The sequence below is a fragment of the Pan paniscus genome, chromosome 1, assembly GCF_029289425.2.
Source record: "Pan paniscus chromosome 1, NHGRI_mPanPan1-v2.0_pri, whole genome shotgun sequence".
NCBI classification, from domain to species: domain Eukaryota; kingdom Metazoa; phylum Chordata; class Mammalia; order Primates; family Hominidae; genus Pan; species Pan paniscus.
This window is the reverse complement of record NC_073249.2, coordinates 91,361,494-91,433,582: the sequence shown is the minus strand read 5'-3', so window position 1 is coordinate 91,433,582 and position 72,089 is coordinate 91,361,494. Positions and strand designations below refer to the sequence as shown.

General features: G+C 36.0%; 4 protein-coding genes and 1 pseudogene across 4 annotated transcripts; 3 read left to right on the top strand and 2 right to left on the bottom strand.

Moving 5' to 3' along the window:
- Positions 1-3,574: 3,574 nt before the first annotated feature.
- LOC100984808 (olfactory receptor 10K2) lies at positions 3,575-11,630 on the bottom strand. Its single transcript, XM_003821001.5, has 2 exons — positions 11,326-11,630; positions 3,575-6,288 (listed from the first exon to the last, which is right to left on the bottom strand). Exon 2 carries the CDS (start codon positions 6,225-6,227, stop codon positions 5,289-5,291), a length of 939 nt encoding a protein of 312 aa, XP_003821049.3. The 5' UTR covers positions 6,228-6,288; positions 11,326-11,630; the 3' UTR covers positions 3,575-5,288.
- An 18,500-nt stretch (positions 11,631-30,130) lies between these two features.
- LOC100983791 (olfactory receptor 10T2-like) lies at positions 30,131-31,412 on the bottom strand. The gene has a single exon (XM_008974471.4). It carries the CDS (start codon positions 31,410-31,412, stop codon positions 30,468-30,470), a length of 945 nt encoding a protein of 314 aa, XP_008972719.1. The 3' UTR covers positions 30,131-30,467.
- A 7,105-nt stretch (positions 31,413-38,517) lies between these two features.
- Positions 38,518-40,670, top strand: LOC103786528 (etoposide-induced protein 2.4 homolog; annotated as a pseudogene).
- Positions 40,671-47,244: 6,574 nt separating this feature from the next.
- On the top strand, positions 47,245-52,880 carry LOC100983218 (olfactory receptor 10K1). Its single transcript, XM_003820996.6, has 2 exons — positions 47,245-47,315; positions 50,830-52,880. The coding sequence occupies exon 2, from the start codon at positions 50,986-50,988 to the stop codon at positions 51,925-51,927; it is 942 nt and encodes a 313-aa protein (XP_003821044.1). The 5' UTR covers positions 47,245-47,315; positions 50,830-50,985; the 3' UTR covers positions 51,928-52,880.
- Positions 52,881-58,437: 5,557 nt separating this feature from the next.
- Positions 58,438-67,176, top strand: LOC100984126 (olfactory receptor 10R2). The gene is made up of 2 exons (XM_003820999.5): positions 58,438-58,570; positions 66,180-67,176. Exons 1-2 carry the CDS (start codon positions 58,544-58,546, stop codon positions 67,125-67,127), a joined length of 975 nt encoding a protein of 324 aa, XP_003821047.5. The 5' UTR covers positions 58,438-58,543; the 3' UTR covers positions 67,128-67,176.
- Positions 67,177-72,089: the final 4,913 nt, after the last annotated feature.

Here is a 72,089-nt window from a genome sequence, read left to right as displayed (position 1 = left end):
TAAAGGATCTCATATATCTCACACCTTACACTGTCCTCTTGCTTTCCTCATTTGTAGGCTGTTCAGGGATTTACTCTTAAACTATCAGAGTTCTGTGGTCTCTAGCACACCCCCCTACTTTGTTGAATCACTGCTCTTGGAGTTTGTCTCTTCTACAGGGTCCTTCTGATCTGTTTCCCCACTGATGACCAGTGATGTCCCCTTTTGTCTCTTGCCAACCACAGATACAACATCTGCTTTGTAGCGGTGCTATCATATCCTTTGGGAATGATCACTGCATTATGTTTTAACACCAGTTCTTTCGACCTTGCTAATAAAGACTAATCAAGGGAAATGAACAACTTTCCTAAGATATGAAAGTGAAGAAGCAAAAAAAGTGGAATCAAATTCCAAAAGATTTTCATGATGGAAAGTTAAAAGTAGAGTGGAATGGTTGGGAAAATCATCTCAGGAATCACAGAAGTTTTGGCGGAAGGACATAGGAAGTCACCTCAGTGAGCATTGAGAGAGGATGAAATCAATGCACGGAAGTTGAGTCAGTTAGTGTCAGATAATTTGCTAGAGAATGACTGTTTCTAAAATCTTATTTTGCCATGATTTAATTACTCTCTTCCGATTACATGTAGTCATACTATATTTTCTGGTTGTTAGACTCAACATCCTATTAAAAACAGGTACACTTGTGCTACAGACACATTTTATTTTATTTTTATTTTTTCGGGCTGGAGTGCAGTGAGACAATCATAGCTCACTGCAGCCTCAAACTCCTGAACTCAAGCAATTCTCCTACCTCAGCCTCCCGAGGAGCTGGGACTACAGATGTGCCACCATGCCGAGCTAATTTATGTATTTATTTACTTTAGAGATGAGTGGGGAGTCATTTTGTTGTCCAGGCTGGTCTTAAACTCCTGGCCTCAAGTTATCCTCCTGCCTCAGCTTCTCCAGTAGCTGGGATTACAGGTGTGAGCCACCATGCCCAGCCACAGACACAATTTAATCATGAAGGATTATAAGAAGAGGATAGCTCTACACATTTTTAAATGTGCATGGGCACTTTTGTGAGGAATTGCCTTTTCAAATGAAAGACCCCTACTGTCCTAGAAAAGTGTCCAGGACTCAGCTAGCCTATGTAAAACAAAATGTTTTATTTTACAATGGCTGACTTTCTAAAAATGTGTGAAACTATTAATATCTCACTAAAATCAGCAGGAAATAAACTGATTTAGAATAATTATGGGTTGGATTTTTTTCTTTGAGTATTACTACCCAATCAACCTAATTAACTCTTGATCTTTGTAACCGTTAAGACTGTTATATATTAATGCATAGGAAAACAAACTGTATTTTTAAATAACCTCTCACTAACTTGTGTGGAAGATATAGCCTTGATGTGGAAGACTCTTTATTGCTAAACACAAACCTACTCATCTTCCTCGGTATAAATGCCTCTATGACAGTTATTTACCTGTTGCCCCTCAGCAATACCCCATTCTTCTATATTTTGCAAATTGCCTTTTCTTTAACTCTCTTGCCTTCTGGCTTTTGATACTTGTTAAGCACTGAAGAAAAGGATGTAAGAGAAGGTGCTTCCCTTCTGCTTCCAGCTCCTGTTGGCATTTCCTAGTAGCAGTAGATAGCTGTGGATCCAGCCTCCAGTTTCCTTTAACACTCTTAGTGCCAAACTTGCTGTGTTCCCTCAGAGGTACCAGCCACACCCATGCCAATCCTCTGGGTAATCATGATACTACTGCATGCTCCCACACCCACTGGGTATACCCAATAGATCACTTAATCAACAGTCAGGCCACTCCCACTCCTGGAAGGTTCTAGCATTGGACCTCCAAGGTTTCTTCTCTGAACTCCTGGTTTCTATTAACACCACATTTTCTCCATCCATTGCAAGTCTAAGCAGAGTAGCCATTTTCCTTAATTATACAAATGTGTTGCCCTAGCATCCCTTTTTGCTTTTACAAATTTTCACATTCGTGTAAGCAATTCCCTATATTAAACCAGTTCTGTTTGAAATAATTGCCATTACTTTTGTTTTATTGGCTTACCCTTGAGAGTTAGAGCCTCGGATATACCAGAATATAACATTGAATATTGAGTGTGGGTAAGCACTTTAGACTTCCATGATATGTGGGAGAAACGGAATGCTCAGCATAAGATGGAGTGAGTAACGGAAGTGGTACTCTGGTAGAGATTCAGGATTGGCACATGTTCTCACAAGTGGGAGCTAAACAGTGGGTACGCATGGACATAAAGATGGAAATGGCAGACACTGAGGACCCCAAATGAGGGAGGGTGAGAGGGAGGTTAGTGCTGAAAAATTATCTATTGGGTACAATGTTCACTGTTTGGGTGATGAGTACACTAGAAGCCCAAACCTCAGCATCACACAATATATCTATATAACAAACCTGCACATGTGCCTGTTGAATCTATTTTAAAAAAAGCTTTTGGTTTGAGGAAGAGAAAGTAGGATCAATTGAAGGAGTAGGAGGCTGGCAATCTAGGGGAGAGATTTGGGAAGAGATATCTAAAGGTGATAGTTGGAGTGGAATGTGATTCTTCGCTAAATGTTTTTTTGAAAATAAAAATTTACCTGAGGGGTTGGATATTGGTTTATATGGGGCACTGAAAACAGCTATTATGTGGGTTGCCTTCTGTTAGTGTAAATGTGTACTTGTCCTGGCACTTGGTGAGAGCTGTCTTATGACTTCAATTGTCATCGATCTGTTCAATGTTAAAGGATGTCTTAGAAAATCAGTCCAAAGCCAGCCTCATAGGCTACAAATCTAGTTTTAGTGCTATTATAATTTTTTGTGGCCAAGGTAACAGAAATTCCATAATCCTAACTTGGTATAACCTTTTCTTTTCCCTATAATGTATTCAAAAACATATATACGTAATAGACTATGATGAATGGGAATTCAAAACATCAATTTATTATTATTGGTTGAGTTTATGCTTAAAATTCAAGTGCAGATTTCTCTGTAAGCTAAACAGGCATATGTGGCCTAGTTAGAAGACCTAAGGGACTTTACTCTCTTGCTAAAGCCAACTACAAATCTAAAAATCTTACCCCTCTCCTGCAAATTACATATGACTGGACAATAGAGATATGTGTGTATGCACATGTGTGAAAAGAGGAACAGAGAGAGCAAGATGTTCAGTTTTAACACATGGGAGTGCAGGCCCAATGTCAACTTAATTTTTCATTCACATGGAAAAAATAAGAGGAAGGATAAAATGCCAGGAGAGTCATTTTTTATATTCATGACCTTTTAACACAAAGTGGTCCTGCCCACTTGTCAGTGTTGTGGTGTCAGACCCCAAAATAATAGTATCCACAGCTCTTGGAAAGAAACAAGGTTTAAAAGACTATTTAACATCAAGAGTATATCTTCCCACAGATGACCCATGGCTTAATCTTCTATTGTTAAAGGTGAATACTTACACATTCTACTCCATTAATTAAAAAAATCACAGTCTTTTCAAGAGGTCATGTGAGAGCATTATAAAAGCATTAATAAAGAAAGTAGATCATGTGGACTCAGTATTAATTCTTTTACTCATTAGTAGGCAAGTCATTTTATTTGTCTGAGTGTCATTTTTCTCATCTACAAAATGTCGATTATAATATATACTTCCCAGGGTGCTCTAAAGTTTAGATGAAGTAACATTGTTAAACTGTAGCACACAATGCAGCTATAAATAATTAACACATTAAACTTAGCTCATTTACTTTTCATGAATCAATTTGATATGCTAGAGGCCTGGGGTGGGCAATATGGCCAAGGAAAAGACAACTTGGGGGCCACTGAAATTAATTTTGCATCAATCTCTGATTTTCAACACCCATCAGCAGCAAGTTTCAAGCTTCAAAGAAATGGAAGAAATGCAATTGACTTACATTCCTGGCAGATGTCCTACAATAAGCAGGGCCTGTGAACAAAACATTCCACTTCCTTCCCTCCCGCTTCAACCCCTAAAAGGTATATGTCATTGATGAACAGACTGGTGGAAGAAAAGGAAAAAACTTAGAAACAAAATAAATCAATCAGGAGACTTTTATTGACAGGTGGATCTTGAAAAGAGTTATAATGTGAGAAATCATCACTATTGTGAAACTTCCTTTTTGCTATCACTCCTGCAGAAAGGACAGAGAATGAAAACATCAAATTCAAGTTCTGGTCTCAAATGCACATGCAAACTCTTGAGTTGCATGGAGAACAGATTGATTGTTCCATATGCAAAGCTTTCCACTTGGTAAATATTTAGTGAAATTGACTTACTCTTTAGCTTGCCTTGCCTGGTCATTTAGGATGATTTTAGGTCTTGTCATTAATCCATTCCCCTGTGAATATCTTCAGGGTATGCTGACCAAATTTAGATGTATGCCTCTGCATACAAAATTAGAAATGATCGTATTTCATTAATACACTAGAAGCATGGAAATGGATAACTTTTCATAATTTTCTAACTTGAACATTATTTGGATATATCTTATGCATCAAACATTGTAATGACGCTTAACAAGTATCTCATTTAACAATTGTGATCTGATGATTTTGGAAGACTGAGGTCCAGAAAACATCTAGAAAAATCCTAGAGATAGAAGCTTCCTGAGTCCCTAGAACAGAGAGTTAGGGTTGTGCCACATTTTGCAGGGTTAGTTTTCAGCCTGGCTGAGATTGGGTGACAGTATTTACTACAGCCTAAAATTCTGAACATACATATGCTTTCCCATAATAGCCATCTGTTATTTTTTAATCAATTGAAAAAAAAAACCTTCAATAGGCAATAATTCATGTGAGTGTGGCAAGCAGTTGTGTTTTTCTAAATTTTATATTTGGAGATGACGGGAAATGATCTCTGTTCCTGAACATAATTCTCAATTGCTTGATCATTTGTGTTCTGGGAATTTTTTCCTGTATAACTTGTGGTTTACGGTTTGGAAAGAGCAGAACCAAGATTTTTTTTTTTTTTTGAGACAGAGTCTTACTCTGTCGCCCAGGCTGGAGTGCAGTGACACAATCTCACTGCAACCTTCTGCCTCCTGGGTTCAAGTGATTCTCCTGTCTCAGGCTCCTGAGTAGCTGAGATTACAGGAGCCCACCACGGCATCCGGTTAATTTGTGTATTTTTTGGTAGAGACAGGATTTCACTATGTGGGCCAGGCTGGTCTTGAAGTCCTGACCTCAGGTGATCCACCTGTCTCAGCCTTCCAAAATGCTGGGATTACAGTCGTGAGAAACTGCACCTGGCCAGAATCAAGATTAATTTTACGACAGGGAAATTGTTCTTCTCACAATTTTACAAAGAGCTGATTTGAACTCTTTATTTCTCAAGCTATAAATCATTGGGTTGAACAATGGAGTTATAATAGTGTAGGATACTGATATTAGAGCATCCTGGCTTGAGGAGTAGTTGGACTGAGGCCTTAAGTAGATAAAGGAGGCACAGCTATAGTGGACAGTGACAATAATGAGGTGAGATACACAGGTAGAAAAAGCTTTGCACCTACCCAGTGTGGAAGGAAACTGAAGTATGGCAGAGAGGATGTGAACATAGGACACCAAGATCAACAATAAGGGGATAGCCAGGACCAATGTACAGAGCATGAAGATGACAATCTGACTAAAGTGGTTATGGTGAGATGCCAGCTTGAGGACAGGAGCAATGTCACAGAAGAAGTGATGTAGTTGATTGGAGGAATAAAAAGGCAGGTGAAATACCAAGGATGTGATGATCTGTGCAACAGTGAAGCCACAGGCACAGGCAGCAGCCACTAGTCCCATACACACCCCATGTCCCATGAGCACTGAGTAGCGCAGTGGGTTACAGATGGCTATGTAACGATCATAACCCATGACTGCCAGCAGGAAGGAGTGAGAGCAGCCAAGGAAGAGGAAGGAAAACATTTGGATGGCACAGCCCAGGAAAGAAATGGTCTTCTTCTGGGACAGCAGGTCAACCAGCATCTTGGGTACAATGACGAAGGTGTAGCAAATCTCAGAGCAGGAGAGGATGGCAAGGAAGAAGTACATGGGGATATGAAGGGCCCTGTCCAGGACAATAGTGGAAATGATGATTGCATTGGTGCCCAGAGTGAACAGGTAGAGGAGCAGGAAGATAACAAAGAGCAGTTGCTGCAGCCTGGCCAGGGATGAGAAGCCAAGGAAGATGAACTCTCTCACCACAGTCTCATTGACCCGCTCCATGGAGCATACATCATCAGGAGACAATTAGGGAGAGAAGAGGAGTCAGCACCAAAAGAAATCCCTGAAAATAAGTAGATTCACAGAAAATTGATCATCAGCATGCGTTCTCAGATTTTGAGTTCTGAACTCATCTTTTCTCCTCCCTCTTGTTTTTCCAAGACATGATGTTGCTAAAATCGGGCAAGCGTTCATCAAACTTTGAGTCTCCATAGTAGTTCTAACACCATAGCCAAAAAGTTCTTGATATTCTTCAGATTCAAACAACCCTTCACCTCCATTCCCATGGTGCGGCTGTTACTCAGATTCTTAGCCTTTCACTCTTAGATTATCTTGCAAAGCTTGTCTTTTTGGCTTTCTTGTATCCGTATTCTCTCAAAAAAAAAAAATCTTTCCTACAGTTGCAAAGTAAACCATCTGAATATACCATAGTTGTCTATAACTCAATGGTTCTTAATTGTCATTCTCGTTACACCTAAACCCCCACTCTTAGTTTTAATCTCTCCATAACTTAGATGCAAATTCTCTTCAACACTGTTTTCCTTACCTCCTGGCAGGAATTGTCAGTTATACTTTTATTATGCTGGCTCTTGTTTCTGTAGCTTTATCCTGGTCCCAAAGTGGAAAAAAATTATCTTCTTCTTTCTATTCATTAACTTCAAGGTGGAATATGTCTACACTTTCTCTAATACCTATATCAGAGTCTTTCCTCTGGCAGGGAGGACCACAGTCTTTCTTCAGGATTCTGTCCATTTTCATCACTTCCCTTAACTCCTTCTGAAGTCACATTATGGCTCCTTTCCCATGGCCACTCTTACATCTCTGCAACCCATCTTTCCCCTGATGACAGCCTAATCTTTTAAAATATAAATTGTATTATATTGCTTCACTCTTCAAAAATTTTACTTATGGCTATAGTATAGAGTTCAAACTCTTCATTGTTTCCAAAAGTCTTTCCTTTGGGGAAGTAAACTATCTTTCTATGCTCATTTTCAGATCTTTATGGGATATATCACTATTTCCCAAATATGTTCTGGACTTCCTTGCCTCTATTCCTTGCTCATATTAGTTTGTTATTCACTTTTATTTACAGATATTTTATGGTTCTTCTGAAGCATCCATTAAAATCTACCTTTTTGAAAGCTTTCTTGCTACCTCCTGGTGAAAGGAGTTATTTCTTCCTCAGAACTCACATAAGACATTGATTGCCAAAATTATGTGATATTTACTTAATTTTGAAATATTCTAATGAATTGTTCTTATATCTATTTTCTCTACCAGATTTTGTACCTTTGAGGAAAAGATGTGAATTGTATGTATCTTTGCCTGAGTTCTCCTCGGCATCCAGAACCATATTAAGTACATAACACCTTCTCAATAAATAATTGTTATATAAATAAGAGAGTTAACTTGCCACATTATCTGTTTTGTTCATGGGCAGCACAGACTTCTTAGAACTCACAGAGTAAGAGAATTCTCAGTGTTATTTCTTTCTAGGCACAAGAATTTCTCAGTGTCAAGAATGCTAAGAATGTCTGCACCACATAAAACTAAGTCCGGCCCATTTAAATCTGAAAGAGAAATCTCTGTTTACAATAGAAAACTGGCACTGAAGAGAGCATCTGGTCATCAGAATTCTGTGTACCTAAGGTGATTCCCAATTCCTAGTACATTTGCTGCTCTTTAGAGCATGTTAGAATTCAAATAAGTGAGAGAAAAATCATAAAGTTAACCTTACAATTATCCCATTAAAAAGTATATTATTAAAATCACCTTAACTAATATTAATAACAAAATTAATGACAATGCATTTTTATGTTACCTAAGAACTGCCGAATCAAGAATATCAGATAGTACACATGTATTAAGCAGTGTGATTATAACAATGTGTCAGCTACTAGGTCTGCAATGAAGATACACATTTAAATAAGACCCAGTCCCGAGCCTCTAGTTCATGTTTCAAGGGTGAGACACATTCAGAAGAAGATATTATTAAAAATGTGGTGATTGAGATGATGGATATGCATTTGAAATTATAGGAGCACTCAGGAGACAAATCTTGTATATATCCTTAAAAAATGATATGTATTTTTTATTTATTTCTAAGTTTCTTTATATATGTTATGAAAAGGCTAAACTAAGTGTACTTGGAGAAATATCATAACACAGGCACTATTTAGTTTCTGAAACTTTTAATCTAAATATATAAATAGGGCAAGTAAGTACATTTGCTTCTCCTTGCTCCTGGAAGAGTGCAAGGATGTTTTCTGCTTGCATGTTCTACTTTATATCACTCCCTTTCTCAACCCCATGAAAGGGGCAAACACCCTCTTCCTCCTCTATCTTATTCCTCTGGTTCTTCGCCCAATATCTAGCACAAGGTTTTTTTTTTTATTGCCTAGGTTATTGGCATATTTATTACTAACATACTATTAACTTTCAAATTCTATATTCTCTAGTTTTTAGTGCTACTAATAAATTTCTACATGTAGAATCTGAAATTTTACTCTCACAAGCACGTGTAAAGTTGAGTAATGTAGGAATAAAATAGGCTTTACATTTTGACAGATATAGGCTTTAATCCTGACTCTGGCAAGTTCTAGTGGTAAAACCTTAATAAATTCTCTAAGGCCTATTTTCTCATTTGTATGATAAGAATAATTCCTGCCTCCTGGGCTATCATGAGAAATAATTCAGGCAATATATATGAAAGAGATTTGTCCCATAAATAAGGAGTGCTTAGTAAGTACTTCTGTTTTATTACTTTATTGTTGTTCTATAGGTATTGGTATCAGAAATATTTTAATCAGTGAGGCAATAAGCATTTAACTCATGGGAAGTTATTGAAACTGATTTTTCTGTATTTTCTCAGGAAGAGAAAATTTAAGAGAAATTATTCTTCCCTTGAGGCTCTCCAAACCTGACTGAAAGTAACTTGGTTTTCCACAGAGTTCTGTTTTGCTCTTGAAGGGAGGCCATACATATTTAGGCATCAATCTCAACAATTTATTGAGTTCCTAAAGACTGGAGCAGATTGTCTAACAATTCTCATGTTTTACGATTTCATGATTTCTGTTACTATCTAAGCACTATAGATATAATTATGAATAAAATCATTGCCCTTTTCTCAGAGAAGAAAGAATCAAACACCTATTCATATTATAAAATAGCCTATAAACATTATAAAATAAGTATAAACAAAATGTCCTGAAAATCTGGAGGAAAAACCCAATAATTTTAGAGAAGGCTTTGAAGAACAAGTAGTATTTGAATTTCACCTGTAAGAATTTTAATAAAAGTACTGGCTGAGTCTAAATGCCATTACTTATCTAGATATTTTGATTGAACTAACTAATCTTTTCTTTAATGTTGACTGGCCTTTCAGAATTAAAATGTAAGTTTACAAAGGCCCATGAAACAAGACACACTAATTATTCTCCCTTTTCTCTTCTTCTGTTTCCTTACAATAAACTTCATGTTTCATGTTGAGGTCACACACTCAAAAAACTAGCAAACAAGTAGACAAAAACAAAGAAAAAATAAACTCAGTTATGTTTTTTGGGAGCATTATTCCATTGTATCAGTCTATCAATATTGCTTTTGATGTTTCCAGGAAGAAAAAATAGAACACAATTTTGGTATCAGTTTATTAATCAAAATTTAGAGTTATCTTGTAATAATGTAAGGCAAGTTGACATTTATCACATGCTCTGTTTGTTCTAGATTTGGTGAAAATACTGTTACATATATTCTCTCATTTGGTCCTCACAGCAACCTTATGAAGTATTTATTACTTTTAATATCTTTATTATAAAGATAAGAAATTTGAGAATCAGAGTTTGGGGACTCCTCTTAAGTTCACACAGCTGGTGGAACCAACACTAGACTATAGTACAATCTGTGTGTGTGTGTGTGTGTGTGTGTGGTGAGAAAGGGAAAGCAGTATTCAACACTCTCCTTCCAGATAAAGCTATTTCAAGGAAAAGACTTCTGCTACAATTTTGTTATGGCCTCAGTTTTCAACTTTGCTATGTATTAGCTACAGGACTTTGATGAGTCTGAATCAATTTTCTCATCTTTGTAATGCGGTTCATTCATTCTGATGTCAGCTAACATAACTTTTAAGATTTCTTTAAAATGGATGAGACAATGCTTTTGTAACAGTTGAGTGGTTTCACAGACATTATTTATGTAAGTATAACTTGGAATTGAAAAGGGGCAGAGAGCGCTGCTAGTTTTGAGAAGAACATACCTTTCACATTGCTTCCTGTACCTTTGTTGGTTTTGGGAGCGATTTAATAAAATAAAGATCATTTCATTTTTCAGGACTGGGAAAGGTATGTTGCAGTAGTTCTTGTCTCTTACTCAAGAGGTCTCCAGAAAGCCAGAGTCACAGTTACAGCTGTATATGATCTTAAAGATCTAGCTTAGTAGTTTCATCAGACAGATGAAGAAATTGAGCTTCAGAGAGTGCTATGAAGTTTCTAAGACTAGAAAGCAACTGAGTGGATGTGTTAGCAATGGAACACAGGTCTTTTCTCTTTCAGAAGAATGTGATTTCCACAGTATTATCCTGCCTTCTGAAGATATTTGTTTCATCCATAATTACTTTCTCTTTTTTGGCAGCAGTTACTTACGGTGTTCTTTTCCTAAGTCTATGTCCTTGTGCTAGTGTTTTTGCCTGTTTCTGTTTTTGGGTTCCCAGAGGGCAGGGTTTCTTAGTCTTTATATCTGTCAATTATAACTATTTTCATAGCACTTATTAAGTTCTCAGCCACATATTAGGTATTATATCTTTGTGTAGATCCTATCTGATACAGTCCTTTCTACAAAAACGTCATTATTTAAAAATTTTAATTAAAATATTGTTGAGTGCCCTGTCAAATTAAATCAGAACCAACAGAGTGCATATAAAAATTTAGAAAGAAAAATGAATAAGTTAATTTAAAAATATATAAAATTTATATGCACAATTTTGCAGAAAAGCACTTTAAAACTTAAATAATCCTGATTAACATTATTTGATGTACTTTTAATTGTGAGTCTCTCTTTCTGTTATTGGTAGTACACTTGCATGGGCTCATCACCCTTCTTCTCTTACCTGAAATGTGAAAACATAAGTCCTGCCAGAGGATAGATGTTTATTTTCATTTCCTGTCCATTGCCCAGTTTCTCAAGGTTGTAGATGCTTAGTCCAAGCAAGATGGATGTCTGTTATTCATGGAGTGCTTCCATTTTCCTCTGCCTTTCCCTAAGAGAAGCCAGGGACATAGAGGCTACAAGAGACAGAATTCAAGTTGACGTGTAGAATGGAAAAAAGTCAAAATGGGTCACAGGCTACTGATATTTACTCAGAGGTAGAGATGTGATGATGGTCTATGGTCTTAGACCCAGACCAAAGTCAAATGTAACCAGTCTCCTGCCATTTTATGTCAATTGACTAAAGATCACAAGCCACAGCTCACAGTGACCATAAAGCAGTAGGAATTTTCATTATGTTTGTTGGCAGCAGGTGGTTCTTCTGCGGGTCTCCTGATGCCAAAGCCATTGCCATGGAGACATTGCACTGGGTTTAATTAACTACTGAGTTGATTGTGGAAAATAGAGGCAAGTCACTAAATGCCCAATTGCTCAAAACGGGGCCCAGACATTAGGGCTTAGGGAGCAGAAGGCTCTAGCCATCCTCAGATGCAGCAATTTTAGAAAATGTGACTAATTTTAAGCTTATTTCTCATTTTGTTATGTTATTGAAGAGACAAAAGAGAATTTTTATGCAGACATTTTATAATAGATGCGTTGTAAAACATGTTGGTTTAACTGAAAATCTGATTTTGTACTCATAATTGAAAGATAGTTCTTTGTTAGGCTGAGAAGGTAAACTGGGCAATGGCTTTTTAGAGTGAAGACTGTGCTCAGAATAAGCTGGAGGAGATTCAGTTCACCGTCTTAACCCCTGAGTTGATTTTTTCTACCTTTCTACTCCATCATCCATAAATGAATATAGTGTGCTGTTATGTGTATGAGACACTAAATAAACATATGCTGAATGTTGAGTGAATAAATGGTCGTATTCAACAATACCCCAACTACATAAATACCTCAGCTAAATAAAAATACCATCATTCATTTTCTGATTTCCACTATTTCTGATTTCCACTTTCCTCATGGTTCAACTGGCAATTAATATAATTTCTTTTTTATTATACTTTGAGTTCCGGGATACATGTACAGAACATGCAGGTTTGATATATAGGTATATGTGTGCCATGGTGGTTTGCTTTACCCATCAACCCATCATCTACATTAGGTATTTCTTATAATGTTATCCCTCTCCTAGCCCCCAACCCCTGACAGGACCCAATGTGTGATGTTCCGCTCCCTGTGTCCATGTGTTCTCATCGTTCAACTCCCACTTACGAGTGAGAACATGCAGCGTTTGGTTTTCTGTTCCTGTGTTGGTTTACTGAGAATGGTGGTTCCCAGTTTCATCCATGTCCCTACAAAGGACATAAACACATCTTTTTTATGGCTGCATAGTATTCCATGGTGTATATATGCCACATTTTCTTTATCCAGTCTATCATTGATTAGCATTTGGATTGGTTCCAAGTCTTTTCTATTGTGAATAGTGCTGCAATAAACATACATGTGCATGTGTCTTTATAGTAGAATGATTCGTAATCCTTTGGACATATACCCAGCAATGGGATTGCTGGGTTAAACGGTATTTCTGGTTCTAGATCTTTGAGGAATCGCCACATAGTCTTCCACAATGGTTGAACTAATTTACATTCCCACCAGCAATGTAAAAGTGTTCCTATTTCTCCACATCATCTCCAGCATATGTTGTTTCCTGACTTTTTAATGATCACCATTCTAACTGGCATGAGATGGTATCTCATTGTGGTTTTGATTTGCATTTCTGTAGTGACCAGTGATGATGGACTTTTTTTCATATGTTTGTTGGCCGTATAAATGCCTTCATTTGAGAAGTGTCTGTTTATAACCTTTGGCCATTTTTTGATGGGATTGTTTGTTTTTTTCTTGTAACTCTATTTAAGTTCTTTGCAGATTCTGGATATTAGCCCTTTGTCAGATGGATAGATTGCAAAAATTTTCTCCCATTCTGTAGGTTGCCTGTTCACTCTGATGATAGTTTCATTTGCTGTGCAGAAGCTCTTTAGTTTAATTAGATCCCATTTGTCAATTTTGGCTCTTGTTTCCATTGCATTTTGTGTTTTAGTCATGAAGTCTTTGCATATGCCTGTGTCCTGAATGGTATTGCCTAGGTTTTCTTCTAGGTTTTAATGGTTTTAGGTCTTACATTTAAGTCTTTAATCCACCTTGAGTTAATTTTTATATAAGGTGTAAGGAAGGGGTCCAGTTTCAGTTTTCTGCATATGGCTGGCCAGTTTTCCCAGTGCCATTTATTAAATAGGGAATCTTTCCCCATTGCTTGTTCTTGTCAGTTTTGTTAAAGATCAGATGGTTGTAGATATGTGGCGTTATTTCTGAGGCCACTGTTCTGTTCCATTGGTCTATATATCTGTTTTGGTACCAGTACCATGCTGTTTTGGTTACTGTAGCCTTGTAATATAGTTTGAAGTCAGATAGTGTGATTCCTCTAGCTTTGTTCTTTTTGCTTAGGATTGTCTTGGCTATATGAGCTCTTTTTCAGTTCCATATGAAAGATCAAGTAGTTTTTTCTAATTCTGTGAAGAAAGTCACTGGTAGCTTGATGGGGATAGCATTGAATCTATAAATTACTTTGGGCAGTATGGCCATATTCACCATATTGATTCTTCCTATTCATGAACATGGAATACTTTTTCATTTGTTTGTGTCCTCTCTTATTTCCTTGAGCAGTGGTTTGTAGTTCTCCTTGAAGAGGTCCTTCACATCCCTTGTAAGTTGTATTCCTAGATATTTTATTCTCTTTGCAGCAATTGTGAATGGGAGCTTATTTATGATTTGACTCTCTGTTTGTCTATTATTGGTGTATAGGAATGCTTGTGATTTTTGCACACTGATTTTGTATCCTGAGACTTTGCTGAAGTTTCCCATCAGTTTAAGGAGATTTTGGGCTGAGACAATTGGGTTTTCTAAATATACAATCATGTCACCTGTAAACAGAGACATTCCCTCTCTTCCTATTTGAATATCCTTTATTTCTTTCTCTTGCCTGATTGCCCTGGCCAGAACTTCCAATACTATGTTGAATAGCAGTGGTGAGAGAGGGCATCCTTGTCTTGTGCCAGTTTTCAAAGGGAATGCTTCCAGTTTTGCCTATTCAGTATGATATTGTCTTTGGGTTTGTCATAAATAGCTCTTATTATTTTGAGATACGTTCCATCAATACCTAGTTTATTGAGAGTTTTTAGCATGAAGTGGTGTTGAATTTTATCAAAGGCCTTTTCTGCATCTATTGAGATAATCATATGGTTTTTGTCATTGGTTCTGTTTATGTGATGAATTACATTTATTGATTTGCATATGTTGAACTAGCCTTTTATACCAGGGATGAAGCTGACTTGATTGTGGTGGATAAGCTTTTCGATGCGTTGCTGGATTTTGTTTTCCAATATTTTATTGAGGATTTTTGCATCGATGTTCATCAGGGATATTGGTCTGAAATTTTCTTTTTTTGTTGTGTCTCTGCCAGGTTTTGGTATCAGAATGATGCTGGCCTCATAAAATGAGTTAGGGAGAGTCCCTCTTTTTTCTGTTGTTTGGAATAGTGTCAGAAGGAACGGTACTAGCTCCTCTTTGTACCTCTGGTAGAATTTTGCTATGAGTCTGTCTGGTCCTGGGCTTTTTTTGGTTGGTGGGCTATTAATGACTGCCTCAATTTCAGAACTTGTTATTGGTCTATTCAGGGATTCAACTTCTTCCTGGTTTAGTCTTGGGAGGGTGTATGTTTCCAGGAATTTATCCATTTTTTTCTAGATTTTCTATTTTATTTGCATAGAAGTGTTTATAGTATTCTCTGATGGTAGTTTGAATTTCTGTGGGATTAGTGGTGATACTCCATCATTTTTATTGCATCTATTTGATTCTTCTCTCTTTTCTTCTTTATTAGTTTTGCTAGTGGTCTATCAATTTTGTTGATCTTTTCAAAAATCCACCTCCTTGATTCATTGAAATTTTGAAGGATTTTTCATGTATCTATCTCCTTCAGTTCTGCTCTGATCTTAGTTATTTCTTGCCGTCTGCTAGCTTTTGAATTTGTTTGCTCTTGCTTCTCTAGTTCTTTTAATTGTGATGTTAGGGTGTTGATTTTAGATCTTTCCCACTTTCTCCTGTAGACATTTAGTGCATAAATTTTTCCTTTAAACACTGCTTTAGCTGTGTCCCAGAGATTCTGGTACATTGTGTCTTTGTTCTCATTGGTTACAAAGAACATATTTTTTTTTGCCTTAATTTCACTGTTTACCCAGTAGTCATTCAGGAACAGGTCGTTTAGTTTCCTTGTAGTTGTGTGGTTTTGCACGAATTTCTTAATCCTGAGTTCTCTTTTGATTGCCTGTGGTCTGAGAGACTGTTTGTTATGAAATCTGTTCTCTTGCATTTGCTGAGGAATATTTTACTTTCAGTTATGTGGTCAATTTTAGAATAAGGGCAACATGGTGCTGAGAAGAATGTATATTCTGTTGATTTGGGATGGAGAGTTCTGTAGATGTCTATTAGGTCTGCTTGGTCTAGAGCTGAGTTCGAGTCCTGAATATCCTTGTTTATTTTCTGTCTCATTGATCTGTCTAATATTGACCGTGGGGTGTTAAAGTCTCCCAGTATTATTGTGTTGGAGTCTAAGTCTTTTTGTAGGTCTCTAAGAACTTGCTTTATGAATCTGGGTGCTCCTGTATCGGGTGCATATATATTTAGGATAGTTAGTTCTTGTTGTTGCATTGATCCCTTTACCATTATGTAATGCCCTTCTTTGTCTTTTTTGTTCTTTGTTGGTTTAAAGTCTGTTTTATCAGAGACTACGATTGCAATCTCTGCTTTTTTTGCTTTCCATTTGCTTGGTAAATATTCTTCCATCCTTTTATTTTGAGCCTATGTGTGTCTTTGCACATGCAATGGGTCTCCTGAATACAGTACACCGATGATTCTTGACTCTTTATTCAATTTGCCAGTCTGTGTCTTTTAATTGAGGGTGCTTAGCCCGTTTACATTTAAGGTTAATATTGTTTTGTGTCAATTTGATTCTGTCATTATGATGCTAGCTGTTTTTTTTTTTTTTTTTTTTTTTTGCTCCTTAGTTGATGCAGTTTCTTCATAGTGCTGATGGACTTTACAATTTGGTATGTTTTTGCAGTGGCTGGTACCAGTTTTTCCTTTGCATATATATTGCTTCCTTCAGGTGCTCTTGTAAGGCAGGCCTGGTGGTGACAATATCTCTCAGCATTTGCTTGTCTGTAAAGGCTTTTACTTCTACTTTGCTTATGAAGCTTAGTTTGGTTGGATATAAAATTCTGGGTTGAAAATTCTTTTCTTTAAGAATGTTGAATAATGGCCCCCACTCTCTTCTGGCTTGTAGGGTTTCTGCTGAGAGATCTGCTGTTTTTCTGATGGGCCTCCTTTTGTGGGTAACCCGACCTTTCTCTCTGGCTGCCCTTTACATTTTTTCCTTCATTTCAACCTTAGTGAATCTGACAATTATGTGTCTTGGGGTTGCTCTTCTCGAGGAGTATCTCTGTGGTGTTCTCTGTATTTCCTGAATTTGAATGTTGGCCTGTCTTGCTATTTTGGGGAAGTTCTCCTGGATAATATCCTCAAGAATGTTTTCCAACTTGGTTCCCTTTGCCCTGTCACTTTCAGGTACACCAGTCAAATGTAGATTTGGTCTTTTCACATAGTCCCAGATTTTTTGGAGACTTTGTTCATTCCTTTTCATTCTTTTTTCTCTAATCTTGTCTTCATGCTTTATTTCATTAAGTTGATCTTCAATCTCTGATATCCTTTCTTCCACTTGATCAATTCATCTATTGATATTTGTGTATGCTTCACAAAGTTCTCCTGCTGTGTTTTTCATCTCCATCAGGTCATTTATGTTCTTCTCAAAACTGGTTATACTAGTTAGCAATAACTCTAACCTTCTTTTGAGATTCTTAGCTTCCTTGCATTGGGTTAGAACATGCTCCTTTAGCTCGGAGGAGTTTGTTGTTACCCACCTTCTAAAGCCTTCTTCTGTCAATTTGTTAAACTCATTCTCTGTCCAGTTTTTTTCCCTTGCTGGCAGGGAGTTGTGATCCTTTAGAGGAGAAAAAGCATTCGGGTTTCTGGAATTTTCAGCCTTTTTGCACTGGTTTTTCCACATCTTTGTGGGTTTACCTACCTTTGGTCTTTGATGTTGGTGTCCTTTGGATGGGGTTTCTGTGTGGATGTCCTTTTTGTTGATGTTGATGCTATTCCTTTCTGTTTGTTATTTTCCTTCTAACAGTCAGGCCCCTCTGTTGCAGGTCTGCTGGAGTTTGCTGGAGGTTCACTCCAGATCCTGTTTGCCTGGGTATCACCAGCAGAGTCTGCAAAACAGCAAAGATTGTTGCTTGTTCCTTCCTCTGGAAGCTTCATCCCAGAGGGGCACCAAATACCAGCCAGAGCTGTCCTGTATGAGGTGTCTGTCAACCCCTGCTGGGAGGTGTCTCCTAGTCAGGAGCTATGGGGGTCAGGGACCCACTTGAGGAGGCAGTCTGACCCTTAGCAGAGCTCAAGGGCTCTGTTGGGAGATCTGCTGCTCTCTTCAGAGCTGGCAGGCAGGAAGGTTTCTGTCTGCTGAAACTGCACTCACAGCTGCTCCTTCTCCCAGGTGCTCTGTCCCAGGGAGATGGGAGTTTTATCTATAACTCTTGACTGGGGCTGCTGACTTTCTTTCAGAGATGCCCTGCCCAGAGAGGAGGAATCTAGAGAGGCAGCCTGGCTACAGTGGCTTTGCCGAGCTGTAGTGGGCTCCACCCAGTTCGAACTTGCCAGTGGCTTTGTTTACACTGTGAGGGGAAAACCACCTACTCAAACCTCAGTAATGGTGGACAACCCTCCCCCCACCAAGCTCGAGTGTCCCAGGTCGACTACAGACTGCTGTGCTGGCAGCGAGAATTTCAAGCCAGTGGATCTTAGCTTGCTGGACTCCGTGGAGGTGGGATCCCCTGAGCTAGACCACTTGGCTCGCTGACTTCAGCTCTCTTTCCACGGGAGTGAACAGTTCTGTCTCACTGGTGTTCCTGGAACCACTGGGGTATGAAAAAAAACAAAAAAACAAAAAAACTGCCGCTAGCTAGGTGTCTGCCCAAACAGCTGCCCAGTTTTGTGCTTGAAACCCAGGGCCCTGGTGGTGGAGGCACCTGAGGGAATCTCCTGGTCTGTGGGTTGTGAAGACTGTGGGAAAAGCATAGTATCTGGGTGGGAATGCACTGTCCCTCATGGCATGGTCCCTCAGGGCTTCCCTTGCCTAGGGGAGGGAGCTCCCCAACCCTTTAACCTTCCCAGGTGAGGCAATGCCCCACCCTGCTTTGGCTCACCCTCTGTGGGCTGCACTCACTGTCTAACAAGTCCCAGTGAGATGAGCCAGGTACCTCAGTTGGAAATGAAGAAATCATCCACCTTCTGTGCTGATCTCACTGGGAGCTGTAGACTGTAGCTGTTCCTATTCAGCCATCTTGTCAGCCACCTAATTAATATAATTTCAACATCACTTTCCATCCCTATGTCAGTGGGTGTTAAGGACTTCTAACAATACTTCGGTGATTAGTAAGAGCTCACCAATAATCTGGTTGATGAAGAAATAATGATACCAAAAACAAAAATGTTACTGAGAGCAACAAATGATGCCCAGAGAAGTAAGAAGCAAGAAGAGTGGCATTTAACATACCAAAATGCTGGACATTTGGTTTTTGTGGTTCACTCCCACTACTTATCCTAATAGTGGCCCAACTTTATTTTGGTTTGTTTTGTCTCCAGTCTCATCTAATTGCTTCATCCTAAAGTTTCAGAGAGCAATAGGTGCCATGCACTAACTCAGGTGGTCAGGACATTGGAGTTTCTTTGCTAAAATATCAGGTTAAGGATGGGCATATGCTCCAATTCTGGACAATCAGGAGCAAAAAAATTCCATCTAATGATGCTTATTTTAACATCTGATGAAACAAATTCTCTCTTCCTCTTGACTAGATTTTATAAGCTGAAAGTATCGAGACTACTGTGTTTAGCCTAAAAATAGAACCAAGTCACAAGAAGCAGCTCTATGAGATGCATCCAGATAATAGTTTGAACTTTGAATCAAGCTGTACCTGAAACCATTATACCACCAGATTTCTTAGCTTATGTGGGACAATAGATTTATTGCTTGCTAGTGCCAGTTTGAATTGGATTATCTGTTATTTACAACCCCAAAATTCCTAAATAATAAGAACATATCTCATTTCAGAAAGGATTTGAGATGATTTAAAATAGGTACTATTAAGGCAAGAATAAATATATTACATAGATATGTTAACAAATTAGGGCAAAGGTAAAGTAATTATGTACTAATAAGGTGAATTTTGGAGGACTCATGACATAGAAATATATTCCATGAGGCCCAATTTATTTACTAAATTTTAGACCAAAAATTAAACAGCAAATTTCACACTAGCTAATTCAATAGACAATATAAATATGTAAAAGTCATGTTGTTCACAGGTATAAAACATGCGAGGAATGTGATTTCTAATAGGGAAGTGTTGGCCATATTAATGAAACCCTAAGTAATTATTGGATATCTGAGTAGAACGGAAGAAATACTCTGAAATAATGTGGCTGTACCACACCTTAAATATCAGATTTATAGCCTAAGTGAAAAGCATAGGTTTATTTATCTTGCCTCAGCCCACCCAGATGTCTGGTTTATGTGAATCATTACTCTGGATGAAGATTGTCCAGACCTTCCCCAGTACAATTCCCACTCTCCAACCTCTTCAGGGCCTCAGGAGTTCGAGATGACAAAGGACAAGACATGAGGACTTACTGTGACTTATTTCCAAACATCCCAGCCCATTTACCCATATTTCCTCTCCCTTCCATAAAACAGACACAAGAGTGTGGTTCCGCAGCCCTTGAACTGAATAACTTCAACTTCTGTTATTTTGCTCCAAAGAGCATTTCAAAATCACCTGACATTTCCATACCACCCACCTTATTTTTCTCTTCTCTTCTCAATAGTTCCTTCTTTTAAAATTATGCCTGGCATTCCTTCACATCTTTGTTTGTTCTTCTTTTTCGTGGTCTGAATTTCAGAGACCTATCTCACTTCCTTGCTCTACAGGCATCTCTCCAAGAAGAACTAAAAGGATGAAAGCCAAATATCCCTCTTTTGCTCAGTTTTTCTGCTTCCACATCCTCTATATTCGTCCTCCTGCACAGTCAGGATAAGTCTCAGCCTGAAATGGGAATAGTTGAAAAGGAGAGGAGAGGAGGAAATAAGTAATTCATTCTAAGTGTCAGATCTCTGAAGTTCAATTTTGTCTCTGGGCTGTGGACCAGATGGCTCATAGCCAGGCCCCCAGTGTGTTTTTAGGTTGAGGGCAGGTTGTGAAAAATAACAGAGAGAAATGCCTAATGCCAGCATGCAAATGGATATTGGTATAAGTTCATTTTTCAAAATAGGAAGTAACTGACACATGATAATCGATTATAAAAATAATCAAAATCATTGTAGAAATGTATTTATTCATTTATTTGTTAGATACTTTTGCTATAAACAGAAGGTTAAACATTTTATTAAGTATGTATTTACTGAATAACTACTCTATGACTTAGACTATTCTGATAGTTCCGGGGTTGTAAAGATAAATGAGATACAGTTCTTGTCCTCATGGAGTTTTAATATATTTATGGAGTAAGAAACAATTAGAAAACAATAGTGTTTTGTATATTAAACTAACAATTTATATCCATAAACTAGAAATTGTCCATTATTCCTTTGCCTTTGTATTTTCAACTTAGCCTTTCAATCTGATTCTTTCCTAAATTTTAAGAAACTTTTATTATAGTGTAACATACACAAAAGTACACAAATCAAAGTCTATACCTGGATTCACAAAGTGACACACACCAATCCACAATGAAATTTAGAAGTAGAACATTACCCACTTTCTTGCCTGAGAAACCATTATTCTGAACTTCTATGGTCATATGTTTGTTTTTCCAGTTTTTGAAATTTATCAGGGTGGAATTACAGAGTATATAAGATTTTTGTTTAGTTTTCTTTCACTTAAATAATGTTTGTGAGATTTACCCATATTAGTAAATATAATAGTAAAATTTCACTGTTGCACAAAAATAAATTATATGAGTGTACTTCAATTTATTTGTTCTACCATTGATGGATATTTAGGTTATTTCCAGGTTTGGGCTATAGTGGAAAGCAGTGCTGGGAACATACCTGTATGCTTTAAGTAACATATGACTCAATTTATTTGGTATCCACTAACAGTGAAACCACTGAGTCACAGCATATTGCTGTAGATTAAATTTTTAGCCACAATTCTTTATTCCTTTCTATGTCATTTGCTATATGACTTTGCAGTTTCTCTTATGAGAGGCAGAATGTAACTTCCTACCCCTAAACTTTGGGCTTTTATGGGATTTATATTAACCAATGAAATGTGGGCAGAAGTCATAGCCAGTTTCAAACCTTGGCCAAAAGAAACATTGCAAGTTTTCTGCCATCACCATGAAAAGAGTTTTTTCCCAAGTAGCTTCTGTTCTTTTAACCTGAGCTCTAGGATGAATATATCTGATGCAAATCTAACCCCAATCTACCAAAAGGAGTCAAACCCAAGTGACATGAAGCTTGAAGCAGAGCCGCTATTCTAAGCCCAGCTTAGATCTCTAAATTGACTTGCAGACACAAAAGCAAATAAAAAAAATTTAAAAATGTGGTTAAAAACCAAATAATGTAAAATTCACCAGCTCAACCATTTCAAGTGTAAAGTTCAGTAGTGTCAAGTATATTCCTATTACTGTAAAATAGATCTCCAGAACTTGTTCATCTTGCAAATCAGAAACTCTGCACCTATTAAACAACTTCTCTTTTCCTAAGTGAAATAGAACAGCCACAAAAAGGCAAGCAAGGACTTTAACTTGTGTTTGGAAGTGGTGTGTTACACAGCAAAAGGTAAATAAAAGTATATACATGTTCTAGTATACTATTCTCTGCCAAATAGTTTTTCAAAGTGGCTGTATAAATTTACACTCATGCCAGCATTGTATGGAAATTCCAGTTGCTTCTCATCTGTAACATTTGCTATTGTAACTCATTTTTATTTGAGAAATTCTGATGAGTATGTGTAATTAGACTTTCCTTTTCATGATATTAGTGACATTGAGCACATTTTCATGTTTACCAGCCACCTGAATTTCCTCTTTCTTGAAAGTCTTGTTTGATATTTTGTGCACTATAGGGATATTCATTTTTATTATTGATCCAAAATATTTTATATAATATCAATACTTTATTGATTACATGTACTTCAAATATTTTATGTGACTTTGTAAATTTCATTTTCACTCAGTTGAAGATGTCTTTTGATGAACATGTTTACCTATTGTTTAGCTGTCACTTATAAGTAAGAACATGTGGTATTTGACTTAGACTTTTGTTCTCTTTGACTTTTTAAACAAAAGATTACTTCTGTACTCTTTGACTTCTTGTATTTTCATATTTCGCATTCCTAGGCATAGTAATTCTTTCTGCTGACATGCAGAAATAGAATTTATTTTTGTATTACCAGCTTTGTATAAGGCAATCATGTAAATACATTTCATTTTTAATTCTTATATTTATCTGCCTATTCTCATGTAATTTTGTTTTTGTATCTCTGTACTGTTTATGTATTTATTAAGGTACAATTGACAGAAATTATATATATATATTTCATATCCAATGTAAAGTTTTGATATACAAATACATTTTTCAATAATTGGTACAATCAAACTAATCAATATACCTGTCACCTCACATAGTTACCTTTTTTTCATGTGTGTGTGGTGAGAATACTTACTCTGTCAACAACTTTTCAAGTATAAAATACATTATTGACCGTAGTCAACATTCTGTACATTAAAGTATCTAAAGCTTATGTATCTTATAACTGAAAGTTCGTAACTTTTGACCAAAATGTTCTCATTTCCCCCACCTCCTTGCCTCTAGCAACCACCCTTCTACTCTGCTCTTATAAGTTTGAATATTTTAGATTCCACATATAAGTTAGATCATGCAGTATTTATCTTTCTTTGCTTGATTTATTGTACTTAGCAAAATGTCCTCTAGGTTCATCCATGTTGTTGTAAATGGCAGAATTTCCTTCTTTTTAAAGGCTGAATGGTATTCTATTGTATAAAAGTATATACCACATCTACTTTAGCCCTTTGTCTGTTGAAGGACATTTCATTGTTTCATATCTTAACTATTGTAAATAATGTTGCAATGAACATGGGAATTTAGATCTCTCTTTGAGATAGTGATTTTATTTTCATTGGATATATACTCAGAAGTGGTACTGCTACATCATATGGTGGTTTTATTTTTAATTTTTTGAGGACATTCTATACTGTTTTCTTTAATGGCTATACCAATTTACTTTGCCACTAACAATGTACAGGGGTTCCCTTTTTTTTGCATTCTTTCCAACACTTGTTATCTTTTGATTTTTTGACAATAGCCATTCTAACAGGTGTGAGGTAACATATCATTGTGGTCATCTGCATTTCCCTGATTAGTCATGTTGAACACCATTTCATATACCTTTTGGCCATTTGTTTGTCTTCTTTGGAAAAATATGTCTACTCAGATCCTTTAGCCATTTTAAAATGACATTGTTTATTTGTATTTCTGTAGAGCGATATGAGTTTCTTATGTATTTTGGATATTAACCCTGTATCAGATTTATGGATTACAAATATTTTTTCTCCTTCTGTAGTTTGCCTTTTCATCTTGTTGAGTATTTCTTTTTCTGTGTCCTTAACAAATTAAGGATAGAAGAAATGTACCTTAGTACAATATAGGTCATATACGGCAAGCTCACAGCTAACATTATACTCCATAATAAAACCTTTTCTTCTAAATCTGGAACAAGACAAGGATGTCCACTCTCATCAGTTCTACTCAACCTAGTGCTGAAAGTCTTAGCCAGAGCAATTATGGAAGGAAAAGCAATAAAAGTCATCCAAATCAGAAATAAAGAAGTAAAATTATTTCTGTTTGAAAATTACATAGTATTATATCTAGAAAATAAAAACTTCACCAGAAAACTATTAATATCAAAAAATGAATTCAGTAAAGTTGCAAGGTACAAAATCGACATATATAAGTCATTCTACCAAAAAGACACATGAACTTGCATGTTCATTGCCATGCTATTCACAATAGCAAAGACATGGACTAAACCTAAATGTCTATCAGTGTTGAACTGGATAAAGAAAATGTGGTACATATACACCATAGAATGCTATGCAGCCACAAATAGAAGGAAATAATATCCTTTGTATGATAGATGTCCTTTGCAACAACATAGATGCAGCTAGAAGTCATAATCCTAAGCAAATTAATTTAGGAACAGAAAACCAAATACTGCATGTTCTCTCTTATAAGTGGGAGCTAAAATATTGAACACACATGGACATAACATGGAACAATATTCACTGAGAGCTACATATCCAAACATGGGAGCAATATTCACTGTAAACTACTAGAGGAGGAAGTGAAAAGGGGGGTCATGAGTTTAAAAACTTCCTATTGATTACTATGCTCACTAGCTGGGTGATGGGATCTGTACTCCAAAGCTCAGCATCACACAGTATACTCATGTAACAAACCTGCACATGTACTACATTTATCTAAAATTAAGAAGAAAGAAATGTTAAAAATCAGTTGCATTTCTGTATATTAACAGCAAATTATCTGAGAAAAAAATTAAAAATGCCATAAGAAGAATGCAATATTTAAAAATAAATTTAAGGAGATTAAAAATCTATAAACTGAAATGTATAAAACATTGATGGAAAAAATTGAGGAAGAAGAAACAAATGGAAAGACATCCTATGCTTATGGACTGGAAGAATTAATGTTGTCAAAATGTCCATATTACCCAAAGTGATCTACAGATTCAATGAAACTATCAAAATTCCAATGGCATTTTTCACAGAAATAGAAAAAGAATTCTAAAATTTATATGGAACCAGAAAAAGATTCTAAATAGCTAAAGAAATCTTGAGCAAAAAGAACAAAGCTGGAAGAATCACTCTTCCTGATTTCCATTTATATTATAAAGCTATAGTAGTCAAAACTGTGTGGTACTCTCATAAAAGCAGACACATTTATCACTGAAACACAATAGAAAGCCCAGAAATAAATCCAGGTTAATTGATCTTTGTCAAGGGTGTGAAGAATACACAATGGGGAAAGGGCAGTCTCTTCAAAAAATGGTGCTAGGAATATGAGATCTCCACATGCAAAATAATGAAAACTGACTTTTATACTATACACAAAAAATCAACTCAAAATTGATTAAAGGCTTAAATGTCAGACTTAATTAAGGGCATAAACTGTAAAACTTCTAGAAGAAAAGATAGGGAAAAGTTCCATGACATTGGCTATGGCAGTGGTATTTTGGATACGATACCAAAAGTAAAGACAATGAAAGCAAAAATAAGAAACTGGGACTACATCGAACTAAATGGTTTCTGAACAGCAAAGAAAACAATCAGCGGTGGGGTGTGGTGGCTCACACCGGTAATCCCAGCACTTTGGGAGGCCAAGGTGGGTGGATCACCTGAGGTCAGGAGTTTGAGACCATCCAGGCCAACATGGTGAAACCTGGTCTCTACTAAAAATACAAAAATAAGCTTGGTGTGGTGTCAGGCACCTGTAATCTCAGTTACTTGGGAGGCTGAGGCAGGAGAATCACTTGAACCTGGGAGGGGGAAGTTGCTGTGAACTGAGATTGCGCCATTGCACTCCAGTCTGGGCATCAAGAGTGAAACTCTGTCTTCAAACAAAAAAAAAAAAAAAAGAAGAAGAAGAAAACAATCAGAATATTATTAGGTAATTTCTGTGTTACAAACAACTACTTTTTTGTGTATTTTCCTTATATTAAGAAATAACTCTAATAAAATATTGAATAGAAGCAGAGATAATGGGCACTATTATCTCATTGCTGATATTAATGAAAAATTTCCTCTATTTCATCATTAAGTTTATTTATTATAGATTTTCAAAGATACTCTCAAATTAAGACAGTTTCTACTATTTTCAGTTTTATGTTTTCTCAATTATATTTGCATGTTTAAATTAGAGATATTTTTCTGCATGTATTGATACAATAATATTCTATATAGAATTTATAATCTGTACCTATCCACTGTATGGCCTATCATCCATCTATCTGTTGATGCATCTAGCAATCATCAAAAAGTCAATCTATTTTTCTTTTTTTTGTTTTATATATATGGTAACTTTAACATGTAAAATATATTAAGCCAAGCCACAGTTGGATAAAACCTACTTTTTCACATCAATGAATTCAATCTGACCTGTTTTGTTTTGTTTTGTTTTTGAGACAGCGTCTCTATCACCCAGGCTGGAATGCAGTGGTGCCTTCTCAGCTCACTGCCGCCTCGACCTCCTGGAACCACGTGATCCTTCCTCCTCATTGCCCCCCAGTAGCTGGGATTACATGCATGTGCCACCACATTCTTTCTACAGACAGGGTTTCTCCATGTTGCCCAACCTGGTCTCAAACTCCTGGGCTCAAGTGATCCACCCACCTCCGCCTTCCAACATGCTGAGATTTCAGGCGTGAGCCATGGCACCTGGCCCAATCTGACCTCTTTAACTTAACCTACAAAAGCTCTTCCCAATAGGTTTACATTTTCTGCCTTAACTTTATTAACTTCTTTCACTCCAGAGGTCTATTTTCAGTCACATGAGACACTTAAATTTACTCATCTAGGCGATGAGTTCTTTCTTTGCATCTGTGTACACAATGCAAAGTGCCTGAAACACTCTTTAACTTCTTAGTTTTTACTTGTTTTTCAAGTTTAAATTTAAGTGTCACTTACTCTGAGAAGTCTTTCTCGATTCTCCACAATTCAGTTAGGTCCTTATACTATATTCAGCCTCTGAATCACAGTTAATTATTTATTACACTGCAATGTAATTGTCTCTATTTGTCTGCAATATTTTTCCTTTCTTTGTCTTATTTACTCTCACCGTGTCTAGTGAGTGATACATGCCAAGTAGGTAATTGTTAGATAAATAAATGAAGAAGAACATAGACTATATTAGAACATAGAATAAGTATTTTCTGTCTTCCTTTTTTAGAGATGGATCATACTGTGTTGCCCAGGCTGGCCTTGAACTTCTGGGCTCAAGCAACCTTTCCTGTTTGAGCCTCTGGAGTAACTGGGAGAACAGGCACGGGACACCCTACCTGCTTTAGAATAAGTCTTCAATCACTATTAAATTCAATCAGTATTAAAAGAACCATTAAAGATGCAGAAAAAAGTCCATTCAGTTTTGTGATAATTTTTATCTACAGATAAATTAGAGAACCTTGGATTACCCAACATTTATTTTCATTTATTAATTTAAAAATGATTTTGAAAGCCTAGTATACGCCAGGTGTAGCTATCATTAATATCACCATCACCATCATGGTCATCCTCAAATGCAAATTCAGTACCAGTTGTGTTATTCCCTGAAAAAAATGGCAAGCCATCTAAGCATTCAGGGTTTAAAACAAATTTATGAACACTCTCACATCTGTAGCAAACAAAGAAGTATATATATCATATCCAAATCAGAGGGAAGTACATTTTACAGATGTGTGTTTGTCTGGGTGTGTGTTGAGTAGGTGGAGTTGAGGAAAAGTGGTGTTCTGGGAATTCTGAGGTCACAGGGAATGAAGATGAAAGTTGCCTCTCACTATCTTCAGCTTAATCTTTCCTACAGTAGAAGCAATCACAGAAACCCCAAACTACTCTCATCAATGGGTGGTGTCAACAAACAAAGCTCAAATCCTTGAATTAAAAAAAATCTAAAATAAATGATCATGTCCTAATTTAGCTGTCTTAATCAAAGAAATGTCCTAAGGAGGTTTTAATAATCATATTCCGATAAACTAAGTATATATTAGCAACTCAGTTTTATCCTTGGGACACTCATTGCCAAACTATTGGGTGTGGCACGTAAAAAATGCTACAGGTAGCATTTTTTTCCAGGTAGTAAAAAAAAAATCATGTTAGCATTTAGTAAATTCAACTAAGGCTTCTATCACTCTTTTATTTATTTGTTTTCTTTTTCTCCCTTCTTTCAATCCTAGCTTTTTTTCTTCTTCCTTCTCCTTATATTCTGCATTCTAATGTCTTTCTTTATCTCTCAACATTACATATAGCATACAAATAATAATTAAAATATATCAAATACATATGTTTCAAACTGTGTGCTAAATACTCTAAGGAATTTCCCCATTTAATTCTTACAGCAACCCTATTTTGATCACTTTCAATGTATAGTGTTTAAGTTATTGTTTCATACTTACAAGTATGTGAAGAAACCTCCTTCTAAATCCACATAATCTATTTCCCAAGCAAGAGTTATTAAACTGCATGTTGCTCAAGTGAAAAGCTAAGAAATGAAATTTTTTGATATTAACATAATTCCATTGTTTTATTGAAACACACCTTGAGCAAAAGCCATGGTAAACTCATTCAAATGTATATGATGCACCTATATTGGGTGACTAAAATTTGACCCTTTCTTTCAGTGAGGCATGAGGAAAAGAAGGGACTGTGCTTTACTCTTCATTGTACTCGCTACAGTGCTTGCTTCAATGCCTTGCATATGGTAGCAGGTGCATAAACAGTGCAGGGCTCTTGAATGGTCAACTCACTTCTACAGTTTATCTGACATAGAGTCTAACCCTAGGTTATAGAATAAAGAAAGGAAAACGAAAGAGAAGTAAAAACAGAAGCAATTTTTCAATACCTTCTCTCAGGCAAGCATGGAATTGTTTTACATCTATTAATTTAACTAGATTTTGCAATGGCCCACTGAGGAGGTATTAAAAGTCCTTTGTTACATAATAAATAACTAACAATAAAAGAAGTTAAACCTGGAACAAGGCGCTTAGCTGGAAAATGATCCAAATAAAGATTAAAATCCAGGTCTTTGTGACTCCAAAGTCTGTGTTTTCTATTCTATCATCGACCTCTTAGAACTTAACACCACCCCCCTCATTTTTCCAGAAGCAAATTTATGTTCATTATTTAGAAACAATTTACTGCATATATTTCTTTTTAAACATATATATATAATATATGTGTGTGTATATATATATACATATGTAGATCAGGGGATAGAGAAGAATCAGGAGACATGAATAGTGACATACCCCAATTTAAAGATAACTGAAGTAATTTATCTTTATTTTTGCAAGTTATTTATATTCTTTGTATTACTATGTGCATAGAAGGTTTGTACAGTAAAGTCAAACTATGATGTGAGCTCATCTCATTGACTATTGTCATTTTATGGAAGAAGAAAATGAGGCTCAAAAAGATTAAACCATTTGCTTTAACCCATTTCCCGTTTGCCCCGAGAATTCCATAATGGCACAGAACTGCACTTTTTTTTTTCCTAAATGGGAAGTGGGTTAAACTTTATATAAATATACACACACATGTATATATATATATACATTCATATATATACACACATATGTATATATATATACATTCATATATATATACACACATATGTAGGTATGTGTATGTATATATAAGTTTAATAAAGAAATAACTGCAGTAAATTATTTCTAGAAAATATTGTTTCTTTCACTGTAAAAGGAGTATCAACAATCTGGGAATTCTCAAAAAGATAATGCAGCATTTGTAGTTTTGATCTGACAAAGCAAACACTTGTAATGCATAAAAACAATGTAGCTTGTGTTATGGAAAGTTTCAATGTTCACATAATTTTCTGGAGACCAATTGGTATAACTTTTGCAGTGGATACAGGCTAACATGAAAAAAAATTTTTGATATAAACAATCAAGGTCACCTAAAGTCCTTATTTCTTTTCTCTCTCTCTCTTTTTTTTTTTTTTTTTTTGTCAAGGAGTCTTAAGAAAAGGACAAATCTGTTTATAGATCTGAAGTGCTATCTAGGAAACTTTCATGAATGTAATTTCCTGCCTTATCAGCCCACTCATACAGTTTTCGAATATAAGCATCTACCCAGAACCTTTCTCAGAGCCATCTTTACTTCTTTATTTCTCAGTGTATAGACAAGGGGGTTGAGTAGTGGAGTAATCACAGTGTAAGTCACTGCCACGAGCAGGTCCTTATCTGAAGAGTACAGGGATGTGGGCCTCAAGTAGATAAAGGAAGCACAGCCATAGTGGACGATGACCACTGTGAGGTGGGAAGCACAGGTGGCAAAGGCTTTGCACTGTCCTTCCACCGAGGAGATCTTGAGGATGGTGGAAACTATGAAGATGTAGGAGATGAATATCAACACAAGGGGAACCAGCAATACCAGAATGCTGAGGAAAAAGATGACCATCTCCTTCAGGTTGGTGTCTGTGCAGCCCAGTTTTATGACAGGGGAAATGTCACAGAAAAAGTGGTTGATCCAATTGGAGGCACAGAAGGGCACACTGAACACCAGGATATTGACAATCACAGAAGTCAGGAAGCCACAAAAGCTGGAGGCTAGAACCAACTGCATGCAGGTGGCTCGGCTGACAATGAGTGTATAGTTAAGAGGGTTGCAGATGGCAACATAGCGATCGTAGCCCATCACAGCAATGAGAAAACAGTTGGTACATGCCAAGCCCACAAATAAATAGAGCTGGACCACACACCCAGAGAGAGAAATAGTTGGAATTGTGGATAGCAGGTTGGTAAGCATTTTGGGTACAATGACCAAGGTGTAGCAGGTTTCAGAACATGAAAGGACAAAGAGGAAGAAGTACATAAGAGTGTGCAAAGCCCTGTCCAGGTGAATGACTGTCATGATGGTGGTGTTGGCCATCAGAGTGGTCAGGTAGACTAATAGGAAGATAAAGAAGAGAAGGATCTGCAGATCCCCCAGGTTTGAGAAGCCTATAAGGATGAACTCGGTGATCATGCTCTGGTTCTGTCTTTTCATTGGTCAGTGTAATTAGACTTAGGTAACCTGAAATTGAGAAGAAGATAATTTGATAAAAGTGAAATGACCCTAGAGATACTCAGTTCGCATTTCTGTAAAAAGCTGATAATACTGGTCTGAAAAAATACATAACACACATTAAGTACATAGGTCAGAGTATAGGGAAGGGTCAAGGGACATGAATAGTGACATATCCCAATTCAAAGATATCTGAAATTATTTATTTTTATTTTTGTAAGTTATTTCCATTCTCTGTATTCCTATGTGCCTAGAAAGTTCATACTGTAAAATCAAAATGTGATTTAGACCTCATCTCATTAAATACTCTCATTTTATGGAAGAAGAAAATGAGGCTCAATAAGATTAAACCACATGCTTACCCACATAACAGTAACAGTCCTTAAAAATCACCTATCTTTGCTAATACCTTATAACATTCTGATTCAGAAAAACAAACAAAACAAGTAAAAAGTGATGTACCCAGTCTCTCATATACATAACTCAAATAATGCTTGTTCAGATGTAGGGAACTATTTTAACTACTTAAAAGTATTCAGATTCTATTCACCCATGATCAATTGTGAAGACTTTGGGATGGCTCACATATTGGGGTTTCCCTTGTCATCAGTGCATGGGAATCTGAGATTAAGAACCTAATTAAAGCTGAAATTAACCTCAGAGCATTATGAGGCTTGGGCTGAGATCTCCACTCTTCTGGCCTATGCCTCAATCTCCATTGCCTCCATAATGTTCTAAGAAGAACTTTCATCATTATCTGTAAGAAGATCTGTGGTTTGATTTGGAGATCAAATAAATGCTAAAACCTTCATATCAGACTTAGACAATCAGATTATTTTTATTTTGGAAAAAAGATCGGAAATCTTCTAACTCAACCTGCGTACAATTCTGTGAACCTCTTTATAGCAATGTAGGAAGTATTGTCCAACGTCCATAGTCAAGGACAAATTTTAAGAAGTCACTCACTTCCAAAACAGGCTGTTGTTCCCTTGCTAGATAGTTTATTTGGCTACTTCTGAGCTGAACTATGCCTCCTTGAAATAGTCACCCATTGTTCTTGATTTGTCCTCTGCAGATACTCACAATAATGTTAAATTATTTGTATGAATGACAGCTAGCCTTTAGTTATTGAAATAAAATGATCATATATCTTTATGGGTCTTATTTTCCTTCTAACGAATTATTTAATACATAGCTTATGGCAATGTTTCTGGAATTTTCTCTGTCCTCATCACCATCTTAGGTGTGTTTGTCCTCAACATTAGGTCACGCATCTGCCCCTCAGCTGTAGACAAGCTGGTTGGCTGCAGCATCAAACATAACTAACTTTGTCTCTCTGCTTCTACACACAACATTACATTTTCTTTCCTACTTTTGTTATCCCTCAGAATTAATATTTATCTTTCCTACAAAACCTCAACTCATTATTCATCTCCTGAGAGGCTTCCCTATGTAGCTCTCAATGACTGAATCCTGTTTGAATTCACTTCCCTGTCAGTTTGCTCTGAGATCATTTGTTAGAATGGCAGCATAGTGAGGCTGGATGGACTGAGGCTCTGGAGTCAGATTGCCTAGGTTAAGACCATGGCTCTGCCAATGTACAATGTTGGGGAAATCACTTTGGGTCTCATGATTTAATCTCTAAAATGGCAATAATAATAGCATAAGCCAAAAAGTTTGTGTGAGCACCAAATGCCCACAGTGAATTTCCTGATGCATAAGTGGTCAATACAGGCAGGCTGTTAAATATCTAGCCAAGCCCCCTCATGTTATAAATGAAGAAACAGAGGCCCAGAGAAGTAAAATATCAAGATGTAGGTTGCATAAGCTATGAGGCAGGAACTGTATCCCAAATACCTTAGGTCTCCCATCTAGGGTTTTGTCTTTTGAATTACCTGGGTTCTAGTTTTAATATTTCCTTTGCACTGCGTGCTTATACACCAGTGACTTAGGAAATAGATCAATGTCTTCTTTACTCTGTATGATCCCCACAAGGCTTTCTGTTCCACTCTTTCATTCACTCCTATCTCTTATTCTTCCACCTTAACCCATCATATATAGGTACACATTAGGCAGTTTCTCCCTATTTCCTAGTTTAGTTCTATTTTAGGAATATTTTGCTGTTTACACTCTTAGTTATTCTCTTCATTTACTATATCTCCCATGCTCACATGGTCAGGTTTTGTTCAGCTGCATCTTTGCCCTCTCCATATGGTCTCTGTCCTGTCTCTCACTCTAGATTCTGATGCTATGGCCCACACTTCACCAGTGCATGGTTTCCATGAGTTCTTCTGCCTCTGAATCTTTCTTTGGTATTCAAAATATTTTTAGAGAAAATTGACAGATATTACTCATAAGAAAGAGTGGTCCTACAACTCTAGTACAAAGGAGAAACTTACATCCACAGGCAGTTTTAGCACAATCTCATGTTCCTTTTTTTCTCATATCCCATCAAAGTCTAAAAAGGAGAGAGAAATAAACAAACATTAAAAAAAATCATGTAGCATATTTCTCCCAGATCTTACCGGGGAAAGTCCAGGGGCCATTCGCTTTTAAAGATGAAAGACAGCTCTGCCTGGTGTCTGAGCTGAAAGTAACTGTACAGCCCCAATCTTAGCAGCTCTGTGGCCTTGACAGCACATACTCCAGCAAAATCCCTGGGTCTTATACATTTGGGGTGCCTCAGGGGATTGAGGCTTTGGAGGGAGGTTCTTCCTTGGACTCTAGGCATTAAAAATGTAATATTCAACCTTAAAGAAAGAAAGAAAAAAGGGTAGATAAATTATGTGGTTTACTTGATCTGCGTAAAAGACGAATAGCTTTAAATACTATAATTTTTTACATTGATCATTCATTTTGGAGAAAGGTTACATTTGCTGAATAAAGTGATGACTGTTACTTACTTAGTCATTAGCTTTTTGGATGCTAAACATAGATGGACTGTTTTAAGGGATAAAATAAATGACATTCTTGACAAATTTTTTCTTCCTTCTTAAAGTTGCTAGTTGAATTATGAGATTATTTTTTCTATAACTCTTGATTTATGAATAAGTTATACTGGCATCATAAGAGGGCACACAGTCTAACCTTTTCTACATTCCTCTACCTGCTCAATTTGTCTCTTCAAATACATTAATCAATGTAGACTTTTGTCAGGGCATTCATTAGTTCATTAATTTAATCAATATGCATTGAGTACCTATAATGCTCCAAGCACTCTGGTGAGTGTTTTAGTGGGGAAGGTGGCACGATGATGGCTTAGTCTGTGCCAGTGGTGACATATGGACCCATATACATTTGAGCCTCCTGAGGTGCACGTGAAGATGCATATTTTGGGGCTTTACCCTAGGATCTCCTAAATAAGAAATATTTTAGGTGGAGCTTGGAATAGTTTGCAATCTGTTTATGTAATTTATTTGATTTTCAGAAAGTTTAGAGCTACTGACTTCATTCTGATAAAAGCTTGATGTTTAGAAGATGAGATAAAGAAATAAGTGAATAATTACAACAAGCAAAGAGGGTTAAGCTAGGTACAAGCACAGGGCACGACAGCATTACTGAGAGGAAGTACAGTTCTCACATTTAGTACCAAAATAAGTGGGTCTCAAACTCCTCTTATACCTTTTCAATCCAACAATATTTATTTTATAAGTTTATAAGTAGAATACATGACAAAACTAGGACAAAACTCAGTAGGGAGAAATGAAAGCATACTATAAAAAATCACAATATAAATAAAGTGCTACAATATTATTTGAAGGTTGACTGTGATGAGTTAAAAACGCACATTTTATATCTCACAAAACACAAAAATTAAAGAAATGTATTGCTAATAAACCAATAGAGGAGATACAACAGAATATTAATAATTACTCAATTAATCCAATGGAAGTCAAGAAAATAGGAAAACAGTAACAAGAAATAAATGAAACAAAGAGACATCACATAGAACAATGGTAGACTTAAACACACTCAAAATGAAACTTACATTGATTGTAAATTATTTACACTTCAATAAAAAGAGATTGTCTGATTTGTATAAACAAAGCAATTATATATTTTCTGCAAAAAACCCACTATAAATCTTAAGTCTCAGATAACAGTAATGTCCTAGAAAAAAAGCACAAAACTCTAACTATTAGAAAGGCAGAAGGAATATATTAACATGAGACAAGTGGACTTCAGCACAATAAATATTAACAGAACTAAAGATGGACATTTGCTAATAATAAAAAATTAATACAAAATTCTAATTGTCAAATATAAATATGCATTTCATAAAAAGTTAAAAAAAGGGAGCCCAAAGTGACAAGACAGAAAAGGAAGAAGCCAAATCCAAACTATAAATATTTCTACATATCTTCTTATGTAATTGATAAAATAAGTAGAAAAAAATTCATAAGAATTATAAGATGCAAACAATAACAGGCTTGACATAATTACTATTTATAAAAAGATACACACAAAAATAGCAGAAAATTATTTTTTATCAAGTGCACATAGGCTGTTTATAAAGGTATAGCACTTCCTGGGTAATCAAATGTATAGGTTAAGTAATTTCTATACCCAGAGCAAAACAAGAACATCTGGTTTCATTACTTCAATCCAATACTGTATGAGAATTCCTAGCCAATGTAATAAGCAAAAAAAGAAAGAATAATTTATATTAAAAAGATGTAAATTTGTATTTATTCACAGAAAATGTGAATGTTTACATACAAAATCCTAAATAAACAAAGAAAAATATTATAAAGACTAGTAAATGAATTTAGCAGGTCCAGCAATATAAAAATAATACAAGTAGTACTAGACCTAAGAAAACAGTTTGACCGCAATACAATTATAATGAGGGACTTCAACATTTTACTGACAATATTAGACAGATCATTGAGGCAGAATATCAATACAGAAACTCTGGATTTAAACTTGACTCTAGACCATATGGACCTAACAGATATTTACAGAACATTCTATCCAACAACTGCAGAATATACATTTTTCTCGTGTGCATGGATCATTCTCCAAAATTGACCATATGCTTGACCATAAAGAAAGTTTTAATAAATTCAAAAATATCAAAATAATGTCACGTATTTTCTTGGACCCCAGTGGAATAAAATTAAATATCAATGCCAAAAGGAACTCTCAAAAGTACACAAGTACATGCAAACTAAACAATTTGCTCCTGAATGACTTTTTGGTAAATAATTAAATTAAGGCAGAAGTCAAAAAAATTTCAAGGAATAAAAATAGAGACCCAACAAACCAAAAGCTCTGAGAGGCAGCAAAAACAGTGCTGAGACAAATTTAAAGCATTAAACACCTACATCAAAAATACAGAAATATCTCAAATTGGCAACCCAATGTTGCACCTCAAGGAAGTAGAAAAATGAGAACACATCAAGCCCAAAGCTAGCAGAAGAAAAGAAATAACAAAGATCAGAGGAGAACAAAATGAGATTTAGACAAAAAGGACAACAGCAACAACAAAACAAAAATAATACTTAGTATTGACAACATGAAAAGTTGATTTTTTGAAAGAATAAATAAAATTGATAGACCAATAGCTAGATTAACCAGGAAAAAAGAAGATTAAAATAAACACAATAAAAATGGTATTGGTGACATTACAACTGATATTACAGAAATACAAAAGATCATCAGAGACTGCTATGACTATCTCTTTGTGCACAAAGTAGAATTCCTGAAAACATACAAACTCCCAAGATTGAACCAAGAAGAAACAGAAATCCTGAACAGACTAATAACGAGCAATGAAATAGATCAGTAATAAAAAAAAAATCTTCCAACAGAAAAAAGCCCAGGACCAGATGGATTAACAGTCAGAAACTATTCCAAAAAATCAAGGAGAAGGTATTCCTTCCTGATTCATTCTATGAAAACAATATTACCTTGATGCCAAAATCAGTCAAGGACAGAAAAACAAAGAAGATAACTACAAGCAAATATCCCTGATGAATATAGATGCAAAAATTCTTAACAGAATACTAGCAAACAAAATCCAACATCACAAGGAATGACAATTCATCACAATGAATTGAGTTTTATTCCAGGAATGCAAGGATGGCTGAACATATGCGAATCAAAAAATGTAATTCACCACTTAAGCAGAATTAAGAAAAAAACATGATCATCTTAATAAATCCAGATAAAGCATTTGATAAAATCTGACATTCCTTTATGATAAAAACTCTCAACAAACTAGGCACTGAAGTAACATATTTCAAAATAGTAAGAGCCATATATGACAAACCCACTGCTGAAGTCATACTGAATAGGAAAAAATAAAGCTAGTGAAGTTGAAATATTGTAACCTAGAAAACCCTAAAGACACCTAGATTTGTTAAATGACTTCAGTAAAGTTTCAGGATACAAAATCAATGTACAAAAATCAGTGGCATTTCTGATTTTTGCATGCAAGCTGATAAGCAAATCAACAACTCAAATTCATTATAAAAGCTACAAAAATAAAATAGCTGATAATACATTTTAAAAAGGAGGTAAAAATATCCACAAAAAGTATGAAACACTGATAAAAGTAATTATAGATGATACAAACTAATTTAAAAAATCCCAAGGTTATGGATTAAAATAATCAATATTGTTAAAATAATCATCATGCTAAAAGCAATCTATAGATTCAATGCAATTCCTATTAAATTACCAAGGTCTTCTTTCCAAGAATTAGAAAAACATTCTGAAGTTCATGTGAAACCATAAAGAGCCTGAACAGCCAAAGCAATCCTACAAAAAGAACAAATAATGTGATACCTCTCTGTATTTGTTCCGTTTTTAGAAATTTTTTAAAAAAGAACAAATCCAGAGGCATCACATTATCTGACTTCAAATTACCCTACTAGGCCATAGTAAATAAAATGACACAATACTGGTACAAAAATAGACACTTCAAACAATGAAACAGAATAGAGAACCCAGAAATAAAGCCAAATACATACAACCAACTGATGTCCAACAAAGTCAACAAACATAAACAATGGAGAAAGTACATTCTATTCAATAAATGGTGCTGGGAAGATTAGCCAGTCATATGCAGAATAATGAAAGTAGATTCCTAGCTTTCAACATATAAAAAATTAAATGAAGATAAATTAAAGACTTAAATGTAAAACCTGAAAGTATAAAAATCCTAGAAGAAAACCCAGAAAAACTCTTCTAGACATTGGCCTAGGGAAATAATGTATGACTACGCTGGAGAGGGTGGCTCATGCCTATAATCTGGGCACTTGGAGAGGTGGAGGCAGGCAGATGGCTTGAGTCCAGGAGTTCAAGACTAGTCCAGGCAACATGGTGAAATCTCTTCTCTACCTAAAAACAAACAAACAAACAACAACAAAACCACAGAAAAACCCCCAAACCAAAAACTTATGACTAAGATCCCAAAAGCAAATATGACTAAACCAAAAATAGATATATAGGACTTAATGTAACTAAAAAGCTTCTGCACAGCAAAATAAATAATCAACACAGTAAACAAAAAACCTACAGAATGAAATAAAATATTTTTAAAAGACTAATATGCAGAATCTACAAGAAACTCAAACAATTCAACAATGAAACAAAAAACAACCCCAATAAAAACTGGGCAAAAGACACGAACTGACATCTCCCAAGAGAAGACATGCAAATATATGACAAACATAAAAAAAAAATCAACAGTACTAATCATCAGAGGAATACAAATTAAAACCTCAATGAGATATCATCTTGCACCAGTCAAAATGATTATTATTAAAAAGTCAGAAAACAACAGATATTGGCATGAATGCGAAAAGGAAATGCTTATACACTACTGGTGGGAATGTAAATTAGTTCAACCTGTGTGGTAGAGAGTATGGAGATTTCTCAAAGAACTAAAAATAGAACCATCATTTAACCCAGCAATCCCACTTCCAGGAATCTACCCAAGGCGGGAAAAAAAGCTATTTTATAAAAAAGAAAAGACACTTCCATTTGAATGTTTATCACAACACTATTCACAATAGGAAAGTCATGGAATTAACCAAAGTGTCCATCACTGGTGGATTGAATTAAGAAAATGTGAGCGCCCTGGTGGAGCGAGCCTGTGGTTGGTGAGGGGCTGGGCCGGAGCCTTCATGGCGGAGCTGCGGGTCCTTCATGAGAGATTTGGAGACATTTCTCTCTCCTCTGTGTAGTTGATAGTTTGCTGGTGAAGAGATGGCTGACAGTGTCAAAACCTTTCTTCAGGACCTTGCCAGAGGAATCAAAGACTCCACCTGGGCTATTTGTACCATCTCAAAGCTAGATGCTCAAATCCAGGAAAAGAGAGAGGAGCAGCCTTGAAGAAGGGCAAGTAGTGTCTTGGCCCAAAGAAGAGCCCAGCATATAGAGTGGAGGCAAGAGAGTGAGCCATGCGTTGTTAGTAGAATTTTCCAGTGTTGTGCTTGGAATGGTGGAGTGTTGTTGTTCAGTCTCCTTTTGTTTTATCGAGTATTTATTCCTGTGCTTCAGTCAGTAACAGCCCAAATTATTGGTGATCCATCACTACATGGAGATGTTTGGTAGTGGCTGGAATTCTTCCTCAGGTCAATTTTCAATGCTCTTTGGGTGCTCCCCTTGTTTGTGCTTAGCAAAGTAGTGAATGCCATTTGGTTCCAGGATATAGCTGACCTGACAATTGAGGTATCAGGGAGGAAGCCTCACCCATTCCCTAGTGTCAGCAAAATAATTGCTGACATGCTCTTCAACCTTTTGCTGCAGGCTCTTTTCCCCATTCAGGGAATGTTTGTGATTCTCTTTCTCATCCATCTTGTCGGTCAGCTGGTTAGTCTCCTGCATATGTCCCTTCTCTACTCACTGTACTGCTTTGAATATCGTTGGTTCAGTAAAGGAACTGAAATACACCAGCAGTTGTCTAACATAGAGAGCAATTGGCCTTACTACTTTGGGTTTGGTTTGCCCTTGGCTTTTCTCATAGCAATGCAGTCCTCATATACTATCAGCAGCTGCCTTTTCTCTATCCTCTTTCCTTTATTCATTATCAGCGCCAATGAAGCAAAGACCCCTGGAAAAGCGTATCTCTTCCGGTTGTGCCTGTTCTCCTTGGTGGTCTTCTTAAGCAACAGACTCTTCCACAAGACAGTCTACCTGCAGTCTGTCCTGAGCAGCTCCACTTCTGCAGAGAAGTTCCCTTCACCTCATCCGTCTCTTTCCAAACTGAAGGCTACTGCAGGCCACTGAGTTGCCTGCCATCCAAAGGGGATAGGCGGGATTGGAAGGAGGCTGTGGCAGCTCTTTTTCCTGTTCACCTCTCCCTGCCAAGGAAGACAGGACCAACTCTGCCAAGGGCCCTCTGCGTGTTCCCTTCTCTCTGAGGAATTGGAATTTTTGTCTCTGGTGCACGTGAGGCATAATGTTCCCTGACACCAGTGTGTGGATTTTTAACATCACCATGAGTCTAAAAAGGACCACAGGTTTTACTGCAGCTATTTTCTAGCATTTGCCAGTCCCTGTGCCTGGACTGATTTGAATACTTTGTTTTTCTCTCTGTGCCATCTACCCTCCCACCTTTCCATCCTGCCTTCTACCACCCTTAGATAAATGGATTTTGTAATTCCAACTTGTATTTTGTGGATTTGTTATTTTTGTTGTTTTTCTGCCAGGCACATACATTGGGTATGGGAGGTAAAGGAGTGTCCCAGTTGCTTCTGGTCACTCCCTTTATAGCCATTACTCTCTTGTTTCTTGTAACTCAGATTAGGTTTTGGTCTGTCCTGCTCCACTGGAAAAAAAAAAAAAAGCCTGAAGAGATGAGATAGGAGGAAAGATCTCACAGCCAGATCTGCTGCGTTTTGAGGAGTGTTATTTTTTCTTCCCCTTGAAGGGGGAAAAGTTATTTTCACTGGTACATTTAAAGTCCTCCAACCATGGAGAGGTACCAATTCTGGACAAGTGCCACTGCTACAACACTAAACCTGAACTTTTCAACTCCGTTGGGGGTGGGAGGCGGTGAGCAGAAATGTGCTGTTGGCCACTGCCAGGTCTGTTTCATATTTCAAAGGAATATTGGATGTTGAAAATAGGAACCGAAGGGGTAAATGTATTAAACATGTGATTGATTAATGTTTTCCTGTCATTTTAAGAGACTAAACGTGGGGGGCAGTTGTCAAAATACTGGTACAATTTTAAAATGTCACAGTTAAACGTGAGCTGGTTTTCCACACACACACACACAAAAATGTATATATACACCATGGAATACTACGCAGCCATAACAAGAATAAAATTGTGTACTATTTAACAGCATGGAGGGAGCTGGAGGCCACTATCCTAAGTAAAATAACTCAGAAACAGAAAACCAAATCTCACATATTTTCACTTATAAGTGAGAGCTAAACATTGGGTACACATGGACATTAAGATGGAAATGATAGACATCAGAGACTCCAAAAAAAGGGAAGGTGGAAAGGACATGAAGTTTGAAAAGTTATCTATTGGGTACAATGTTCACTATTTGGGTAATGGTTACACTGGAAGTCCAAATCACATCAGTACACAATCTATCCATGCAACAATCCTGCATATGTACACCTTGAAACTGCAATAAAATAAAACAAATACAAGAATAATAGGTCATAAGTTTACAACAGTAAAAACTCAATTGTATTTGTTTAGAATAGCACCAAAAAGTAAAAATCAAAATTAGAAAAGCTCTATAAAATGCTCTCAAAACCATGAAATAGTTAAGTGAACTGAAAACCAAAATAAAAGTTGCTGAGAAAAATTAAAGGAGACCTGAATAAATGTAGAGGTACACAATTTTCATGGATTGAAAAACCCAAAATAGTCAGGATGGCAATTACCCCCCAGTTTGATCTATAGTTAAACACAATCACAATATAAATCCTGGTGTGATTTTCTCTAGAAATTGACACATTGATTATAAAATGTATATGAAAATGCAAAGCATGTAAAATAATCAAAGCAATTTAGAAATATAGAAAAACATTTAAAATATATTAGCACACGATTTCAAGACATACTATAGAATGACATTGACTAAGTGATATTATCATAAAAATAGACATACAAATCAATGGAACAGAATGTATATTATAGAAATAGTCTTATGCATATATGCTTAATTGATTTTCAATAAAGTTGTCAAGGTAGTTTGATAAGGAGAGAATAGTTTTTCAACATACTGTTCTGGAAATATTGGATACCCATCCAAAAAAAAATTAAAGTTGATCCTTACACCACCACATACATAATTACACCTCATATAGACATTGCAACTTAAAAATGTCAAAACTGTACACATTTTAAAGAAAGCACAGGGGAAAATTTCTTCAACTTGGAGTAGACAAAGACTTATTAGACAGGAGACAGAAAACATGAATCATAAAAAGAAAAAAATGATAAATTGAACTATGTCAAAATTAAAAACTTCTGCTTTTAAAAAGTTAGGCAATTTGATGGGTGTAGAACTCTGTGAAAATACTAAAAATCACTGGACTATATAAATAAAAAGTATAGATTTTATGATATGAAATTATAGCTCAAAAATTTATATAAAAAGGAATGATTAATGAAATGGAAAGGTGATTCACATGCTAGGCTAACATATTTACAAAATATATACCTAATAAAGAGCTTGTATCCAGAATAAATATATATCTCTTATATAAAAAAGGAAGACACATAATTAAAAGATGGTCAAAGGTTTGAACACACACTTCAAAAAACAAGATATACAAATAGCCACAGAGCACATACAAATGCTCAATATAATTATTTTTCAAAAGAATGCCTAATAAAACTAAAAGGATAGATATCTACACATGTGATAAATTAAAAAACTGACAATGCCTAGAGGTGGATAAGATAAGAAACCACTGGAATTTTTACAACATTGTTGGTAGGATTGAATTATGATACAACTTCTTTGAAAAACAGCTTGGAGGTTTATAAATAGCTAAATTTATATCTATGATGTGGCAGAGTCACTCCACTCCTAGGTATGTACCAAAGATAAATGAACATATATGTCTATACAATGACTGGGAAACTTATGTTCGTAACAGTTTTATTCCTATTAGCCTCCAACTAGAAAGAATCCAAGTATCTTTCAACAGTTCGATTTATCCTTCACTGAATAAATTGCAGTGTATTCATAAAATGGAATACTATTAAGCAATAAAAAGAATGAACTGACAAATGACACAACATGAGTGAATCTCAGAAATATGCGAAGAGAAAGAAACTAGACACAAAAGTTATCATACTGTATGATTCGATTTACATGAAATTCTGGAAAAGGCCAAACCATATTAACAGAAAACAGATTACTGTTTTTCTGGGACCAAGACTGAGTAGAACTGACCACAAGTGGGGAGGGGGAGAGTTCTGGCATTGTAGGAATGCTCTGTAATTTGATTGGGGTGTTTCTGGGACCAAATCTGGGTAGAATTGACCACAGGGCTGGAGGGGGAGATTTCTGGCATTGTAGAAATGCTTTGTAATTTGATTGGAGTGTTGTTTCTTAGTATTGCTTAAATGTACCAAACTGTACATTTAAGTTGGGAACATTTTATATGATGTAAGTTAATCCTCTATAAGGTTAATTGTTAGTATTAAAAATTTTCTAATAAAAATAAAAGACAAGGTGGAACACTTTTAATTCAAAGGTCAAACACAATTATTGAACCAAGTAGTCTCTCAAATCTATAAAGAAAAAATGTAATAGGAAAATAAAATAAATAGATAATTTTCAAAAGTTGGATAACGGTGTCTGATAATTTTTTAAAAAGTGCTTACCTCTACTATTAATCAAAGAAATGTAAATGGGAGCACGGTATGATTTTTATATTTCATCTTGGCTAGAATTTAAAAGATTAAAAGTAACATCATATACATTATGGAGAAATTGGCATCTTCACATATTGTTAATAAAAGTATAAGTTTTATAACCTTTGTGGAGATTATATGCCAACACAATGCATATTAAAATTTGAAATAAGAATAGATTTTCAATCAGCAATTTCATTTTGTGGGTAATGCACAATTTTTCAAAAAACTATTTCATTTATCCAAACTCTGAGAAATTTATAAAAATTAATAAAATGGCATTTATAAAGTTATTCCAACTATGGACAACAAAAATCACAACTCTAGCATCTATTGCAAAGATTGAGGTAGGTTTACATACTGTTACTTTTTGAGAGTCTAGGAATTTAAAATAATAGGTTTGATAGAGAAAATAGAGGCTTATGTATGTATTGGAAGATTAGGAGAATAAATGTCAGGAAAGCTGCTCTTGATTTTCCGAATTGCAAGGATCACAGGAAGCCCTCACAGATGATCTTGGCTGCTTCAGTACTGATGGATGATTCTCAGAAAATCTGAATGTGAAGGGCTAAAGTCCACATCTATCATCTGATAAGTGCTGGCATATCACCCTGCCCCAAACAACTGGCTTCCCCCTTCTGCATCCACATATTTCATGAATGCTCCTTTTTTGTAAAACCCTTTTGGCAAGGTGATATGGAAAACAGACATCAGGATTTCCAGAATTTTTATTCCTACATTGTGGTACAGATAACTTAGAAGTGTAAGTATGATACTAAATATCAGTAAAATATAGTCAGCACAGCACAGGTTTCCCTTTTAGATATTCACCATCCATACACATCTTTCTGTTGATGTTTAAATTTCCAAACAGTAATAACGAATATAATGAAAATACATCTCACATAAAGAGGTACCCACATTTATCTCTAAAAATGAAACAATAAATTATTTGATAGCCTTTTCTTTGTAGATGGAATTATAATGTTTTGTAACATCAACACACCTTATATATACTGGTAGGTTAAGACAAGATGGGAAAATGATCAACATACACATATATACATAATAAAGCAAGCAGTAAAATAAAACAGCTACTGCAATCCTTTTTTCTGTAAGTAAACATGACTATCACTGATGCTTATGATTTTTAAAAATGTCACCTGTTTATATTCTTTTGAACTCACCTAATACCCCAACATTTCTGAAGGGCTTGAACTATTAGTGACTGCCTAAATTAGGTTGTTTTAGTCTTCTATTAAATTTTGCCTTTATATATGAAGTAATAAAAAATGCCCTAGAACATCTAGATTCTAGACATACTATTTTCTGCCTTGGTAGTGTAGCGGCAACACCCTATTTTTCGTTAAAAAACGGGATTCATTTCTGTCTGTAGATTACTGGTACAGAAGGACAAAGTAGACTGAAGTGTCCAAGGGGCCATCTCAATCACCATTTTTGTGTTTTCTGGTGGAAGTAACACTCCTTTGTGAAATAACACTTCTAATCCACAAAGCTCAAACTTATGCATATAAGTCATTAGGAGTAATAACAGAAGGATTCATTTCATCTCCCCTTAAACGTCGGTTCTCAGACTTATACATTCTTGTTAGTAGAGAATGGACACAATCCTTTGGCTGCTGGTTCAGAGTATATTCTGCTTTGGGAAGACACATGGGGCTGTACTAGGTATTGGCACAGAGCCAGTGCAGTAACTGAGCCTCAAGTAAACCGTTTCATATTCCACCAGGTCACCTCCTTCTGAGTGGTGGAATACACAGAGGCTTCCCAGTATTATTTAGTACATAATTATAATTCTCTCACTGACTTGTGAGGTCACTTCTGCGAAAGACCAAGTTCTCAAATACACATACATTAATTTCTGAGCTCTCCTTTCTGTCTCTATACTACTTATTTCTTCCTGCACCAATAGCATGCTCTTTTTTATTACTAAAGCATAGTTTTTTTTTTTTACTAGGAAGAGTGAGGGCCTATATTACTTGCCCTTTACAAAATTGTTTTATAATTTCATGAAAATTTTGGAAATCTGATTGTCAGGGTGACTTCAAAATTTATGCATGGATTTGGGTTGGAATTATATTGGCTTTATAGATTAGCTTGAACAAAATTCACAACTCTATATTATTTTGTCATTCTGGTAAAATGTATTAGTAAGATAACACACTGTTTGATGATAGAACTCAACTAAATTTGGTATACTTACTAAAATTTTAGGTTTTTGCAAAACATCTCAATGTTCTTAATTAGAGTTTCTAGGGGCAGTGCCCTGGAAAACATAATTCAACCCTCTTTTGATTCTTAGAAACACTGAAGTTGAGTGTCACTGGACAAATACATCAGTCTTCTGATTAAAATTCAGTAAAAATTTTCCACTTGATCTGTTGCATTACAGTCTTAATTGTGGTGGGCTCTCCTTCAGAATCCATCACAACTTTCAAATGGACTCAACTTTCAAAGCATACATGGACTAATTATGCTCATGACTTCAACTCCCCAGGCTCCTCAACTGAGGCCACCTTTGAGAAACTGGTGACATTATTTTTTCCAAAATGAACTTGACTCCTAATTAACCCCAAGACAACAGCTCCAGTGCAGTAGATCTAACCTCAGGAGTCCAGTGCTTACAGTACATGCTTCTAATAACCACAGCCCACGTTGGTCATCAGAACTTCTGAAGATGGTGACTTATCTGGAGAAGCTGGGAGTCCTGATAGATGGAGGAGGCTAGCTCTGTTGATTCAGATGAGAGTTTCTATCTCAAGGCAGCTTCCCTCTCATTTGCTGTTATTTCCTCAGGCTCTGATTTGTGGCAGTGGTGCTACTTGTCAGGAGACTGCCAAATACTGAATAGCTGCTTCTCTCTAAATTAGAAGGGAGAGAGCAATGTAAGTACTTACCGAGCAGTGGGAACATTGACCTAGCTTGGGGATTTGTGGGGACTGGACTTGAATGATGAGTAGAGTTTGAGAAAGTCTCTTTCTGTGCCCCCCATGGAGATCAGTGATGGCATTTCTGGTAAGTAGCAGAGTTAAAAAGGAGAATCAGAGGCTACCTTTCACTGAACTTACTAAGAGTGACTGGGAATGGCCTTTATAATTCTCAGAATTTGGCTGGGTGTAGTGGCTCACCCCTGCAATCCCAACACTTTGAGAGGCCAAGGTGGGTGAATCACCTGAGGTCAGGAGTTTGAGACCAACCTGGCCAACATGATGAAACCCCGTCTCTACTAAAAATAAAAAAATTAGCCAGGCATGGTTGCGTGCACCTGTAATCCCAGCTACCTGGGAGGCTGAGGGAGGAGAATTTCTTGAACCTGGGAGGCAGAAGTTGCAGTGAGCCGAGACCGTGCCATTGCATTCCAGCCTGGGCAACAGAGTGAGACTCCTTCTGAAAAAAAAAAAATTATCTGAATTGTTCTTGAAGATCATATTGGGTCATTCTTACTCATAGCTAGATTTTATTTTCTTTTTTCTTTTCTTTCCTTTCTTCCTTATTTCCTTCCTTCCTTTCTTTCTTATTTCCTTCCTCCCTTCCTTCTTTCCTTCCTTCCTTCCTCCTCTACTTCTCTTTTTTGTTCATTGGTGGATTCATGGATTAAATGAAACAGATACTCCACTTGTCTCTCATCTCTCACTCTTCTACTTCTGTTTCTGCTGTGTACTCCTGGATGTATAATTTTAGGTATAATTGAAATCTAGTACTTAAACTCCATTTTAATATGGCAATCTGGAGAAATTAAAGATTTTTATTTGTATCTAAGAAGTTGAAATTTCACTCCTTTATTATCTGAAGCTGCTTACATAATTTCTCTCAGCTAACTGATTGATGTTTTCCTTAAAATAAATATTTGTATTTCTTAAAAGTTTTACACGTGAAAACTCTGTAGATTGCCTTCTTTTGGGGGAACCCAGCACCCTCAACTACTTTGTTTCTATTTAAATCCAGATTACATAAAATCCCAGTGGAGCATCTGAGGACTTAGAAAAATAAAACACTGAAGTAGCATCTCCAAGGATCATAGCCTGAATTCTATTCATACTTTCTAAAATATCACAATTAAGGGGATTTTGAGATCATCTAACTAGAGAGTCTTTGATTCTCTGAGCAAGAAAGGCTCCTAGGGGTCATAGTACTCCGATACTATCTTAGTCAAAATTCCTCTGTAAAATGTTCAGGGATCCTCTGCTTCAGTGCCTTCCACATATCCCAACAGTTTATTCCATTACGGTTTATGCTATCCCTTTAATTAAAAAAAAAACTAAATATTGAAGGTAGATACCTCATCTAAAGTCACAGAAGACTAGACCTGAAACCTAAATCTTTTCACATCACCCTAAAGATCTTTCATCTTCATTTCACAGCTTGAACGTATTTTGTAGGATGAGAATTTTTATTTTCGTGGTCTTATGTCTTTCTATCAGTACAGATGACAACACACTATGGTGGTCCCTAATGGCATCTTGAGCAGATGGGGGCTGCCTTCTCAGATGCACCATGGAGCTGAATCCATAGATCATAAAAAGACAATTATATCGATCACATGATTCATTTAGGCTATGGATTTATATTAATACTATGTAAAAATCCACTGGACTAGAATCAGCTGTCCTCACGTGCCTGAGCAAAAAATAATCCAAACAATTCTCTTTGGTATCAGTTAGATACAGGTACTCCTTCAGAATCAGAGAATTCCAGCTTCCATGGTTTACATTATTCATCATATTCAGTCAAGTGAGGGCCTAGTGGTGGTTAGAGGTTGATTAGTTGAAAGAAGATTCAAATGAAAGTCTTTTGGGAAAGCAATGAGGCAAGGCTAAGCAATGACCATAAGTTTAGATTTCCTCATTGTTTTGAATAGACAGGAAATCATTTGTCCAGAAGGAGGTATTATGTAGGGAAACTTTTACCTTTCTGTATATAAAAACATATAACTAATACACACACACTCATACACAAATATAAATGGAGGTATACATTGTGTTTACTTTTTCTATGTTTATGTACAATAGTAATATCTTTATAGTTATACTAACGTTATTAAAATAAGTAATTATACTAACTAAGTTTAGGACCAGTTTCTAGTAAGTGAGAAAGAAAAAAAATCATCTCCAAATTCTATGAATAGATATAATGAATTTCAAGAATGCCTGATTAATTAATTTAGGGTTCAGGAAACAAAAAAAGTTGCTATTGAATAGAAAAATGGAAAAGTAACAGCAACAAAATTCTGGTAGCAGATGCCAATAATTTCCCAACACAAAATGATGTAGTAACTTCAGAAGTATATAAATGAAGACTGGATACCAGCAAGACATACTGGATGATTTTTTATCCAGATAGTGCTTTTTTTACTTATTAGGTTGGGTTATTGAAAAATGTTCCCGTGAAAAAAATTAGGCCTAAGATGACTTTAGAAATAATTTGTAATGGCAGTTTGCAAAATATTTTTAGTGGCAGAATGTTCAAAAGAAATCTTATTAACATAACAACATACAAAAGATACAAAGCCTATGGTTTACAGCAGGAGAGGGGAAACTGGCAAAATTCCCAAGTGTGCCATTCTCTCTCACACTCTGTAGCAAGCTCTGTCATTTCTACAAAACTCTTATTTCTCTGAGTTTCTCCAAGTTAGCTCAGCATGGAAAAGTGAAGTGTGTTGCAAAATGCCACAAAGTCAGTCATCTCTCTTTACCACCCTGGGGACTATTCTCTTCCTGAAAGAAGAATTTTTTTCTTTATACTAATGCACTAATGTTATTTATTTCTATTTTATTTTATTTATTTATTTTTGAGACAGATTCTCACTGTGTCACCCAGTCTGGAGTGCAGAGGCACAATCTTGGCTCACTGCAACCTCCGCCTCCCGGGCTCAAGTGAATCTCATGCCTCAGCCTCCCGAGTAGCTGGGATTACAGGTGTGTGCTGCCATACCTGGCTAATTTTTGTACTTTTAGTAAAGACTAGGTTTCGCCATGTTGCCGAGGCTGGTCTTGAACCCCTGGCCTCAAGCAATCCACCCACTTTGGCTTCTCAAAGTGCTAGGATTACAGGTGTGAGCCACCACATCCGGCTAATGTTATTTTTTGTTTCACTGTTGACTCAATGTTTCAACTTGTGGAACTTCCAATAGTATTTCTTACTGTTCTCTTGGAGATATAAAAAGTTCCCAATAAATAGATGTGTGCTCACATCTTTACTTAGAGATCATGGAATACTTTATCTCCTTTCTCATTTCATGGTTGGATAAACTGAAGTCCACATGATTATGTCTGAATATTATTCATTCTTTCGTTCTATATTCTGATCAGCTTCAGGTAGCTGAAGTTAACTTTTTCCACTTTGGAGAGTGAGTTGCCTTGGGTTTATAGTAAGTGACAAAAACAACAATCTATCTGTTACATAAGAAGGAAAACTATTAGCAAATTTCCTAATCCTTGGTCAGAGAGATAACCTGTTCCTCACATTAGAGAAGGCCTCCAAACTGGCTATCAGTTATTCTTTTGCATATTTTGCCTAATTCTTCTTTTAGCAGGCATTTTAATGGGGGAATGAAGAATTCCATCAAATATCTGGAAATGCCTGCCACCTGCAAACTTTGTGTGAAATTTCCCGTACATTTCCACTCTCCTTTCTGGATCCTGGTTTCTACCTCTGTCCCTGACTCTCCTTTATAGAAGTGCTCTCCATGGAGCAAGTCAATGAGACTGTGGTGAGAGAGTTCGTCTTCCTCGGCTTCTCATCCCTGGCCAGGCTGCAGCAGCTGCTCTTTGTTACCTTCCTGCTCCTCTACCTGTTCACTCTGGGCACCAATGCAATCATCATTTCCACCATTGTGCTGGACAGAGCCCTTCATACTCCCATGTACTTCTTCCTTGCCATCCTCTCTTGCTCTGAGATTTGCTATACCTTTGTCATTGTACCCAAGATGCTTGTTGACCTGCTGTCCCAGAAGAAGACCATTTCTTTCCTGGGCTGTGCCATCCAAATGTTTTCCTTCCTCTTCCTTGGCTGCTCTCACTCCTTCCTGCTGGCAGCCATGGGCTATGATCGCTATATGGCCATCTGTAACCCACTGCGCTACTCAGTGCTCATGGGACATGGGGTGTGTATGGGACTAGTGGCTGCTGCCTGTGCCTGTGGCTTCACTGTCTCCCTGGTTACCACCTCCCTAGTATTTCATCTGCCCTTCCACTCCTCCAACCAGCTCCATCACTTCTTCTGTGACATCTCCCCTGTCCTTAAACTGGCATCTCAGCACTCCGGCTTCAGTCAGCTGGTCATATTCATGCTTGGTGTATTTGCCTTGGTCATTCCTCTGCTACTTATCCTAGTCTCCTACATCCGCATCATCTCTGCCATTCTAAAAATCCCTTCCTCTGTTGGAAGATACAAGACCTTCTCCACCTGTGCCTCCCATCTCATTGTGGTAACTGTTCATTACGGTTGTGCCTCTTTCATCTACTTAAGGCCCAAGACTAATTACACTTCAAGCCAAGACACCCTAATATCTGTGTCATACACCATCCTTACCCCATTGTTCAATCCAATGATTTATAGTCTGAGAAATAAGGAATTCAAATCAGCCCTACGAAGAACAATCGGCCAAACTTTCTATCCTCTTAGTTAAAGAGCCATTTTTTAAACTACTAATACCTAGTACATGCCAGGCAGAACGTGTGTTTTATACATTTTTTTCATTTAATTGTCCAGCTCCACTGTAACATAAGAACATTTTACATATGAGAAGAATGAGGCTCACAGAAGTTAAGACAGTCTGGCTTTCTACTCTCCATGATACTTTAACAAGACTAATCAGATATGAGAACAGAGCACACAGTTCCATAACAAATTTAAGTATATTTTACTGCTTTAAATATTGCTAATTTAAAAACTAATATGAGAGCAAAGATGCATCTAAACTGATGAGAGCTGTGTCTTGACGTAGACAGCTTGGATACATCAGGAAAGAAAAGATGTATCCAAAAAAACAAAAAGAAAGAAAAAAGCAAAAAAAAGGAAAACAGCAGGAAATCCATCTATCCGTACTTTTCTTTTCCTAAAGACAACAGAAAACTTTGGTCCCACACATTCTGCTACAAATCTTGGTGGTCCTTTTTGTCCCCAGTTCATTTCCTTAACCTACATATTGAAATATCTTGGCCTTTACTTGGGGTTGTTTTGTTCTTCCTTTGTTTGAGGTGGAGCCACTTTATGGTTCTCCTCCTGATGCACATGTATGTCCTTCACATACTAGTGTGTCTTAGCCCCCACATTTGTTCCTGAAACCCCATACTAATTTGCTCTCTTCAAGGAAGCTACTAGCATTGCCTACTTGCTGAAATTTCTCAAGTAATTCCAAGCAAAGGGCTTGAGTTAATATTAATAGAAGGCTAGATTCCTAGAATGACCAGAAAACTTATGGAAAACCCTCCAGTGACTCCCTTTGCCCTACAAGATAACGCCAAGGGTCCTTCATTGTCATGAATCTATCATCTAGTTTCCACCTACCTCTTCAGTATTATCATTTCTAATTTTGTTATTCTCCATTTTCTATATGCCTTTTGTACACTCTGAAGCTAACCAACTATTTGCTTGTTTTAAAACAAATAAATGTGATGAGAAAAATAAATGTGGTCTCTGCCTTCATAGACCTTACTGACTGGTTCAAGATAGTCCCAGTAAACAGAAAAATGAGGGAAAATACCTTACCAGTTTAAGTTGATTCTCTGAAGAAAAAGTGCATGCAGGCGATAGAGGAGAGAATACTAAGATAAACCTAATTTAGATCGAATGGCATAGGGTTGGTTTCTCAGAGAAACTGAGAGTCAACCTGCATGTAACCTGAAGGGTAATTAAAAGTCTTCAGGTAAAGGGGATATCCTTTAGGACAGAAGAAACAATGTGTACAAAACCCCTGAAGCAAGAACTGGATGAGTTGGAGACAAGTGAAGAAGGCCTGTATAAATGCTGTTTTAAAAATGCTTTTCAATTGACAAAATTATATATATTTATGGTGTAAAACATGATATTTTCTCCCATTCTGTAGGTTGCCTATTCACTCTGATGGTATTTTCTTTTGCTGTGCAGAAGCTCTTTAGTTTAATTAGATCCCATTTGTCAATTTTGGCTTTTGTTGCCATTGCCTTTGGTGTTTTAGACATGAAGTCCTTGCCCATGCCTATGCCCTGAATGGTACTGCCTAGGTTTTCTTCTAGGGTTTTTACGGTTTTAGGTCTAAAATGTAAGTCTTTTATCCATCTTGAATAAATTTTTATATAAGATGTAAGGAAGGGATCCAGTTTCAGCTTTCTACATATGGCTAGCCAGTTTTCCCAGCACCATTTATTAAATAGGGAATCCTTTCCCCATTTCTTGTTTTTGTCAGACAAAGGGCTAATATCCAGAATCTACAATGAACTCAAACAAATTTACAAGAAAAAAACAAACAGCCCCATCAAAAAGTGGGCAAAGGATTATAACAGCAAAAAAAGGACTTCTTAATAGATGTTTTATTTATGACAGCTAAACACAAGACAACTAAAATCTAGGTTATTTTGCTCAGTATAATGTCAAGTGTATTGCTGCACATGTCAGTCATTTTGTTACTTTTTATTGGCAAGTAGTATTCCATTATATGAACATAACACAGTTTACCTAGTCACCTTTGGATGTTTTGTCAGATAAGCAGAATTAATTTAAGTAATGTAGATCCACAGTACCTGATTCCATTTACATGGCATTCTAACATAGTCAAAAGTAATTTAAGGGGAAAAAGATCAGAGAAGGGGTTGTGTACAACTGATTGGAAAGGAACATGAGGGTACTCTCTAGGGTTGTTGAATATGTTTGATAACTTGAGAGGTGTAAGGACTAAGTATCTGTATACATTTCTCAGAACTCACGGAATTATACTCTTAAAAATTTGCATTGCCCTTTATGTAAATTTTACCTTTATAAAGGAACTATAAACACATAGCAATCCCTAATTAGTAGGTTTGCTTTTTTCACAGTAGTATGTATTAGCAACTCTGAAAGACCTGTGTTTTTTAGGCTTGAACAAATGAGAAACAAATTGAGAATAAAGAGAGATAGGTTTCTCACTGTTGGAAAAGGAAAGTACAAAATCAAAATGGGGGAAGACTAGTATACACTCTACCTTGTAGGGCTCTATGTTATATGTGTAGAATATATACTATGTATTATTGAATGGAAACTATAAATATCCATATCAATTTATAGTTTTTAATAAAATACAGAGAAAAAAATCTACCTAAAAAAAAAAAAAAAGAAGACATTTATGCAGCCAGAAAACACATGAAAAAATGCTCATCATCACTGGCCATCAGAGAAATGCAAATCAAAACCATAATGAGACAGCATCTCACACCAGTTCGAATGGCGATCATTAAAAAGTCAGGAAACAACAGGTGCTGGAGAAGATGTGGAGAAATAGGAACACTTTTTTTTTTGGTGGGAATGTAAACTAGTTCAACCATTGTGGAAGTCAGTGTGGCAATTCCTCAGGGATCTATAACTGGAAATACCATTTGACCCAGCCATCCCATTACTGGATATATACCCAGAGGATTATAAATCATGCTGCTATAAAGACACAGGCACACGTATGTTTATAGCAGCACTATTCACAATAGCAAAGACTTGGAACCAACCTAAATGTCCAACAACGATAGACTGGATTAAGAAAATGTGGCACATATACATCATGGAATACTATGCAGCCATAAAAATAATGAGTTCATGGCCTTTGTAGGGACATGGATGAAACTGGAAACCATCATTCTCAGCAAACTATCGCAAGGCCAAAAAACCAAACACCGCATGTTCTCACTCATAGGTGAGAATTGAACAATGAGAACACATGGACAGAGGAAGGGGAACATCATACACTGGGGACTGTTGTGGGGTCCGGGGAAGGGGGAAGGATAGCATTAGGAGATATATGTAATGTTAAATGACGAGTTAATGGGTGCAGCACACCAACATGGCACATGTATACATATGTAACAAACCTGCACGTTGTGCACATGTACCCTAAAACTTAAAGTATAATAATAATAAAATAAAAAAATTTAAAAAATACAAAAAAACCATGATATTTTGATATACATATGTATTGTAGAATGGCTAAAGTTAATTAACATATACCTTTAGCTCATGTACTTATTTGTTTGTGGTGAGAACACTTACACTCTACTGTTAGCAATTTTCAAGTATATAATACATTATTATTAACTATAGTCATCAAGATATGCAATAGAGCTTTTAAAATTATTTCTTCTATCTAACTGAAATTTTGTACCCTTTGATAAACATCTTCAAAACTCTCCCCTCAACTGCTCACCCAATTTCAGCCTCTGGTAACCAACATTCTACTCTCTGCTTTTATGAGTTTGACTTTTTTTAGATTCCACATATGTGTGAGATCACATGGTGTTTGTCTTTCTGTGCCTGGCTTATTTCACTTAGCATAATATCATCCAGGTTCATCCATCTTATTGCAAACAGGACTTCTTTCTTTATATGGCTGAATAATATTTTACTGTGTATGTATACCACATTTTCTTATATTAGGTTGGTGCAAAAGTAATTGTGTTTTTTTTTTGCCACTACTTTCAATGGCAAAAACTGCAATAACTTTTGCACCAACCTAATACATTTGTCCATTAATAGACACTTACTTAGGTTGATTCCACATCTTGACTATTGTGAATAATGCTACATAAACATGGGAGTGCAGCTATCTCTTTGACATTCTGACTTTATATCGATATACATCAAGTAGTGGAATTACAAGATCATATGGTAGTTATATTTTGAGTTTTTTGAGGAACCCCTTACTGAGTTCCATAATGGCTGTACTAATTTACAACTGTCAACAGTGTGTAGGGGTTCCCTTTTCTCCAAATCCTCCCTAACACTTTACATCTTTTGTCGTTTTGATAATAGCCATTCTAACAGGTGTGAGGCGGTATCTCTTTGTGGTTTTAATATGCATTTTCTGATGAATAGTGGGGTTGAGCATTTTTTTAGCTACCTACTGTCCATTTATATGTCTTGGGAAATGTCTATTCAGATTCTTTGCCCATTTCTAATTGGGTTATTTGTTATTTTATGATTGAGTTTTTAAAGTTCTTTACATGTTGTGAATGTTAACCCATTATCAGATATATGGTTTGCAAATATTTTCTCTCATTACATACGCTGTCTCTTTATTCTTTTGATTGTTACTTTTTCTGTGCAGAAGTTTTTAGTTTGATGTAATCCCATTTGTCTATTCTGGCTTCAATTACCTGAGCTTTTGGGGTATAAATTCTTTTTCTGCTTTCTCTCTGGAATGAATTTGAATTTACTGACAGCATGGGTTTATGTACCAGACACAACTTTGTTGACCCAGTTCCTTGTATGGTGCCTGGCATAACAGAAATATCTGTTTTATGAATGGCCATCACTGTCCTGCAATTTTATGTGCCCCCCCCCAATCTTGGTCTGCCACCTTCATGCCTTATCTTGGTCAATATTAACTCCATCCATTCTAGCAACCATGCCAAGCACATGGAAGTCATCTTCACCACTTTTTTTTTTTTTAATCCTCATACCACCCATTGTGTCCTATAGATTCCGCTGGCTGAAAGTTCCTCAATCACATTCCTTTTCTATTTTTACAGGATCATCCTGTCTTTTCTGGATTACTGCAAAAACTTCAAGTCCTTTGGTCCCCAATCCATTCTTCACACTGCTGCCAGGGAAGTCTTAGGGTTGTTGTGATGGTTAATTAGAAAATATGTGTTAAACACTTACAACAGTTGTCTGGCATATACTGAGCACTATTTTAATGTTGATTTTTATTATCATCGTCATCATCATCTTTCTAAAATAAAAATCTAATTAAATAATGTCCCAGGTTATAAAACTTTCAATAGTTTCTAACAGATTTGAAGGTACATTTTAACTCTTTGTTAAAAATTCTACCAAAGTACTTGTTGTTCCAATAAAATACATTGTTTCATGCCCTTTACTTTTACATGTATTTTCTGAAAATTTATGATTTCTTATTATTTGTCTACCCACTACTCAGATTTCAAAACTTCACTCAAGCATAACCACCTCTAAGTAGTTATTGACCTCCATAATCCAATTTGTATTTATTTTCCGTATTTCTTTATAGCGACATATGCATATCTCACATAATCCCCCATCGAAATGTGCAGCAGTCGCTGCTTTCTATGTTTCTTTCTCTGGGGGTTAATATTTTTCTTTTTTCTTTTTTTTTTCTTTTGAGATGGACTCTTACTCTATCACCCAGGCTGGAGTGCAATGGTGCAATCTCGGCTCACTGCAACCTCCGCCTCCCAGGTTCAAGCGATTCTCCCGCCTCAGCCTCTTGGGTAGCTGGGATTACAGGTGCCTGACACCATGCCCGGCTAATTTTTGTATTTTTAGTAGAGACGGGGTTTCACATGTTGGCCTGGCTGGTCTTGAACTCCTGACATCAGGTGATCCGCCTGCCTTGGCCTCTCAAAGTGCTGGGATTAGAGGCGTGAGCTACTGTGCCTGGCCGGAGGGTTAATTTCTTAAGGTTAAAAACTACCAATTATTTGAACTCAGATCGCCTAAACACAACACAGTTCATGACTGAAACTACACTTTGTAATAGATAAATACATGAATGCTCTCTCTGGGCACTATAACTGAGTTCTCCCACACTCTGCCTCATTTCCCATATTTGCTCCTTGCTGCTGTCACTGCTGGATCTACAAGAACCTGTCAGTCCATTGCTCTGCCATTTCTCAAAATATATTCCTTCCCTTGAAATAGAGGCTTGAGTTAAGGAGTGAACATTCTTGTCTCCAGAAAAAGGGCAAAAATCAGAAACTATAGGAGGAAGCCCATGGGAGGTTTTTCTGCTGATTGTATTTCTAGTAGCTTCTAGATTTGTAATGAGTCACTTCACCAAAGGATCTAAAATAGGAAACCAACGAATTTCCTGAGTCTATTCCTTTATCTATTTGGAAAAAAAAGCCTTGAGGAGCATTTTCCCTTTGGATCATAGTTGCTAATTGAGGGAGGGCAGAATGTGTCAGAAGCAATGTGGTCATGGCTCTCTAGGGTGCTAGATAGTAAAATTACCAAGCAGGCATTGATGCTAATGTGAACCAGAAAAAAAACTCCTTAATTATACTCATTAGGGCTGTAGCTGATCCAGCCCATACAGAAGAGGCACAATGACCACTGTTCTGGGGAGCGAAGTAGTAAGTCATTTGTTGCTGTCTTGAAAAATTTTAAGAGACTAGCAGGAAGATGTGTAATATATTGGGAATATGCTAGTTTTGGGGAATTACTTAGATTTTTCCTTAAAGGGCCTGGGCCATGATTAAGATATACGGCAACTGCATTCCTCTGTACCCCAGGATTCGTGTTTTAAAGAAAGTGAAACTCTTTCATATTGGAGATTTGGTCTTTATTCCATAGATTGCTTGCAGAAATTAAATTATCTAAAATCTTAGGACATATTTATGTCATTTTAAAGATGTTAGCTAGTTATGCCTTTTATCTTATGTTTAATTCAGAAATTGTTGAGATTTTCTTCAAATTGCAGTCTACAAATACATGACAGCAAAGGATTGGAAGGTGGTAATAGGAAAAGTAGCTGGATGGGCAGATAAAATAATGCTCAAGTTGAGATCTTAAGGTCAACAAAAAAGAACATTAGAGATATTGCAGAATGGTCAAAAAGGCTATCCCTGGCACCAGTCTTAAGAAGGAATGAAGGAAGAAAGGAAGGAAATATTTAATTAGGGCTTCTTATAGTTCTGGGCTACGTTTTTTACTTATGTTGTCCATTCATCTTTATAATATCCCATATTACAGAAGAGAAAACTAAGATTCAGGAGGATTAATTTATTTGCTCAAAGAAAATGCTGAAATAAGAATGTGAATTCCATCTTGAGTGCTTTCTTCATAACATAAATTTTTATCTAGCTTCCTTGATCACTTGCTGGAAGTATCTTTACCAACTACATGAAAAATACCTACAAATTAGTTGCAATGATTTATTTAGGTATTAATTTGCTTAATTATAATTTTGTCAGATTTTGAATATTTGTTCTTGCTAGAAAATCTGATGCTGATGTGGTTAGAGAGATGTATATAAATGTTTGGTGCATGATACGGAAACTTTTGTCAAATGAACAACATAGTCTTTGATTCTAAGAGCTTAAATTGTACCAGGTAAGAATGATCATTGTATAGAATGATCTAAAATGTAAGAAGTCCAAGAATGAGTGTTTCACAAGGGTAAAGATCATTGGTTTGTTCACTGTTGTATCTCAAACACCAAATAATGTGTCTCAGATTTAGTAATGTATACAATAAATAGTTTTTAAATTGAAATAGTGCTTGGAAACCTGGCTTACAGGGAAGTGATTTGAAAGATTAGAGGATCTGCCCTAACACAGGAAAAGGCATAGTTGTTATAAGACATGGCTCTTTGCATGTTCAGTGAACTAAGAAGTTCCATAAGATTAAAACATTGGGATAAAATCTGGGAACTGGAATAAATGTTTGCAGTGTTGTGAGAGATCTAACAGTCTTTTTCCTTGTCTTTCCTTCCTTTTTTCTTCCCTTTCTTTCCTTCCCTTTCCCTCCCTTTCTTTATCCTTCCTGCCTTCTTCCTTCCTTCCTTCCTTCCTCCCTCCCTCCCTCCTTCCTTCCTCCCTCCCTCCCTCCTTCCTTCCTCCCTCCTTCCCTCTTTCCCTCTCTGCTTCCTTCCTCCCTCCTTCCCTCTTTCCCTCTCTGCTCCCTTCCTCCCTCCTTCCCTCTTTCCCTCTCTGCTTCCTTCCTTCCCTCCCTCCCTCTCCCTCCCTCCCCCTCTCTCTTTCTTTCTTTCTTTCTTTTTCTTTTCTTTCTTTTTTCTTTTCTTCTCTTTCTTCATTTCTCCCTTTCTTCCTTTCTTTCTTCTTTCTTTCTTTCTAAGAAAATTGGAATTTTACAACGTTTGCAGGGATTATTATAGGGTTCTGAGTAAGAAGGTACTTGGTTCAATGTAAATTTAAATGTCTCTGTGACTGCCACTTCTGAGTTGAACTGTTTCAACACCCACCTTACCATTTATTCTCCTATCCTCTCCCATCTTCTCCTAGCTGTTCTCTGTGTTCGCAATGCCATGCCTCCTATTCTCAGGCCCCTGTATCTCTGCTGCCCAAATCACTCTGGAAAATAATCTCCTCCAACTGCCCTTCCCAAGTCAACAGGAGTGGAGGTAAAAATGAAAAACAGAATGAAACAAACAAAACCCTACAGCTTCCTACTTTGAATAAATTTGTTTCTTCTAATTTCTCCCTTCAGGCTGGATACAGGAGAGGAAAGGCAAACAAAAATAAAGAGTGTCATAAGATATTTATTCTTTTTAAAGAAATACAGATTCTCTTCAGATTCCATAGTTCTGGCTCTAGAGAGGAATCAGTCATGTAGAAAATACCAGACAGGGGTTACAGGGGGCCTGGAGAGAAAAAGAAAGTTCATTCTCCAATAAAGATGTTATGAATCAGTTGGTCAGCCCATTGAGTGTGTATTCTATTTTCGTAGTTCTGTCTGCAAGAAAAAGTACAAATATATTTTAATTGACACCTAGTATGCATGCACACATACACAAATTGAAATAAAATATTTGCTTTAAATAAGAGCTATTCAGACTGGGTATGCTTTATTTTAATCTTCTCTTCTTTTATCTGCTCTCCATTTAAATTTAAAAACTGCTGGGGTTGAAACCTAATTTGATTCTATAACCTCAGTGATGTAATAAACATAAAGTTTCAAAATCACTGTCTTAAAACGTATTTTCCTATAAGACAAAGAGACCAGCAAAAAAAAATTAATAATAGTTAAGAAAATAATACCACTAGATAGAGCACTTATTATGTAGCAGGTGTTGTTCTCAGCACTCTATAAAAATTAATACATTTAATAATAATCACAGCCTGTTTCATAGATGAGACAACTACAATATAGCGAAGTTAAATAGTCTAAGGTTACAGTCACCCAATGGAAGAACTGGGACCCAAAGCCAAGTTACCTTCCTCTAGATTCCATACTGTCATTCAATACACAGTAATCCTGCCTTTCTTAAAACAAGTACTATTAGTTTGTGTTACAATTTTCAATTTTTCCTTATTAAAAATACATTTTTACATATAAATCTCTATAGGCAACTTTTAAGAAATAGAATATTGGAATAAATTAGATAAATATATTCAAGGATGTAGATATATTTTGCTAAATTGCTTGGCATAAACAAAATCAAATTATAATCTTATTAGTAAATTTTTTGTTACTAGTCATATAACACCACCACAGCTAATTTGATGAGTGTAAATAATATCTCTACTTTACTTTATTTGAAATACACTTCAAGTTAAAATATATTTTTAACATAAATTTTTATATGTTTGATGCATTCTATTTCTATTTTATAAACTGTATGCTTTTATCTGTTTTCTTCTTCAAAGTTTGTTATTTTCTCCATCGGCTTGTAATACATTTTTTATTAATATTAACATCTGAAGAATATTTTTGGTAGTTTTCCATTTGTTGTTTGCTTTCTATTATTTCTAATTGTGCCTTTCTGTAAATAAATATTTTATTTTATACCAATTGTTGCTTAATACTCTTTGATAATATCTCATTATTGTTTAAGTTTAGCTTTTCAAATTTTCTGTCCAGTAATACAATGTTTTCTAATCCTTTACATTTTTTTGTATTTTATTAACATATAAATTTTGAATGTATCCGTTGAAAATTTAAACTGATATTTAAAATGTATTAAAGATGTATTTATTAAGTTACTATTATAGGTCAGAAACAGTTTAGGTGGCATTGAGATGTTTTATATTTTAAAAATCATTAAATTTTTGTTTAGGTAAAGAATTAAGGTATAAACTTTCTTCTGATAACTGCTTTAAATTTAGCCATATTTTCTAATATATATAGCTGACATTATTTTCTAAAACTTATTTTATTTTACATTATATTTTCCCTTTGACCCAACACTTGTTTAATAGTATTTTCAAATTATCATATGGAAGAGCTTTCAAAAATATGATTTTCATATGATTTTATTGTTACTGATCAATGGTTTTGCTCAAATGTACAGACAGGTTTTCTATATTTTTTAAAAAAAATTTAAGTAGGCTGGGTGCGGTGGTTCATGCCTGTAACCCCAGCACTTTGGGAGTCCGAGGTGGGCAGATCACGAGGTCAGGAGATCGAGACCATCCTGGCTAACGCGGTGAAACCCCGTCTCTACTACAAGTACAAAAAAACTAGCTGGGCGTGGTGGCAGGTGCCTGTAGTCCCAGCTACTCAGGAGGCTGAGGCAGGAGAATTGCTTGAACCCGGGAGGCGGAGCTTGCAGTGAGCCGAGATCATGCCACTGCACTCCAGCCTGGGCGACAGAGTGAGACTCCATCTCAAAAAAAAAAAAAAAAAAAAGGAAAAAAATTAAAATAATTAAACTTAAAAAATTAATGTTTTAATTAATGCTTCTTTAAGTATATAGGATAAATGTGTAAGATACGTTTTAGTCTTTACAGTTTTTGATCAATGTTTGTGAGCACTTGGATAGTCATGAATATGAATAAGATGAAAGGGTGATGGATCATTTCAATGTGTAGATACAAGTCTTTTATTTCATAGCATTCTAACTGGTGTGAAATGGTATCCCATTGTGGTTTCGATTTGCATTTCTCTGATGATTATTGATGATGAGCATTTTTCATAAGTTTCATGGCTGCTTGTATGTCTTATTTTGAGAGGTGTCTGTTCATATCCTTTGCACATTTTAAAATGGGGTTTATTGTTTTTTGCTTGATTTGTTTAAGTTTCTTAAAGATTCTGAATATTAGGCCTTTGTCTGATGCATAGTTTGAATATTTTCTCCCATTCTGTAGGTTGTCTGGTTCAATATTTGAAAATCAATAAATGTAATTCATGACATAAACAATTAGAAATGAAATTCATATGATCATCTCAATAGATGCAGAAAATTTTCAATAAAATCTAACATCCCTTCATGATAAAAACCCTCAACAGACTAGGCTTTAAGGAACATATCTCAAAATAATAAGAGCCATCTGTGACAAATCCACAGCCAACATCATATTCAACAAGCAAAAGCTGGAACTATTCTTGAGCACTGAAATAACACAAGGATACCCATTCTTACCACTCCTATTCAAGGCAAGAGAAAGAAATTAAAGGCATCCAAATAGGAAGAAAATGTCAAACTATTTGTCTCCATTGTTGATATTATTCCATATCTAGAAAACTAATTTAAAGACTCTGCCAAAAGGCTCCTAGAACTGATAAATGACTTTAGCAAAATTTTAGGATACAAAATCAATCTAAAAAAATCAGTAGTATTTCTATATATCAATAATGTCTAGACTGAGGGTCAAATCAAGAACACAATTATATTTCAATAACCACAAAGAAAATAAAATATCTAGAAATGCACCTAATAAAAGAGGAGAAAGGTCTCTACAAGGAGAACTAAAAAACACTGCTCAAAGAAATCAGAGATAACACAAATAAATGGAAAAACATTCCATACTCATGAACTGGAATAATCAATATTGTTAAAATGGCCGTACTGTCAAAAGCAATTTACAGATTCAATGCTATTCCTATCAAACTACCAATGTAATTTTATCAGAACTAGCAAAACTATTATAAAATTCATATGAAACCAAAAAAGCACTCAAATAGCCCAAGTAACCCTAAAGAAAAAGAACAAAGCCAGAGAGAAGCATCATACTAGCCAACTTCAAACTATACTATAACGTTACAGTAACCCAAACAGCATGGTTCTGGTGCAAAAACAGACACATAGACCAAAGGAACATAATAAAAAACTAAGAAAGCAAGCTGCACACCTACAACCATCTGATCTTCAACAAGGCTGACAAGAGCAAACAATGGAACAAGGACTCCCTATTCAATAAATGGTGTGGGAATAGCTGGCTAGCCATCTGCAGAAGAGAGAAACTGGACCCTCACCTTTCACCATATACAAAAATTAACTCAAAGTGGATTAAAAATTTAAATGTAAAACCTCAAACTCTAAAAATCCTAGACGAAAACCTGGGGAATACTATTCTCAATATCAGCCTTGGCAAAGAATTTTTGGTTAAGTTCCCAAAAGCAATTGTAGCAAAAACAAAAATTCATAAGTGGGAGCTAATTAAACTAGAGCTTTTGCACAGCAAAAGAAACTATTGACAGAGAGAAGAGATTCTTATTTCTACCTGTTAGAACCTGAGGGGAGGTTTATGTGCAGTAATTAGAAAACATTTCATATAAGCTAATTTTATTTAATGGGATTCTACCTGACTAAAAAGTATTCTTGTCTTCTCTTATACTAAGATTTAATTAACTGTTACTAGAAAATCAAAGGTATACTACATTGCTTTGACTATTTACTGCAGTAAAAACTATTGTAAGTTTCAAACCCCAATTTTCATTTTTTCATAAACCATACACAAAGTTTTTCCTAAAAGTAGTTTATGTATCAGAATTCAATGACTCTACAATGGACCATGTTTTATTTAAGGCATGCTGGACTCCATGTGTGTCTATAGATAAAGATGATGGGTAAGGAAAGAAGGAAGGTGATAAGGATAATTCTAGTCACTTCAGAAAATACTTATTCTGCATATAAATACAGATAATTAGTCATAATCTGTTTGCTCATTTTTCTTGAATGTCTACATTATTGCTGTTCAAAATGGGGAATAAGTGATATTAACCTAATTCAATCCATCTATATTGAGCTCAACAGAACCTATCTCCCAACCCTCTGTTCAGGTATATAATATCTTCTTTTGTAAAATGTGTTTATGGTTATTTTAATTATTATTACAAATATAACTGGGCATTACTAGAGTGGTAAACTTTATCAGCCTGAGAATGCCAATAATCAACTTACAATTGTTTCTATCAACAATCTTCAAAGAGCTGTGATGTGTTCCAGAAACACTTAAAGATCCTAGAGTAGGACTAAAATGGTGACAACTAAATGGATCACAATGCTCCAAAAGCCTCTATTTAGTGATTAAACTAGACACATTTGGACAATTCTGATTTCTTTTCATATAAATTTTATAATCATCTTATCAACCTTTAGATGAAAAGCCTGCTGGGATTTGTTAAGAATTATGTTGACTACATAGACCAATTTGGTCAGAATTGCTCTTTATTTTATTACATCTTTAAACTCATGAACATGGGTGTTCTTCACTTAGTCATATATTTTATAATTTAACCCAGCAATGTTTGAGAGATTTCTCTGTATATGTCTCACACTTTTTTGTTAAATCTGACACTAAGCTTTTTTATGATATTGTGAATTGAATTGTTTTCTTAATATCATTTTTAGATTTTTTGTTGCTTGTTGTAGTAGGCCAAATAATGAGCTCCCAAAGATGTCTATGTTTTAATCACCAGAACCTGAGAATATGTTAGATTATACAAGCTCAAGGAATTAAGGCTGCAGAAGGAAAGTCAACTGACAATAAAATAGAGATATTATCTTGTATTATTCTGGTGGGCCCAAAGTAATCATAAGGGTTCTTAAAATTGGGAGAGAGAATCAGAAAGTCAGAGAAAGAGATGTAACTTTGTTGACTTTGAAGATGGAAGAAGGGGACCATGAACCAATGAACATGAGAGGTAGTTAGGAACCGGAAAAGGTGAATAAAAGGCAAGATTCTTCTTTGTCACCACCTGAAAGGAACAAAGGAGTGCATGCCCCAAATTCTTATATTCACATACCTGAATATGTTTTACTTCTTTCCCCCTTTGCAGATCTTGGCAGAAAACCTCACCATGGTCACCGAATTCCTGTTGCTGGGTTTTTCCAGCCTTGGTGAAATTCAGCTGGCCCTCTTTGTAGTTTTTCTTTTTCTGTATCTAGTCATTCTTAGTGGCAATGTCACCATTATCAGTGTCATCCACCTGGATAAAAGCCTCCACACACCAATGTACTTCTTCCTTGGCATTCTCTCAACATCTGAGACCTTCTACACCTTTGTCATTCTACCCAAGATGCTCATCAATCTACTTTCTGTGGCCAGGACAATCTCCTTCAACTGTTGTGCTCTTCAAATGTTCTTCTTCCTTGGTTTTGCCATTACCAACTGCCTGCTATTGGGTGTGATGGGTTATGATCGCTATGCTGCCATTTGTCACCCTCTGCATTACCCCACTCTTATGAGCTGGCAGGTGTGTGGAAAACTGACAGCTGCCTGTGCAATTGGTGGCTTCTTGGCCTCTCTTACAGTAGTAAATTTAGTTTTCAGCCTCCCTTTTTGTAGCGCCAACAAAGTCAATCATTACTTCTGTGACATCTCACCAGTCATTCTTCTGGCTTGTACCAACACAGATGTTAACGAATTTGTGATATTCATTTGTGGAGTTCTTGTACTTGTGGTTCCCTTTCTGTTTATCTGTGTTTCTTATCTCTGCATTCTGAGGACTATCCTGAAGATTCCCTCAGCTGAGGGCAGACGGAAAGCGTTTTCCACCTGCGCCTCTCACCTCAGTGTTGTTATTGTTCATTATGGCTGTGCTTCCTTCATCTACCTGAGGCCTACAGCAAACTATGTGTCCAACAAAGACAGGCTGGTGACGGTGACATACACGATTGTCACTCCATTACTAAACCCTATGGTTTATAGCCTCAGAAACAAGGATGTCCAACTTGCTATCAGAAAAGTGTTGGGCAAGAAAGGTTCTCTAAAACTATATAATTGAAATATTATTACATTTTAGATTTCTTAATAAATAATGCCTTTTTATCACATGCATATTATAACTGTAACAAATTCATTGAAATAATAGGAGTCCTTAAGAGGCATGTCATAAAATATGTTTTTCTCCTTACAGTCTCTTTAAAGTTAATCCACAAGCTAATGTTTTTCATTTTCTCATATGGAATCTCAGGGAACTCCTCAAATTTAAATGCCTAGTCCACTGGGATAACTGAAAATTTAAACTTAATTTAAAGCTAAAATTTCTGCCTTTTCTGGGTGTTGAATTTTGAACTGGGAAGCCTTCATTGGTACCAGTGAAGGTTGACTTATGTATTAGCTCTTTCAGCAAACACTTTTCTCTCTACTTATTTCAGTGACTGACCCTTCAAGCATTATACTGGGGAGGGAGGGATAGGTGGAGGGAACGTCTTGCTTCATTGCCACAGTCATGCTCTGGCAATAGTGCTTTCAGATGTTGCACACTGAGTCTTTCTTATGCAGGGAGCTTTCATGGCTGCTGAAATAATTCCTTACTCGGAACTTCTACCACATTTCCTGTGATATGGTTGAATCTGCCTCTAGCTGACAGCTTGTAAATTTTCCTCCTAATTCTGAGGTTTCAACATTTATCTGGGTCCCATGTTTTCTAAAGGTCTTACTGGACAAAATGTTATTTTTAAGTGATTCCACAATGACAGTTTCTCCTAAATGGTCAATATGTGATCCAAAAGAAAATTTTGACAATCCTTGCTACCCATAGTCAGTTGAAGTGCCGACATATTTCTCTGTGTACTGGTATTTCAGGCCAGTAACTGCAGATTTCCACATTCAGATTTCTCAGGTGAGCTCAGATACCAATCCACTGTGTTCCTTTATCTCCAGCAGATATATATCAATATCTTGAAGCAGTTTTCTACTCTTGGGGAGAGATAAAACATTAAGAAAGTCAAGAGCTTCCTCCAAAGATTATATTTCCTCCCCTTTTTTCTCAAAATTTTTATTTTTTAAGAGTAGTTCACATATTTTATTCTCTCAGCTTTTGTGCCTCAACTGAAACTAAGAAAAACTGCCTTTTATGACATTGCTGCATGTTTTTCCTATAGTTTAAGGTGTTATGATGGTGTTTATTGGTAAATATTTAGTTCATAAAGTTACCATCTGTATACAGAGTCAAGTAGTTGGCCTGACCAGTGGTATAGCCGTAAATAGTCACCTTAATCACTCTAGATCACATTTTGCAGCACATGGTTTTTTGAGAATCTGTTGAAAGCTATGTATCTAATGCATGAAACTCTCCTCATGCACATATACAGGAAAAAAAAAAACTTGCTTACAATCTGAGGAGTTTACATAGTATACAAAGTCCATCCCTAAATCCAATTCATGGGAGTACTTGTTCATGGCCAAAGTCATATAATCTATTTAAATTTGCTTTCATCATTTCACCTTTTCTTTTTTACTTTTAACAATTTGTTGTAACTTTTTTTTACCTGATTGAAAGGTTTTTATATCATCATGTCACAGAGTTTACATGTTTTATAATTTTATTATAACAGCAGGATAGACTAATAGACATCCCTGCTGCTATCTTCTAGATCCCTTTAATGGATTTAATTTCCTTTTTTATATCAAATTACAGAAAAATTTACCACAAGGTAGGCAGAGAAACTATCCTGGTCAAGATAGCATATTCAATTAACTAGAGTATTGCTATTTTATGTCACATTCTTTAAAAATTTAGGAGAAGGTACTGTGCAGTCTAACATTTGAGGTTTTTAAATACAGAATATGTATACATTAGGAAAACTAAATTCTATACTGTGAAAAGAAATGAAAAGTAAGCAGGAAGTTTCAGAAATAAACTACACTTAACATCTTGATCAACTTTCATGAAAAGTAGCTGATTTTTGTGTCCAACACTAATGTATAGAATATTTTCTGCAGCATGCCGACATGAATGTGATTCAAAACATTTTTTTCTATCTTACTATATGGCTCTAGTTTCCTACCATCCTGGCATATAGGTCTCTTGAATTCCTTTTTTTATTAGTAGAAACAAGAAAGAGTTAAAATTATGTTTAAAAGGTATTATAATAATAAACAATAGAATAATACTTCTACAGGAAAATAATTTGCAGTGACAAAATGGCCTTGTTTGCCATCATCATACTATAGCCATCATTAATTAAAAAGGCAGTAGAAGATAAACATAAATTTGCCATTCTGTGCACCACATTTCTTTACTTACAGCTTATAAAGTGGGATCCTATGGAGAATGGTCCTGTACTGGCCTAAGAATCAAAAAATGTCTTATTTGAAAAGATTATCTCCTTCTTTGTCCAATGTCTACCATCAAAGTTTTTTTTATTTTCACCTGTTTCATGAAGTATTACCTGATTTCCATTCTTCAAAACACCATAGCAATGTAAGCTTTACTTATACTTCTTACTGAGCTCTGACATATTGAGCTGATTATGTACATATCTTATTTTCTCTAATGGACAATCAACAATGTGAAAGGAAGTAATTTATTATACCGATACATTAACTCCTCCTAAATGTCTTTTATATCCCTGACATTCAGGAGATAACTAATACATGTCTCTTAACTTTAATTGAATAAATGACTGCTCGGTCTAGCTAAGTAAGACATCTGAAACTACACGTGAAAGTGTAGCAATATTTATGTCCCCCATAACAGTAATTAAAAATAACAATGACAATGATAATTTATTTTGCTCATTAATCTCTTAAATGGGAGACGGCTTATAAGATTGGCTTGTCTTAACTCCATACAATGTCAACTGAGCTGCTCAACTAGAATTGAGGGACCCACTTCCATTTGGCTCATTTACACGGCTGGCAAAATGATGCTGATTTGTGGTGGAGCTGAGTCAGGGCTATAGGTTGTGAGAGTCAGTATCTCTCCATGTGGCCCTTTTCATGGGGTTTAAACTTTCTCACAACGTCATGACTGGTTTCAAAGACTAAATATTCCAAGAAACAGAAAGAGGAAGCTGCTAGTCTTTTAAGGCATAATACCAGCAGGTTGTCTGCTCCTGACACCCAAAAAGACAATGATGTGATGGCCATAGGAATAGCAATGGACATTCCCTTGTGAAAAAGGAGGAAATTAGACACATCACAGTCATTGGTCCATAGAAATTCTGAAATTCATCTGGACACATGTTGCCAGTCCTGTTTCCTGGGAATGAATTCCATGACTCTTAGATCTAACCTGTGATGCCATTTCCCCACTTTCTGATCATCATTTTTTATCCGCAAGACATAGCTACAATTTGCAGACATGTCATTTCTTAGTCTGATACCTCCATGGAAGAAGTTGAGGGTCCAAAGGTCTATTCATTTCTGTTTGCTCTGTAGCCTTTAGCACATGTTGATAGAATGCCTTTTTAAAACTTGGTGAGTTTCTTATGTTTCAGTTTATAAATTAATTCCATTAGATAAAAGTCACATCCATATTCATTTCTTTATTATGGGTCACTTGTGAGGTAGCAGTATTAATAACTGCTGTATGGCAATTCCCTTAAGATTCTTAAAAAGACTTATTGCTTAACTTTAAGGATTCAGGCCCTTAGGATATTTATAAATCTTGTTGGGTATAGCCTAAAATATTTCTGAGTTCTAACAAAAAGTATTACAGCTACATTCTTAAGAGGTTTACCCTGAGGCATTGGTTTCCTGATAGCACCTTGGATTTGATTTCTTCCTTGAAGCCATTTTGTACCTTGAGAGTCTTTGTTGAGAGAGACTGTGCATGAGAAACATCTTTATTTGCAAACCCAACAAGTTTTGTTTCTTTCTGTTTCCTCTAAATTCTCAGAAACTTAAGAAACTTTAAAAAATTATGTACTTTTAAATTGACAAATAGTAATTGTGCATATTCCTTAGGTGCATAGTAATATTCTGATATAAATAATGTTATAGGGATCAGATCAAGGTAATTAGCATATCATCATCTCAAACATTTATCATTTCTTCATGTTGGGAATGTTCAACACCCTCCTTCTGGCAATTTGAATCTATACATTATTGTTAACTATAGTCATCCTACAGTAGCATAGAACACTGTAACTTATTCCTTTATCTAGCTGTAATTTTGTATCCTTTAGCAAATCTCCACCTATCCTTCCCTTTTCTCTACTATTCCCTTCCTCTAGTATCCTGCTTTCTACTCTCTTTTCATATTTTATCATTGGTTGGAATTTTCTATAATCTTCCTAGAAATTTACCCAGGAAGATAATGAGATTACTAAATAGTCTATTTTCCAGGCTGTAGCATGTGGCCCTGCTGCCAAACTTTAGAGCAATGGATAATAAGTATCCGTGTTTTACCTAAGTATGATAACAGTTTCCTCTCTGTCCTTCAAATATTTTTCTCTCTGTGCTTCAAAGCTTTACCAAGAGTTGCCTCATGATCCTTTCACCTTTTAGTAAGAGACTCCTTAAGTCCTTATGGATTATTTATACCACCAATTGCAAAATTAATGCCAAATGTTTTAAATGTTGATTATAACAGCACCCTGCCTTTAGATACCAAATTCTGTTCTCATTATTTACTGCTGCATAATCAACTATCTACAACTTTAGTTGCTTAAATGAGCTGTAATTATTTTGCACACAAGTCTGCAATTTTGGCAGGGCTCAGTGGGGACAGCTGGAATTTGTTCTTTGTGCCAGCAGGTTGGATGATTCAATTGGGGCTGAAGGATTTACTTTCAAGATTGCTCACTTATGTGCCTGTTTTATTCATGTTAGCTATTGGTTGTTTGCTCAGCTGGGGCTATTGGCCACGAGCCTTGGTTTTTTACCATATAGATTCTCCAAGGGCTGTTTGGGCTTCCTCAAAACGTGGTTACTAGGGTACAAAAGTAGATGATTCAACACTCCATAAGTAGCAGCTACAAGACTTTAGAGACTAGGGTTAATAAACGGATACAGT

Coding starts and splice junctions, on each gene's coding strand:
- LOC100984126 (XM_003820999.5), top strand. CDS start 58,544: ATGACCACTGTTCTGGGGAGCGAAGTA. Junction 58,571..66,179: donor CTGTTCTGGGGAGCGAAGTA/GTAAGTCATTTG, acceptor CCCCCTTTGCAG/ATCTTGGCAGAAAACCTCAC.
- LOC100984808 (XM_003821001.5), bottom strand. CDS start 6,227: ATGGAGCGGGTCAATGAGACTGTGGTGAGAGAGTTCATCTTCCTTGGC.
- LOC100983791 (XM_008974471.4), bottom strand. CDS start 31,412: ATGAAAAGACAGAACCAGAGCATGATCACCGAGTTCATCCTTATAGGC.
- LOC100983218 (XM_003820996.6), top strand. CDS start 50,986: ATGGAGCAAGTCAATGAGACTGTGGTGAGAGAGTTCGTCTTCCTCGGC.